The 72,089-nt window shown below is 43.1% G+C and overlaps 1 protein-coding gene across 1 annotated transcript; it reads left to right on the plus strand.

Moving 5' to 3' along the window:
• Positions 1 to 7,268: 7,268 nt before the first annotated feature.
• On the plus strand, positions 7,269 to 49,194 carry LOC139274598 (NALCN channel auxiliary factor 1-like). The gene is made up of 4 exons (XM_070891277.1): positions 7,269 to 8,000; positions 12,624 to 12,642; positions 41,209 to 41,372; positions 49,036 to 49,194. Exons 1-4 carry the CDS (start codon positions 7,269 to 7,271, stop codon positions 49,192 to 49,194), a joined length of 1,074 nt encoding a protein of 357 aa, XP_070747378.1.
• Positions 49,195 to 72,089: the final 22,895 nt, after the last annotated feature.

The raw sequence follows: 72,089 nt of genomic DNA on the forward strand, positions 1-72,089 counted from the left end.
CTCCTCTGCACCCTCTGTAAGGCCTTGACATCCTTCAAGGTGCCCAGAATTGGGCACAATACTCTAGCTGGGGCCTCAGCAGTATGTTATAAAGGTTTAGCATAATTTCCATGCTTTTGTACTTTATGACTATTTATAAAGCCAAGGATTCCGTATGCTTTTTAATAGCCTTCTGAACTTGTCCTGCCACCTTCTAAGACTTGTGTACATACACCCCATGTCTCTCTGTTCCTGCACCCCCTTTAAAATTGTACCATTCAGTTTATATTGCCGCTCCTCATTCTTCCGACAAAATTAATCACTTTACACTTTTCTGCATTAAATTTCATCTGTCATGTGTCTGCCCATTTCAGCAGTCTGTCTGTGTCCTCTATGTCAGCTGTAGCTAAGTTGGTAGCACCATTGCCTCACAGGCAGATGTTGTGAGTTCAAAACCTACTTCAGAGACTTGAGCACAAAGTCCAGGCTGACATTCCAGTGCAATACTGAATGAGTACTGCAATGTCAGAGGTGCTGTCCTTCAGATGAGACGTAAAGCCGAGGTATATGTAAAAGATCCTATGGCACTTTTTTGAAGAAGAGCAGATGAGTTATTCCTGGTGTCCTGGCCAATATTTATCCCTCAATCAAAATAACAAAAACAGATTATCTGGTCATTATCACATTGTTGTTTGTGAGAGCTTGCTATGCCCAAAATTGGCTGCTACATTTCCTATGGTGACTACACTCCAAAAGTACACGCTTTGGGACGTCCAGTGGTTATGAAAGGCGCTATATAAATGCAAGTCTTTCTTTTTTTTCTTGAAATCTGTTACTATCCTCCTCACTGTTCACTACAATTCCAAGTTTTGTGTCATCTACAAATTTTAAATCATGCCCTGTATACCCAATTCCAGGTCATTAATATTGATCAAATAGAACAGAGGTCCCAACATCAATCTCTGGGGAACACCACTTCCCTCCAGTCTGTCAAACAGCCACTACTCTCTGCTTTCTGTCCCTTAGTCAAATTTGTATCCACGCAGCCACTGCTCCTTTAAATCCCATGGGTTTCAATTTTGCTAACAAGTTTATTATGTGGTACTTTATCAAATGCCTATTAAAATTCCATGGCCACAACATTGGAGCCTTTAGTGCCGGCCATTAAGGCCGATTTGGAAGAAAATATAACGGCCACCTTCCTTCCGCCCACCTCTGGAGCGGAACACGGTGGCTGTCATTTTGGGCAGGTGGGCTGCACTGCACATTTAAATGATCCAGATTGTGATGTCAATCGGCATGCAACATCTGAATTGACACACGATCTGTGATTTTGGACATCACCACTCTTAATAATGCACTCTCAAAACCACACATGGCAGAATGTGCGTGCAGCAGTACAACGGAGGCACAGCTGTGTTTCTTTGCTTAGATTTTTGCTTTTGGACCAGTTTCTTTACATTTTATTGGAGTAGTAGCTTGATACAATATATTTTAAAGCTGTTTAAGATCGTAGGGAGTGCAGGAAGTGCTGCTGGACATTTGCATGGCTTTGGAAGGCCTCTTTCTTTACAAGAGGAGGCAAAAGAGGAGGAAGCAGAAGAGGAAAAAGCAGAAGAGGAGGGTTCAGACGGAAGGAAGGAGGCAACACAGACAGTCCCTTTCTGGCCGGTATATCCGGATCAAATCATTGACCTGTGGTACAAGTGATTACAACCCCAATTCCCCTTTCAACATTAATCCCACACCTTACTTTCCCTCTGTTACTGACTATCAGAGAATCCTCTTTGCCACAAAGCTGAAATAAAAGTCACCACAATGCAATATTTCCAATCCATCTTTATGCATATATGCATCTAATATTTCATCAAAAAATTAACTAATCGCTCTTGTGCATTCCCTTAGTGTCTTGTATGTGCCTTTGCCTGCCCTAGTGCTGTCACACAGTGCTCCCCCAGTGACTGCAGCATAGCTGGTGGATGGCTGCAGACTTTCAGTGGGGGACACTGTAGATGGCCTTGCAGGATGACCTTGAAGAGCTGATGACTGAGAGTGTAAAATCGATTGACAATGCTTCTTCTTCTTCTGCTCTCTCCTCTCCCTCTTCTGGTTGACCCACTGGCTGGGCAGGCTAGATTTCTTGTGTGCCCTTAAATGAGGAAGACACAAGGGTAGGGTTGTGGTGAGGGGAGGGGGGAAAGCAAGAGTTGCATGCTTACACCATGTGCAGCTTGAAATAATGGGATGAGAGGGAAGTGAGATGTGAGAAGGAGGATAAAGTATGAGGATACCAGCATTTTGGATATTTTCAGCCCCACCACTGGTTACGGGCTCAGCCATGCCTCAGCCAGGCATGGCCAGCACTGTCTTCGCCAAGGGTGTGAGGTGAAGCTAGGAATGCGAAGTGTGCCTTGTGTTTACTAGAGATATTAGTAGGTGAGAGATGGGGGGCGCAGGTCATGCATTGAGCAATGTGTGAGACAAGTGGTGCAGTTGGTCGGAGACGGCTTTTGAAGACTGACCTTGACCACTCATTTGAGGTCATAAAACTTCTTTGGGCACTGAAGCCAGGTCCTTAGGGTGGCACTGTTGGCAGTGTGTGTCTCGGCGACCTGGTCCCACATTCTTCCTTCTGGAGGGCCTCCTGGCCTCCTGTGGTTAGAGGACATCTCTTCCAGTATTCACCCTCTGTACAAAGCTTGGACAATGTGTCCGAGACTCTGCGTGCCCTTTCCCTAGTCTGTTGAACCATTTGTGTTAGTGCTGGAGCATTTTTACCATTTTTGATCAGCAGGTAGCAGCTCACCTTGAAGAGGTGCAGACTGCCTCAAGCTGAATCAATTTTATTTTTTTATCTGTAGAAGGCAGCTCAGCTTTAAGAGCTGCAAAGTGCCCTAAAAAGAAGCAGGCTAGCTTAAAGTTAAGCTAGCCTCATACCAGTGACGCGAACTTTGGCCACCTGCTGAGTGCACAGCCTGTCAGCACTACAATCATGGTAATTAGAAGGCAGCATCACATTGACATGCTTCCTGTGCTTTTTGAATGGATACAAGCACATCTCGTATTGTGTGCCAACACCCATTTTCCAGCAATATCGAATTTCACCCCCAATATACAAAACATGAACCTCAATACCCTCATCAACGTTTTCCATTACTTCATCAAAGGATGCAATCATGTTAGTCAAACATGGTTTGCCTTTAACAAATCCATACTGGCTTTCATTTATTGACCCATATTTTTTCAAGTGCCAATTAATTTTGTTCTTGATTATTGTCTCTAAATGTTTCCCCATCAACAGTATGCTGACTGGCCTGTAGATCCTGGGTTTATACCTCTCCCTTTTTTAGAATAGAGGTGTAATGTTTGCAATCCTCCAGTCCTTTGGCACCACTCTCGTATCTAAGGAGAATTGGAAGATTGTGGCCAGAATCTCTGCAGTTTCCACCCTTACATCCCTCTGCAACCAAGGATGTATCCCATATAGACTGGGTGACTTTTCTACTTTGAGCACTACCAAACTTTTCAGTACCTCATCTATTTTTATCCTATCTAATTTCTGTACTACCTCCTCCTTCACTCTGATATTGGCAGCACAGGAACATAGGAACAGGAGTCAGCCATTCAGTCCCTTGAGCCTGTTCCAACGTTCACTGAGATCATGGCTGATCTGTATCAGCAGAAAATGTGTCTCTCTACCCTATCAATTCCTTTCAAAATCTTGAAAACCTCAACCAAATCACCCCTAAACCTTCTATATTCCGGGGAATATAAGCCTAGTTTATGTTATTTCTCGTCATAATCTAACCCTTAGAGCCCTGGTAATATTCTGGCGAATCTGTGCAGCACTCCTTCCAAGGCTGACATATCCGTGTCATGCCCAGAACTATCTCACCCACTATATATCATCATTGCCTTGTTCTGTATTAATCGAAAGTTGTGTAATGAATTGTCTTCTATACTGGTTGTTAAATCTATACAATATTCTAACCACTAGAGGGCGATGTTAAACAAATACTAGCATTACTTTTCTGGAAAACTTGCGTTTCAGTTTATGCCTCCTGCCTCTGGCAATATACCTGTAAAATAAACGTTTTGATCGCTTAATGTTTATTCAATTCTCTGCTATCTATCTTTATGTTTTAGCTTCAAAAGTTTATGGAACGTTCCACATTTGCGTATTTCACGTCTGATTGTGATGCAACTCAAGTCACTGTCCATTTCGGCGAGGATTTAGCTGTTAAGGCAACGTATTTGAATCGAATCCTGAACGTTTCAAGAACAAAAATTACCTTATTTGAACAGTATGCAGTGACTTACCTTTAGTTGGGAGACTCTGTATGTAATATTTCTGGTTGTTATAGCAGTATTATAGCGTTGTTTACTGCTGGCCGCATAAACCTTAATAATATAGCCTTCAAACTGAACACTGGCAATATCAGCCATTATTAAACTGGACTACATTTCTCAGTATCTCCCTACTGTGATTTGATTGAAAACATGCAGGATCCCAAGATGTTTTGAACATATTTTACGCATTATACAGACAACAGTTTTCTAATACTGAACTGTCCTGAAACATTTCACCCTCCCTTCACCACCATTCATGACATTTTTAATTTAATTGGGTTGTGCAAATAGCGTATTTAATTAATTGTGTGTATACATTAGACAAAGCACTGTTTTATTGAGTTGACTTACTGCTTCTACCTCCAAAGAACTGTTGCATTTTATTTTCTCTCACTGGGAAGCAAAATGGCCCTGTATTTCTGTGGGATACACATCGAGGTCGTTTTGTTTTCTCTATTTCTTTAACTGTCCGAGTTATTCCAAGTAAGTATCACTTAAAAAAAGAAAAAACAGTAAACCGTATGTCTGCAGGATGTGTTCGTAAATATAGAAGGTGCAGCAAAAGTATGTGCATTATGATATTTACTGCAAGATGTTGTATCAAACGGAAATGGCGGTGAGCCTATCATTGCCTGGCATAATAATGTCCTGGACGATCTGAGACATTATATTGTACAATTTAAATATAGCTGGCAAATTGCAACTGGAAATGGATAATTAGGTCTTACAAATTCATCGTCGATTTAATTGCTACACTGGGCAGCTGTGGCTCGGTGATAATACTGCCACCTTGGAGTCAGAAGGTGGTGGGTTCAAGCCCAGAGACGTGAGCATAAAATCTAGGCTGACACTTCAGTGCAGTGCTGAGGATGTGCTGCACTGTCGGAGGTGCTGTCTTTCTCCCGTGGAAGTAAAGTATCCCAGGATACTCTTCAAAAAAGAGCAGAGAAGCTCTCTCTGGTGTCCTGATCAATATTTATACCTCAACCAACATCACAAAAAAGTTGATCTGGTCATTATCTCGTTGCCGCTTGTGGGATCTTGCTGTGTGCTAATTGGCTGCTGTGTTTTTACATTACAACAGTGACTATACTTCGAAAGTACTTTACAAATTGCCTGTAAAGCGCTTTGGAAAGTTCTGAGGTCGTGAAAGGTGCTATATAAATGCAAGCCTTTCTTTTCTCTCACCATGTTTTTTTGAAACTTAAAACAGTTATTTCATCACAAATCTGCCGCCCTGTCCCAATCTTCAACTTCTCAAATTCCGCATGCCTGCAGTCTAAACAAACTCGCATGGATTGAAATCCGAGCCATGTTGCATAGGATTCCACGAGCTTTCCTGCCTCAGACGATGTGATTTGTTCGAGGAACACCGATTCAATAATGTCACTCTATCCTCACGCTGTTCAAACATGACTGAGTCGATCAAACCCCGCCGCACAAGCTGCGGGGCAAGTCCCAAATGTCTACCGTGCAGCTTCGGATTTTTGTACCCGGAGGAGTTGAGATTTTTATCCTTTCCTTTTCACTCGTCACAGCTTCTCAGACTGGGAAGGAATGCAAATAAGCTAAGCATGGCAGGTGCAAGTTGTGTGATAACACTAAGGGGCACTATAGAACGAACTTCGACTCTCTTACACACTCGTCTTCAGCAACAGTGAGACGCTGGAATACAACCACCCAGACTGATCAGTTAATAGATCACACTTTGCAACAACTGTTGTTTTGGGGTTAGGGGCACTCGGTCAATAACGCAAAGTGTCTGTCGTCTCCAGTGCATATACTGAAGTGATTAGACACGCTGGCTATTTCACAGACATATACTGCAGCAACAGCATGTACTGCAGCAGGATTTTGTATAGCAACTGGCAGCTTTAAAAGGTTGAGTTTGCTTCGCTTGTGTTATCACGGGTTGACGGTCCGGAATTGTGCATTTGCAGCTGTTCGCCGTGAATTGCGCAGGGCAGCAGTAAGGGACTCAGTGCAAACCTGCAGGACCCTTCGCCCCCAGTGCTGCTGCAAAGCGTAAAGTGTATCTCGGAGTACATTTCCTAACGGTGAAAAAATATGCTGCTTCGTCGCCGCTGGCCCGGACCCAAACAGCTTAATTAATGATTGAATGAAGGAACAATACGAAGTGGCACTTTTTGTATATGTTTAACTCTTCGTAACTTCACTCAGGGATCTTATGAAATTAGCAAATCGCAGCTCATTTCGCGTTTGATTGGATTCACAACATCATTTAAACTAACCTGAAGATATGATGTTGATGTGAAGCAGCACTGAGTTGGTTCTGTGTGTGTCTCTCCCCTCTCCCACTCCTCCCTTCCTCTCTAAGAAGAGACAGCTGAATGTGCCAGGATGGAGAGATGTCGGAGCTGGAGATGACGCAAAACATCGTCCTCCTCAACCGCCCCCCCGCCCCCAAACAAAAAAAAATAAGAGGTGTTTCTGGGCGAAGATGGCCGCAACTTAACAACCAACCGAGAGAACTGTGGCGCTCCAAACGCCAAAGCTAGCGACATTTTGCCGGGATCAGGAGAAATATTTGAACTTTTTTCTGTGCGCGCATTTAGTGAATTCTTTGATCGGATGCTCATGAGGTTGGATGTGTGAGGCTGATGTGATCTGAATCTTGCAGAGTGGAGAGAGGAGAGAGAAGCTCATCCTCGTCAGGAACATGTTATCACCGAGAAGTAGGTTTTCCTCCAGAGAGTCATGGATAAGTCTGATATGACGGTGCATGCTTTCATCTGCTTGCTTCCACGGATTGGGTGGCAACAGTTGACCATTTGCTGAGAGTGAGAGCCAGATCCAACCTGAGCAAACGTCCAAGACAATAACAATCAAACAGAACCAGAGAGACAATCCCGGTCAATGTATAGTGGGGGAAAGGAGCACTCACTGTGGACTCGATCGGTGCTGTACTTTACCACAATATGACCAAGGGCGCTTGGATGTGTCGGCAGCAAGATGACGGATTAAAAATCTGGTATGTCCCCCGACAGAACGACAAGCCCTGCACGGATTCAGAACGAGCCCAGAAATGGCGACTGTCTTTAGCATCTCTCTTGTTTTTCACGGTCCTGCTATCTGATCACTTGTGGCTGTGTGCAGAGGCGAATCTGACCAGGACCAGAGACCAGGAGCAAGGCACCTTGGCAGACATGGGCGAGGACCCAACGGCAGCGAATTATTTACTTTCCCCCTTATCCCTCAGACCTGAAGAGCCAAGGAACACCATCAGCAGTGGCAAACATGGTATTTTTATAGGTAATACCACCAGGCCTATCTGGCAAATAGAAACGTGTCACCCACATTGTATATCTGACCAGTGTGTTAGTGTTGAAGATGCCGAGTCTATCTGTGGAAGCGCGAGTGCGGAAGCGAGCGTTGGATCCTCGCCGCTGTCTTTCAGCAATTTCCACCTTTCCTTCTGTGAATCTTACACCCTTTCGGAACTGTTTGCCGGGATGTCTACACCAGAGGGCTTGAATTGCGACCTGAGCCGAGTGATGGATGGCGATGCCACGGTTTGCGTCCAATGCGTTGAGACTTATCAACGGTTAGACCAGCACGCCCAGGAGAAATACGAAGAGTTCCAGATCTTGTTTCAGAAGTATTTGCCATCGGGAGAATACTCCGTGAAAAGTTGCATCGATGACTGCAAGGTAAGAGCGTTGACTTTTTATTTTATTGCTGATTGGCATCATTGGAGATAAGAGTGTTGGAGAATTTTGCTGTTGGCATGGCGACTGATGTTTGTTGGTGACAATGTGCACCGGGATTCCTCGGGAACTGTTGTTTGGAATATGTGGTAATGTGCAGGGAAACACGTTGCTTCCAAATGTATTGTGGCTGAGCTGTCTGGGCGGAGAATGGTGCTGGTGATTTTGCGCAGTGATAAAGTGCGGACAAGCCGCGCATGTAATGACAGTGGAGCTGACTAAAACATCTGGAATCCGCTTGGAACTCGCCAGCTTTGTGTTCCAATTAAGCCGCTGGTGGAGAGGGTCTGCCAAGAAAGTGGCACATGTGGAGTAGAGTGCCCAAATACTTAGTTAAGTCTGGCCAGTTACTAGTGCTGCAGTCATATATTTATTCAAATAATTAACGTGTGCATCCCGGCCGTCTGCCACATAGCCGACGCGCTGTGGTTGCAGATCGCAACTGTGAGCTTTGTAACTGGAATCCGAGAATGTCTTAAAACAATATGTAAGATGCAACTCAGACGCTACGCAAAGTGGAGTTGAGAATTCCCGAAGGACAAAACAAATGTCAGTTGCTAATAAATATGTTGTGCGGCCAATTATTTTAAGTCCCTTCCCTTCTATTAGACTACATGGCGTTTCTAATCAACGGTACTTCTGCAAATGTATTGCAGATATGCAAATTGGCGAAACAATTGTACGTGCCTTCATTGTTGTTATAGCTATGCCTAACAGTAGATACTGATAGACTGTGAGATAATTTAAAATCAATATATGCGATGGTTCAAACCCAACGTTACTGCAGGAACCTCTACATTCCAGTATTGATGATAGAAATTCAATAAGGCTGATCGTTATTCCTTGCTCATGGAGCAAGTGAGATCCTAAATGTTTAAGTCCGACTGTATTCGCAATGCCTTTGAACCTAAACAGTAAGAAACTTTCTCGGCATGTGCTCAGGGAACGTATACTGCACACCCGACTTACATTAAACACTCAACAAATACATTGGGCTAAACAATGCTAATATTAATATTGATTGTGACATCAGACGCCAACAGGGAAAGGAAAACAGCTGTGTGCATCTCAAAAATATTTAAACAATTGCAAACAATAAAGGAGAAAAGGGCTGAGGAAGAATTGGGTGGTCCAGAGATGATGGGGACAAGGCGAAGAAAGAGAGAGAAAGTGAGTCATAACTGAGGAAGGAATAGAGAGAGGTAAAGGCCAACGAGAGAGGAGAGAAGGAAATGGGAGAGACATCCAGGCGAACAAAAGTCACATTTCCATAGATTTGTGTAATGACACAGAAAATGCAATTTAAGCCTGCGGTTGAGATGCAGGCGCAGATAATCGCTCTCCAAGGTTCTGAAACTGCATGACGATTGAGGGTAGATGACATGGGAATATTGGACATCTTTCTCGTGAAATCTCTCGATTGGATACTATCGTACTGATTTCCAAAGATAATTAATTTTACTGCAGTTTTTAAACCTAGTAATGACAAATTATTTTAAATATTAGCTTGAATAATATGTTGGTGCTGAAAGGTATATTTAATAGGCTTGCCAATGAAAATACTAGTTAGTTTAATTCAAAATCAGTCAGATCCATATTACGCATCCTATGCTTTTAGATTATAGAAAATCAATGAAACTGTGCATTTTATATTCATATAATTTTCTGCACATCCTGCAGTCTTAATTTCCAACAAAGCTTTAAATGTATTAAAAACTTATAAATCAGAATTCATTCCGTCAGTAAATATGTGTATGGATGTCATATGGGGAAAGATGGAATTACATACACTCCATAAATCAATACCTTAACTTTACCTATGATGCAAAGTAACAGTCTGCAAAATATCAATCTTTGAGTAGTTATTGTTCATTAACTGTGGATAACAATTAGAGGACTGGGTACTCGGGATGCAGTACTAAGATCAATAGTCTCCTGGGCCAGTGCATGATTAGTTTTCTTTCATGCACATAGAAGGTCCCAAACAAACATAAACCACATATATGTTTAGAATTATTTCTTGAATGGCTTTATTCTATATAATGTGCTGTATTTTCATCATTTTAGTTGCTCTTTTGTCATGCTTGGCAATGATAAGACAATGAACAATTAAAGCCATTTGATGCATGATATATAGTGGTTAATTGCAGGCTTATGTACTGACAGCAGAATATGCAAGACAACCAATGTTATTTTTTCATCGAGAAATAAAGAGGTACTTAGTATTTTGTGCATAGACTAGATTCCATTTTTGTCCTTTTTTCATTTGCTGACACATAAAATGTCAATGATCACAAATCAATAGCAAGGTCTTACTCCAACACGACAATGATGTGCTCACAGAAATGTGTAAGATGAATCATTTTGCAACTAAAGTGCAGTAAATTATATCCTCTGAGCCAGTGACTGTTATTACTACTGTGGGGCAATATGGTGACACTATAGAGAGCTCTTTACAGTTGGCTGGATCTGAGTGGTGTAACAAGAGCCAGACAATATATATATATATATGAAATATTTATGTTAAACAATTTACAACAAGTGTAACATGGTAATAATAAAAATGATAATAGCTGTAGGGTCAAAAGGCACAATGTGACTTTATTCTTTATTGATTTTGGGAAAATACCTTTTTATCCCTACACAATTTAGTGGTGTTTTCATTGTTTTAAGCTCCAGACTTTAATCATGGCTTTACAACAATAAAATGATTGTTTATTACATAACAGAAAAAATACTGACCTAAAATCAAATAATATCTACAGTCCATAAATGATTGGGATCTAAGGAAGTGCAATATATTTAGAATTGCTTTAACTAAAGAAAACATCTGACTCCAAAATGCATGCCCTTATTGTAGAAAAAGGCCTGTAATATAGTAACCCCAGTAAATAAATGTTCATGCATACTTAGGGTTGGCTCAGGCTTTGAGGCCTGCATATGCTTTGTAGACATCTTGGTGCCTTCAATTAGTGGAGCAACACATGTTCTCTTCTCAGGATCAGCACAGGCATGGAGGAGGGAGGCTGGAAGCAGTAGTGAGGCAGAAACTGAGCTTCCTCCACAATTTTATATTCCCCTTGATTGGGACCACATCTTTGGAGCAATTGCTTACCACTTATGGAACACAGCTCAGGAATTGATCAATACTCCCTTTATCCATTGTCTATGATGTGGCTCAGTTATGCAGGTTTCTATGGTCTCTCTTTAGTATCAACCATAGAGTTTGACTTTTGGCAGAGCCAATTTTATGTTTTTCTTTTTAGTACAAAGTTTTCATCATTTATAAATATATATGTTTTTACCATACATGCTAAATATTCTGTATGTATGTGACATTAGAGCACCGAGTTATCAATAGGCATGGCAGTAAATGTATTATTTATGGACTTTGGATCATGAGATCAACTTTAAATTTTTCATAGCTGTACAAATACATTAGTTTGATTTTCTGCTATTACAATAAGTTACCTAACAGCTCTTTTTGTGGTATTGTAAATAATGTTATCCCTGTGTGTCTGTTTCTACATAGTTAAAATACTTCTAACTACAGCTTGCACTTATTTTTATGAAAGTGTGAACATTGGATGAAAACAGGATCATACTCAGAGGCACTGATCGCCCATAGTCAGAATATACTTCTGGCACTCACTCTCATCTAGGGTTACCCATGAAGAATTACCAATTGAATGAGGACTGCTGGGACCTATAGGAATATATTCTAGCATTAAAAAACTACTTCTGAAAGTGAGGGGAACAAATGAGAGGGTGAAGAACTCCCTCAGCACCCTCTACACACACTGCAGAGCATATTGCAGAGCATAAAATGCAGGAAACCAGGATCAACATTTAATGACCTGTCTTTCTTCCACCTCACTCCTTAGCCATGTTGCTTTGACAGATTTTTTATTTCCCCCTTCTCTGCTGTTCTGCAATAACCATTTAAACCTCCTCTGAGACATCATATTTTCTATACTTGTCTCATTACCACCCTTTTGCATTGCACAATCATCACTTTTGTCATTTAATCACTCCTACCCTTCATCCTATCACAGACCTCCTTTTTGTTCTTTTCCTGTCCTCACTTTTCCTGCCTCTGCACTTGCTAATAAACTGTCCATCTCTAACCTCTTCCAGTTCTGATGAAAGGTCATCGACCTGAAACATTGGGGGAGACTTTCACGTTCATTTCGACGGTTTTTTCAACGGCACAGCTGATTTTATGAGAGAACCCGCCCGGCGTAATTTTCCCCCTTACTTTTTAAATGGAACCGCCCACATCTCAAAACGACCGCCGGGAGCAAACTGCCGAAGTGCACCTCCGAGAAAATCGCCAGGGCGTAAGTTTGGTCTCAACGGAAGCCCGTCCAGATCGCCGAGGGAACCGCCCTGTGAAAGCAGCTGAAACAGGGTGGTAGGTGAGTACTCTGCTTAGAAAGGTAAGTTAAAGGTTCTTTATTTATTTATTTTTAATTGTAAAATGGCGATTAACTGTAAAACTATCTTGGGAATGTTTTTAACATTTTTTTTCATGACATTTTTCTTTTAAGTTTTCCGCATCCCTAGGCCCAACAGCAGCCTCAGAGTAAGTTAAAAAAAACATTTTTCGAACCACCCGTTTCACCTAGTTTCGCCTTTACCCGCTGAGAAACCACCAAGAATATTGGTGCAAGATCTATTTTCTCGCCAGGCGATATTTTTTACTTTAATTTTGGAAATTCGCACTAGCGATGGTTGCAGAACGTTAGCATTTTTTCTGGGTGGCAATCGGGTGTTGAGGGGCTTTAGGGAAAGTCTAGTCCTAACTCTCTGTCACCACAGATGCTGCTTGACCTGCTGAGTGTTTCCAGCATCTTCTGTTTTTATTTCTGGTTTCCAGCATACATAGCATTATGCTTTTGTTGTAATGATTATTTGTTCTGCATTGGGATACAAGCTAATACTCAGGATGCACATGTAGAAAAAAATTCTTTGCAGCTAAAAGAATGAAACATTAAGGGCTGAATTTTCAACCCTTCAGCCTAGCAGAAATGGCACAGCAATGTTCACCAGGGCCTAACACTTAGTAACCAAAGCGACCCGTGAAGTTAGGTGCAATTAGAATAGAAATTCATCTCCTATGACATCACTAAGACCATGATTGGCAATTCTAAACTGAGCTTTCCGGAACACACATCAGCTGGTGGCTGGGAGGAGCAGGAGTACTCTTCCAGGCTCCAATAATCCAACTTGGTCACTGTTGCTTTGAATCATAGAATCATAGACATGTACAGCATGGAGGAGGTCATTTCAGGCCATTGTGCCTGCACTGGCCATCAAAGAGTTATCCAGTCTAATTCCACTTTCCAGCTCTTGGTCCATAGCTCTGTAGGTTACGGCACTTCAAGTGCACATCCAAGTTCTTTTTAAATGTGCTGAGTGTTTCTGTCTCTACCACTCTTTCAGACAGTGAGTTCCAGACCCCCACCACCCTCTGTGTGAAGAAATATCCCTTCAAATCCACCTCTAAACCTTCTCCCAATTACTTTAAATCTATGTCCCCTGGTTGTTGATCCCTCGGCTAAGGAAAATATGTACGTCCTATCCACTTTATGAAGGCCCCTCACAATTTTATACATCTCAATAAGGTCTCCCCTCAACCTCCTCTGTTCCAAAGAATGCAAACACAGCCTATCCAATGTTTCCTCATAGCTAATATTCTCCAGTCCAGTCAACATCCTCATAAATCTCCTCTGTACCCTCTCTAGTGCAATCACATCTTTCCTGTAATGTGTTGACCAGAACTGCACACAGTACTCTAGCTGAGGCCTAACTAGTGTTTTATACAGTTCAAGCATAACCCATCTGCTCTTGTATTCTTTACCTCAGCTGATAAAGGCAAGTATTCTGTATGCCTTCTTGACCACCTTATCTACCTGGCCTGCTATCTTCAGGGATCTGTGGACATATACTCCAAGGTCACTTTGTTCCTCTATACTTTTCAGTGTCCTAACATTTAATGTGTATTCCCTTACCTTGTTAGCCCTCCAAAATGCATAACCTCACACTTCTCTTAATTCAATTCCATTTGCCACTGTTCTGCCCATCTGGCCAGTTCATTAATATCTTCCTGCAGTCTACAGCTTTCTTCATTATTAACCACACAGCCGATTTTAGTACCATCTGAAAACTTCTCAATCATATCCCCTACATTCAAGTCTAGATCACTGATATATACCACACAAAACAAGGGACCTAGTACTGAGCCTTTGGAACCCCACTGTAAACAGTCAAAACCATCCATGAACCATTACACTTTGCTGCCTCTGAACCAATTTTGGATCCAACTTGCCACTTTCCGTTGGATCTCATGGGCTTCTACTTTTGTGACCAGTCTGCCATGTGGGACATGATCAAAATCCTTGCTAAAATACAAGTAGATTACATCAAATGCACTACCCTAATTGATCCTCCGTGTTACCTCCTCAAAAAATTCAATCAAGTTAGTCAGACACGACCTTCCCTTAACAAATCCATATTGACTGTCCTTGATTAATCCGTGTCTTTCTAAATGAAGATTTATCCTGCCCTTCAAATTTTTTCTAATAATTTTCCCACCACCGAGGTTAGGCTGACTGGCCTGTAATTACTCGGTCTATCCCTTTCTCCCTTTTTAAACAAAGGTACCACGTTAGCTGTCTTCCAGTCATCCGGTGCCACAGCTCTATCCAGAGAGGATTGGAAAATAATGATTAGAGCCTCTGCTATTTTCTCTTTTGCTTCTCTTAATAGCCTGGTATACATTTCATCCGGGCCTAGGGATTTATCCACTTTCAAAGCTGCTAAACCCCTTAATATTTGCTCTCTCACCATGTTTATTTAATCTAATATTTCCCAATCCTCCTCCCTGATTGCAATGTCTGCATCACCCTTCTCTTTTGTGAAAACAGATGCAAAGTTTCCATTAAGAACCATACCCACATCTTCTGCCTCCACACACCAGTTACCTTTATGGTCTCTAATAGGCCCCACTCTTTAGTTATCCTCTTGCTCTTAATATATTTATAAAACATCTTTGGGTTTTGCTTGATTTTACTTGCCAACATTTTTTTCATGCTCTCTCTTTGCTTTCCTAATTTCCTTTTTAATTTGACCCCTACACTTTTTATAACTCCTCTAGAGTTTCTGCAGTATTTAGCCCTCAGTATCTGTCATAAACCTTCCTTTTATTCTTTTTCCTACCCTGTATATCCTTTGACATCCAGGCGGCTCTAGATTTGTTAGTCCCTTTAAGCAAACATACTTGCTCTGAACCGTCCCGATCTCCTCCTTGAATGCCTCCCACTGCCCTGACACTGATTTACCTTCAAGTAGCTGTTTCCAGTACACTAAGTCTAAATCACCTCTCAGCTTATCCTGTAGATTACATGGATTTGATAAGGGAGGGTTGTGTCTGACTAACTTGATGGAATTTTTTGAGGATGTAACAGGGGAGGTTGATGAGGGAGTGTGTTTGATGTATTCTACATTGATTTTAACAAACATTTTGATAAGGTCCCACATGCAGACTGGTCACGAATTTGCTCCCCTTATCTAGAGATTCCCCTGCAACCCCCATCCCTCCATCTCTCAACCGACTTGCATTCTTCGTACTGGAAGTAGGTTGGGATGCCTGAAATTGTGATAGTCCAGAGCTAGCAGATAGGCCCAGGGCACTCGATACAAATATGGCCCAGCCTTCTAAATGGATTAGGCCTCCCACCGGGACTAATCATTGTCCATTCCACTAGCTAGCCTTCCAAAGTATACTCAGAAGAAAAATTCACCCCAAAGCGTTTCTGCTGAATTGTTGAAATCTGATTACTTTTTGTGGTTTCCTTTATTGGAACATGACTAATTAGATATGTTCAGCTCAGTGAGACATTTATTAATGTTTGAAGGAGGAATTGACAAGTGACATAATGGAAGATACTTTTCATGCTTCGCCTTGGTACTCACTGACAGTGCTGTTGACCCATGACTTCGAGTGTCTGATGGAAATAAGTACTTAGTGAGCACTGAAAAGTTTGTTAAACATTAATGTTACGAGTTGAAGTGGTTATTTAGGCCTGATTACTGTAAACATGCACCACTGTTGCAATTGGTTGGATATGAGAAACACATTTTGGATGAAACTGGACATTGTTGGGAACACAAGACAGATAGTATCGCATTGGTTGTCTGTTATACGCTCAATATTCAGTTCCATTGACTTCAATAGAACTGGATATCGGGCACGTCGTAAAACAGTCAGCAAATGTGATTCTGCCTGTTTTGTGTGACCGTCCATGTCCAATTTCACCCTCATTGTATTCTGTTGACATCAACATCATAAATGTAGGGTTTTTCAAATTCAAGAATAACAATGGACTGTCCTAAAGCAGTTTGATTCCAGGAGTGATTGACATCCCTATGTAACTGCTTGTTTTGTTCTTCTACTGGTTATGCTATTTCTGATTCTGCGAAACATCCCAGCATATTCTGCATTACTCTATTGGTTACTTTGTTTTACTCCTCAAATTTTGATGCTTTTGGGTAGCTCTTTTGAAAAGAAAATGTTTTGTGATTTCTTTAGTTTGTTCATTTAAAGCATCTATCACAGATAAGAACAGAATAACATTGTCTTGCTCACTTCCATACCTTCTTATTTAACAGCTCTTAAAATCCCTGAAGGTTTCAGGTAAAACTATTTGGTGACAAGACTGAAACACACTGGCCCTGAAATTCTAGCTGTGCCGGGTCCGTACAGAAAATGTACGGACCCCGCGAGGCCTCACAAAAGCTGTTTTTTGGCGTGCAATGCACATGCGCAGAAAACTGGCTTTTCCATAATAGGTCCTCCACATCCCCAGGAGAAGGACATCTGCGTGGGTGAGATTGGGCTATTTGCCCATCTCTTGCCCAGCGAATGTCCTTCAAACTTTTACGCCTGGTAAAAGCAGGTGCATAGCCTACTTTTACTAGGGTAAGAGCTTTGAAACACATAAAAACAAAATTTAAATACACATTTTTACAGTAAAAACCTTGTCCACTAAGGTAAGTTTATTTTAAACCATATTAAAACATGTTAAAAAAAAATCCTCAAAATATATATTTTTTCTAAAAATTTAGTTAACTTTAATTTTAATTAATTTTAAATATGTGTGGTGTTTTTTTATTTATTATGTTGTGTTTGGGTATATTAGGGGGTTATTCTCAATGATAGTAATGGGAATGCGTATAATTGGAGTTCCCATTATGATCAATGAGAATACTGTACCGTGATTGGTTGTCCAGGCCCATGTGACTCCAGCTTCTTTGTCTGTATCTAGAAGACATGGACGTGCTGTGAAGCACGTGGAAAGAAGGCCTCCGACCAGAATCCAAAGTGCCTCCGGGACCACCAGGTATATTTGTAGAGAAATTTTGGGTCAGAGGCATTCGGCCGAAGGAAGCCTCTGACCGGAATTTCAGGGCCAATCATCTTCAGTACTGTGATAGGCTAAAAAATTATTTTATTTTGATGACCTCTCTTAGAAGAGGACAGAATGCTGGTTGGCATTGCTAGGGGGGGGGAGGGGGGTAATTTAAGCACCGAATTCCACTGTAAAGATCATTACTGAATATAATTAAATGTATTTCTGCATGAATTTATTTTAAATTCATTTTTATTGAATTACCTATTTGCTACTGGAATCCCATCTTTTCTTTTATCTCTCTGTAAGGAAAACCATTATTTCCTATGAGTTATATGAAATTGGCAGTCTTCATTTCTCATGAGATGACAATCATATCAGTCCAGAGCCCAGTCTCTTACTGAGCTGTACAAAAGGTGTTTTCATATTAGGAAACATCACACTCCAATCTAATGCAAATTAGTTGATAACATGAACTGCCCTTCTCTCCTCGACTATATGTAAGTTGCCTATTTCAGTACAATATCTGCAGCTTACTCTTTGGAATTAAATGATGCTTTTCCTGTGGCATTTAAGAGTAAATGTGACAACATATTCAATTATTTTTGTCTGTCCTTGGTGTCATGAAACTAACTCTCCATACTAGTGTTCGAACTTATTCAAGATTGAAGCAATATTAGTGATGAGACAGTGCAGTGAATTTAATCCTCATGTGAATTTTCAGAAAAGTACTGAGTTGTATCTGGAGAGAGGCAGTTCATATGCTTGTATTAATCTCCAATAAAGGAAAATATCTTAAATTATTTTAAAATGATCTCCACACTGGTTGTATGATGAAACTATTACATTTGGAATTATGGAATGCTCCACATAACTGAAGAGGAAATTCTTCACAACTGTCTTAAGAGATTCACATGTTACAAGGTTAATTCCATTTGGCATTCCATTTGGTATCACACATTGACCACTATACAATGTGATGTGCATCAGACAAGGTCTGAGAAATACTGCATGTTGTAGCTTGCACATTGGCTTCCAGGAGAGAGCTCTGTGTAAATATACTTACATGCATGCACAAAGTTGCCCCACTGTCTATTTCTGACTATTAGGAGAGAGCAGGAAGCAGGGTTATTTTTCTCATTATTAAAAAGACTTACTATTAACTTTATAAAGCAGCCAGGATATTCAACCTGAGCACTTCTTCAATGAGCATCAGTTAAGCTGCTGGATGGGAGTCCTACACCCCTAGGCAGTCAGATTAGGAGCTCAGCCATGGCTCAGTCAGTAGCACTGTCGCTTGAGTCAGAAGGTTGTAGGTTCAAATTCCCACTCCAGAGACTTGAGCACAGAATTTAGGTGACACTCTAGTGCACTTTCAGATGCGTTATGAAACCAAGGCTCCATCTGTCCTCTCAGATGGATGTAAAAGATACCAGAGCACTATTCAAAGAAGAGCAGGGGAGTCCTGGCCAATATTTAACCCTCAACCAACATCACTAAAAATAGATTATCGGGTCATTATCTCATTGTTGTTTGTGGGACCTTGCTGTGTTCAAAAAGATGTTTCCCTACATTACAACAGTAATTGCACTTCAAAAGTACTTCATTGGCTATAAAGCATTTTGGGAGGTCATGAAGAATGCTATATAACTGCAAGTTCATTCCTTCTTTCTTGATTCCTTGGTTATAGTGCTACTGTTGCAGAATGTTGGTGTTATTTGCTGTCTCAATTAGCACACTCAATAGGCAAATCAGTTTTTTTGTGACAAATTGTAACTTTAGATCTTTGATACATTTGCAATAACAAATACAGTGAACACACTTTGTAAAGGCATGAGCACATTTCTCAATCTATAGTGGAATTGCTTAGGTTACAAATTATCAATGAACTATCATGACATTTAGGCTCTGTAGCTAAATATGGAAACAGTAAGGTTTGTTGTGTAATTGGTATGAGATGGTTACTCAAGTCTGAATTGCAGATGCATCCAATTAAAATAATTAGTAATTTCAGGTATCAAAAATCTACTCGAGCACTTTTTAAACAAACAGGAACTTTGACTTTTTATGTAGAATAACCTTAATTAAAAAGTGACAGTAATCTCTAAGGATAATTAGCATTGGTGATGAAAGCATCTTGATTTACTTGTATGTTCAGATGCATCAGATACAGGTAGAGAGTAAAGATTGCTACCTCATTACTTTTTCTTGGAGAAAGAAATTGTGATTCTTCCATATTGAATTGAGAAGAAATAAAGCATTCAGTGGATTTAAGTCGTTAAACTGTATTTTAACTTGCCGAAATCCATGTACACAGGGCGGTAACAACCTCAAAATGGCAGACGTATCATCTTGTTAAAGAGGCCGAGCGCTGGGTGGCAGAAGTGTTGGTCAATTTTAGGTGGTAGGTGCATTTTGATATGTAAATTGGGGTCCCATGAAATATATAGGACTCGGATTGCCATTTTAGAATAGAACTGGTTGGAGATGTGCCACACACCTTCTGGCCAGTTTCACTGGTGATAGAGGAAGCTCCTGTAAGGTAAGTTTCAAATTATTTTTGTGGGGCCCAGAGGAACAGGATTGCTCCTCCAGGTCCCATAAAATAATCTGGGCCTCTGGCCCCTCTGTGATCATGACCTCACCCCTTCCCCACTCTCGGACTTACCTTTGCACTAACCTGAATCCAGCGAGCGACATCGGGTCACTTGTTGGTGGTGGGCAGGTCGTCACTTAAGCAGAGCACCAGTCTTAAAATGGCTCCGACCTCTTCACTGGTGGAATGTCAGGACTGCAAGTGTACTCCACCTGTCAACAGCCCAAAAGTCAATATCAAACCCCTATGTTTGCATCGGATAAATTCAGGAATCAAAAAGAACAGCAGCAATTATATTTCACCTCTGTGAATAATACACTGGATACTTATGAGTGATTACAAAGCAGTAAACTCATCAAAGATTTCAGATGAGAACATAGACTATGACAGCAACACTGGAGCAGAGCATAACCATCATCTGAAACATCCACCTAATTAAATTATTGCAATCACTCCCATGCATCTCCAATTTTTGATATATACTGTAGGGTTGATGTGGGAAATATTTAATTTTCTCTGTTCATCTGATATTCCTTTAGTGACCATTGCTAGCAATCATGCTGTGCAAGGTTGATGTCAACACTGAAGGATCATTGGTTGAAACAATCACTATATGCTGATTGAGTGAAATGGCAATAATGCCTAGTTAGAGTAGTTCTGTTTCATAGTGGCATCATGAAACAAACAATAAATAGTGGAAGAAAAAGCCATGGACACATGCTGTAAATCATGATTTTTCTTTTAACCATTGGGTACTTTAAAAACTCTAATAAGGTGAATCATTCATTTTTTTTTACCAGTATTTTCAGAACTGGGGGTAAGCTTCCACTTTTGATGGTATTCTTCCCTACAGCGGTATAATGAGAAAAGCCCCCACTAAAGCATGATGTTTAACTTGAATTAATGCCTTCTGACTAGCTGCACAGTAGAAGATGATTTATTTTTACCTGAAGCCTTACTTAAAAGGATTAAATCAAAGTATCCTTTAGATATTCAAAAAGCAGTTAGATGTAGTTCTTACTACTAGGGGGATCAAGGGGTATGGCAAGAAAGCAGGAATGGGGTACTGAAGTTGCATGTTCAGCCATGAACTCATTGAATGCCGGTGCAGGCTCGAAGGGCCGAATGGTCTACTCCTGCACCTATTTTCTATGTTTCTATGCTTCTAAATGGTTTGGATCTTGCTTTGTTTAATTATTGTGATTAATTTGTTTCTGTTTCTGTTTCTGTTTCATAATCAGGTTTTGCACTTCTTAAGTCACCTTACTGATTAGATTCCTGTGAAGGGAATCAGCTCATTGACTGAAGATCCTTTGTGAGAATTCTTTTATTGACTTGCCCCATCAAGAATAACAGAAATGTTGGCCCTTTGGCAATTTAAAGCAATAAAATGTGAGATTGTCAAACAACATTTAAACACATTACAGGCAACAGTTCTTCAGATTAGTTCTGAAGTTCTGAACCTTCTGAAGTTCTGAAGAACCTTTGGCTCAGAAGATCAAGATGTTGAATCAGTTTGGGTGGAGATAAGGAATAATAAGGGGGAAAAGGTTCACTGGTGGGCATAGTCTATTGGCAGTAGCTACATTGTTGGATGGAGTATAAATCAAGAAATAATGGAGGGTTGTAAAAAAGGAACGGCAATAATCATGGGTGATTTTAACCTTCATATTGATTGGACAAAGCAAATTGGCCAGGCTAGCCTTGAGGAAGAGTTCATAGAGTGTATCCGGGATAGTTTCCTTGAACAGTATGTTGCGGAACCAATAAGGGATCTTAGATCTGATACTGTGTAATGAGACAGGATTAATAAATTATCTCCTTGTAAAGGATACTCTTGGAATGAGTGGCCATAGCATGGTTGAATTTCAAATTCAGTTGGAGGGTGAGAAAGTTGGATCTCAAACCAGTGTCCTAAGCTTAAACAAAGGAGACTACAAAGATATGAAGGCAGAGTTGGCTAAAGTGGACTGGGAAAATAGATTAAAGTGTGGGTCAGCTGATGAGCAGTAGCAGACATTTAAGGAGCTATTTCATGACTCTCAACAAAAATATATTGCAATGAAAAGGAAAGACTGTAAGAGAAGAGATAGCCATCCATGGCTAACTTAGGAAATAAGGGATGGTATTAAATTGAAAATCAGGGCATACAAAGTGGCCAAGGCTAGTCGGAGGCCAGAGGATTGGGAAACTTTTAAAAGCTAGCAAAGAACAACTAAAAAAATAATAAAGAAAGGGAAGATAGATTATGAAAGCAAACTAGCATGAAATATAAAAACAGATAGTAAGAGTTTGTACAGGTACATAAAAAGAAAAAAAGTGGCTAGAGCAAATATTGGTCCCCTAGAGGATGAGACTGGGGAATTAATAATGGGGAACAGGGAAATGGCAGAGACTTTGAACAAATATTTTGTATCGGGCTTCATGGTAGAATACACTAAAAACATCCCAATAGTAGATAATCAAGGGGCTATAGGGAGGGAGGAACTTAATGCAATCACTATCACTAAAGAAGTAGTACTTGGTAAAATAATGGGACAAAAGGCAGACAAGACCCCTGGACTTGTTGGCTTGCATCCTAGGGTCTTAAAAGAAGTGGCTGCAGAGATAGTGGATGCATTGGTTGTAATCTATCAAAATTCTTTGGATTTTGGGAGATCCCACCGGATTGGAAAACCACAAATATAACACCCTTATTTAAAAAAGGAGGCAGACAGAAAGCAGGAAACTATAGACCAGTTAGCCTAACATCTGTCGTTGGGAAAATGCTGGAGTCCATTATTAAGGAAGCAGTAGCAGGACTTTTGGAAAAGCATAATTCAATCAAGCAGAGTCAGCATGGTTTATGAAAAGGAAATCATGTTTGACAAATTTGCTGGAGTTCTTTGAGGATGAAACAAGAAGGGTGGATAAGGGAGAACCATTGTATGTGGTGCATTTGGATTTCCATAAGGCATTCGATAAGGTGCCACATAAAAGGTTACTGCACAAGATAAAAGTTCACTGGGTTGGGGATAAGATATTAGCATTGATAGAGGATTAGCTAACTAACAGAAAATAGAGAGTTGGGATAAACGGGTCATTTTGCAGTTGGCAAACATTAACTAGTGGGGTGCCGCAGGGATTGGTGCTGGCGCCTCGACTATTTACAATCGACATTAATGACTTGGATGAATGGACCGAGTGTAATGTAGCCAAGTTTGCTGATGATACAAAAATGGGTGGAAAAACAAATTGTGAGGAGGACACAAAAAATCTGCAAAGGGATATAGACAGGCCAAATGAGTGGACAAAAATTTGGCAAATGGAGTACAATGTGGGAAAGTGTGAGGTTATCCACTTTGGAAGCAAAAAATAGAAAAGCAAATTATAATTTAAATGGAGAAAATTTGCATAGTGCTGCAATACGGAGGGACCTGGGGGTCCTTGTGCATGAAACACAAAAAGTTACTATGCAGGTACAGCAAGTAATCAGGAATGCAAATGGAAGGGGGATGGAATATAAAAGCAGAGAAGTCCTGCTACAACTGTACGTGGTATTGGTGAGGCCATACCTAGAGTACTGCATAAAATGTTGTTCTCTGTATTTAAGGAAGGCTATACTTGCACTGGAGGCTGTTCACAGAAGGTTCACTAGGATGATTCCAGAGATGAGGGGGTTGACTTGTGAAGATAAGTTGAGTAGGTTGGGCCTATACTCATTGGAGTTCAGAAGAATGAGAGGTGATCTTATCGAAACATGTAAAATAATGACAGGGCTCGACAAGATGAATGCAGAGACGATATTTCTACTCATAGGGGAAACTAAAACTAGGGGGCATAATCTCAGAATAAGGGGCCACCCATTTAAAACTGAGATGAGGAGGAATTTCTTCTCTCAGAGGGTTGTAAATCTGTGTAATTCTCGCCAAAGAGAACTGTGGAGACTGGGTCATTTAAGGCAGAGATAGACAGATTTTTGAGCGATAAGGGAATAAAGGGTTATGGGGAGCAGGCAGGAAAGTGGAACAGAGCCCACAATCAGATCAGCTATGATCTTATTAAATGGCGGAGCAGGCTCGAGGGGCCAAATGGACTACTCCTGCTCCTATTTCTTATGTTCTTATGTTCTTTGGTTATCTTTTGTTGAACAGTTCTCATTAGGCAATAAGTAAGAATGTATTTTAGAACTGCAAGAAAAACTGTGAAAGACAGAAAGACTTACATTTATGTAGTGCCTTTCATGACTTCAGGTTATCCCAAAATGTGTTACAGCTAATTAAGTACTTTTTCAAGTGTAGCCACTGTTGTAATGTAGGAAATGCAACAGCCAATTTGTGCACAGCAAAATCCCACAAACAGCAATGTGATAATAACCAGATAATCTGTTTTGAAATGTTGGTCAAGAAATAAATATTGGTCAGGGCACTGGCAAGATCTCCCCTGCTCTTCTTCAAAATAGTGCCATGGGATCTCAAGTTAAATCCACTTGAGATGGCAGACGGGGCATCGGTATAACATCTCATCCAAAAAATGGCACCTCTGACATTGCAGCATTCCCTCAGTACTGCACTGGATGCCCACCTAGATTTTGTGCTCAAGTCTCTAGGAATGAACCCACAACCTTCTGACTTAGAGGCAGGAGTGCTACCAATGAGCCACGGGTGATTCTTAGTTCACAATTTCACCGACTGGATCGGGAGAGAGGCGGGCAACCTCGATGGCGGGTTTCAATCCAGCTGTTGTCTCCATGCCGGCTTCCCCCACAACTTTCCCCTGATTGGGCTTGTTAAGCTTTCCCTGCGAGGTTCCCGGCCAATTAAAAGGAAGCGGGTCTGATGACATCATTTGATGAGATGTCATCAGCCGGTTTCCTTAAAGGGACCATGGCTATCGGTGTTCTACAGCATTGAAGAGCTCCAAACACTGACAACTATTTTGGTTAACAGATAAAGCCGAGTGTCCCCTTATTAAAGGACACTGGAACACACAAATTAACAATAAAAATTAAGTAAACGTTAAATGATCAAATAAAAACCTGGTTGCCGGGGGTGATGATGCACTCCAGTCCCTCCAGTGTCCATCTCTCACGGAAGGCTGCATTCATACTGGTAGACTCCACGTGCTCCCTCTCCAGGGACACTCTAGCGAGAACATAACAAACACTGACAAGCACTGCACAGAGGTGCACACGTGCACTCAGGCTCTCCGGCTCTCCCATGACTCCCTCCATATGCTTATGGAGGGAGTCACAGCAAACAGGAAGGTTCTCTTCCCTTCCAATGGGCAGAAGAGACCTCCCCAGGACACCCAAAGCAACCTTGTTGCACATTGCACAGGAGGGCAGAAGCAGGGATGTCATCAGGAGGACCTGGCTGCAGTGGGGCAAATCTTTTAATGATCTCAGTAGATCACAAAACATTACTGCAAAGCCACACTCAACCTCATCCTGCTGTACCACTCATCACATCCCCATCACTCTGCCTTCTCTATCCTACTCCTGCATATCCTTACTCACACCAACTTACCTTACATATCCACCCATCCCTCTCTCTCTATCTACATTATCACATCCCCATCTCGCTAGCCACTCCTCACACTCACCCTCATCCTTATCCAATCCTACCAACTAACAACACACAAGAATAAGGACTTGGATCTTTTCGCCAATGTTCATGTAAAGTTTCTGTTAATGTGTTGTCAAACATTGAAATCTTTATTTTCAACACTGCTTTCTTGGATAAATTTGTGTGCTCCTGTGGAAGTGGCTTAGTGAATCCAGAGACATAACTCCGCCCGCCCCCGGCCTCCCCTCACCCTGCAATGGTGATAAGTTTAAAAGGAATGGCTTGGGCATCGTAGAGATGCTTTATGGTGCTGGTGTGCGGTGGTGCCAACCAGGTGCATCGTGTGGCAGCCAGGGTGTACAGCATCAAGTGAAGTAAATCTGGCCACGGTTAGGCCATCTTTGGCCTCCTGGGCAGCAATGTGGTCAGGTGCTGATGCTCTGTGTCCTGTGCAGCATGAGGTGATTGTGGAGAAGGATGGTGTTGTTGTGGGTGATGCTGGTGTGCCTAGTCATTGAAACCCAACCTACTTACCTGACGTGATTCCCAAGTGCCATGCAAGTCGTCAAAAAGCTGGAAAAATAGTAAGTACATGGTAAAATGCTGTTCAAGTAACTTTTAACAACCTCTTAACTATTTCAATTGGCTTACCCACTGCTTAGTGTCTTTACAGACCAGGCACTTGGGAAACTGACAAGGAGGCGGGATCACAGGGGTATCCCACCCCACTGTCAATCTTTTAGATTTTGACAAAGGTCCCACCTCCAAACCTGCTCCTGAATGCTGGCAAATTCCAAGCCTTAGTGTGATTTACTATTAAAAATAGGCCTAATGCTGCCAAATATATGCAATGTATGCATGCTATTTTCTGTTCATTCGACATTAATCCTTATTGATTTCATACCGTACATTGGTCTTTATTTATAGCAAAATCTTTTGTGGCTTACTAAGGAGTATTGATTTGCTTCATTTGTAAAACACACTGGGAGCTATATGATCCATTGGTTGATTTTTGACTTAAGAAAATGCAATTTAAACAGTTTGTTTTGAAGATCTTCTCGTCATTTCTGGTAGTGAGTTCCAAATCTCATTCATTCATTGTGAAAATGATCTGAAGTGCTTACAACAATGAGTAACAATGTAAGAATCACATTAGATTTCATGTCTCTCCATGTAATAATGTAACATGTTTCAACAGCTTGTAAAAAAAGAGCTATCCAGAGAAACTATAAATTCTGAGGATTTATTAAAGAGGAGCATTGATTGCACTTACCATGTGAAGTAATTTTTAAAATTATTTATTTAGTCACAGGATGTGGGCATCACTGGCAAGGCCAGTATTTATTGCCCATCCCTAATTACCCTTGAGAATGTGGTGGTGAGCCGCCTTCTTAAGCCGCTATCGACAACTGAGTAGCTTGCTAGGCCATTTCAGAGGGCAGTTAAGAGTCAAACACATTGCTGTGGGTCTGGAGTCACGTATACGTCAGACCAGGTAAGGACAACAGGTTCACTTCCCTAAAGTACATTAATGAACCAGTTGGCTTTTTATGACAATCCAATAGCTTTATGATCACCATTACTGAAACTAACTTTATAGTCCAGATTTATTTAATTGTTCTTTTTTAAACTGAATTTAAATTCACAAACTACCATGGTGAGATTTGAACTCTCATCTCTGGATTATTAGTCCAGGCCCTCTTATGTCTTGCGTATATACTTAATTTTAAAACTTACTTTGTTCTCCCAGGGAAGTTTGGCAAAAAGCTGATCTGCAGCCTTGGGCAGGCCCACATTTTGCTTAACAGGAAGTGAAAAGATGATTTGGTCAAGGGGAATCAACATATGTCTGCCTGAACATCCTGAATTATCGGGGGTAATTTTAACCTAAAACAATGAGGGGGTTAAGGCCATGGGGAAGTTAAAATTTGAATGCCGACCCCCAACCCGCCTCCCTCCCGCTCACCGCTCACTTCTGGATTTAACGGGGGTGGGGCGTGGGCGGTCAGCCAACCCGCTGCCAGTAAGTGGCAATTTAAATATTATAATGAGGCTAGAAGCCTCAGATTTAACCTGCTGTGCAGGTTTAACTGTGGCTGGCCGGGATCCTGAGCCTCGGGATTTCGGGTAGCTGCAGCAAGGCGAGGTTAGCCTCGGGAGCAATCCTTGTTGGCCAGCAGGGGCTTCCTCCCAACCCCCTAATCTCACCCACCACCACCCCCTCCCCCCACTTCGGGAACAGGGATTGGATCCTCCGGGGATCGGATCTCCCTCCCGGGGTCGGGGATTGGACCCACCTGGGGATTGGAAACCCTTTCCCGGGGTCGGGGATCGGAACCGCCCACCCCCTCGGGATCCGAATCCCATCTCCCTGGGCTCAGGGCTCTCACCTTCCTGGGGCTGTAGCCTCTTGTTCTGCGTTTCTCAATCAGACTGGCTTCTGGGCAGGTACCTGTCTGTAACATCACACGCTCGCTGTGGAGTTAAAATTCCACAGGGTGCAGGGTTTCCCATGCTTCCGTGTTTCCCATGGTCTGCTGGGCTTCCTGCTCAGAATCTTGAAATTACAGCCATCATGTCTCCATGCCAATCATGCACTTTATCTTTCAAAAGTGAATTCGCTGACTTTTCTATGTTCCATGCAAAATACGTTTGATCCTACTTTGAGCTGTTGTGCCAATATTGGTTTTCTAAACAAAAGAGAATTCTATTACATTTGATGAGAGCATCTTCCTGCTGATTTATACAATTGGAATTAGCTCTGCTCATGTATAACATCCACTGGATGTTAATAGAGCTTCAGATTCAAAAGGTAAATTGGAAAAAACAAACCTTACCATGTAAAATGTATTATCCTTTAACTGTTAATGCAGCATACGGTTAATGACTCAAAAATTAGTTTGCTACATCTCTATTATCCTTTCAAAGTCTAGCTGTACTACTAGACAGGCGCAATGAAAAAAATACACAAAAGCTCATGTACAGCTGTTAATTTCTGATAGCAATTTATTAACGTATACCAGGAAGTGAAATTCAAGTGTGTGGGGCTGCTATTCACCATCTGTTACAATGAATGGGCAACTTTTAAAGCAGTAAATTAATGACTGACTTTATGTCACATTGGATTTAAAACAAATATAAAATAAATCCTTGTATGGCAGTTATAGACAAAATTATCGACAAATTTGTACTTCATAAACCATCTTGGGTGTGCTGAAAACTTCATCTTGGTTTCAAATCCTGATTTTAGTCATTGTGCTTGATTTTGGAGAGGAGATTATACAACAAGATGGCTCATGGGCTGGCAGCTCCTTACTGAGCTCCTTTACTCTACCTACTCTTTGCCATGCCTACATAACCTAAATTTCCCAGTATCCATTCCTGTGCGCAGTTTGGCAGCCACTCTGGACTTGATCCCATTACCTCTATCTCCCCTTTTGCTTCTCTTCTCCTCCCCCTGCCTCTTTGACCAAGCTTTTGAAGGTTGGCATGCAGGTACAGCAGGCGGTTAAGAAAGCAAATGGCATGTTGGCCTTCATAGTGAGGGGATTTGAGTACAGGGGCTGGGAGGTGTTGCTACAGTTGTACAGGGCCTTGTTGAGGCCACACCTGGAGTATTGTGTACAGTTTTGGTCTCCTAACTTGAGGAAGGACATTCTTGCTATTGAGGGAGTGCAGCGAAGGTTCACCAGACTGATTCCCGGGATGGTGGGACTGACCTATCAAGAAAGACTGGATCAACTGGCTTGTATTCACTGGAGTTCAGAAGAATGAGAGGGGACCTCATAGAAACGTTTAAAATTCTGACGGGTTTAGACAGGTTGGATGCAGGAAGAATGTTCCCAATGTTGGGGAAGTCCAGAACCAGGAGTCACAGTCTAAGGATAAGGGGTAAGCCATTTAGGACCGAGATGAGGAGAAACTTCTTCACCCAGAGAGTGGTGAACCTGTGGAATTCTCTATCACAGAAAGTAGTTGAGGCCAATTCACTAAATATATTCAAAAGGGAGTTAGATGAAGTCCTTACTACTAGGGGGATCAAGGGGTATGGCGAGAAAGCAGGAATGGGGTACTGAAGTTGCATGTTCAGCCATGAACTCATTGAATGCAGCTAGAAGGTCCGAATGGCCTACTCCTGCACCTATTTTCTATGTTTCTATGTTTTAGTCACCTGCCCTAATATATCCTTCTTTGGCTCCGTGCCAAGATTTGTCTGATTAACGCTACTATGAAGCACCTTGTTTTAATTGTTCTTGCATTCAACAAGAAGGTCCCACATCAAGCATGTATGGTTTGAAGCGTCTTACTAGTTTAAGAGCATTCATGCAATCATAAATGAAAACTAAATCTACAGATGTAGTTAACCAATTGTGCTGCAGCTGCAACAGAAAATCTATCCACTGCTAACCCACTAAATATCAAGGAAAAGGCAGAGTGCTGAAGGCCAACACCACAGAAATCGAAATTTATTTCATAGGTTCCATTTGTGTTATTCAGCTGAAGACCAACAATGCCTATAATTAGTTACTACTCATTGTTATAATTCAAGTTCTATGAGGGATTGGACAATATAATTGAGGAAAATAAAGGAATTGTTTCAACAGCATAAGAAATTGCTCTTAAAGGAGCTCTTAACTGTAACTGTGGCCTAACATCAAGCATGTATAGCTTGAAGCTTCTTACTAGTTTAAGAGCATTCATGCAATCATAAATGAAAACTAAATCTACAGGTGTAGTTAACCAATTGTGCTGCAGCTGCAACAGAAAATCTATCCACCGCTAACCCACTAAATATCAAGAAAAAGACTGAGTGCTGAAGAAAACACACTATTTATAGACAGCCAGCATCTCTTAAAGGGGAGATGGATTGTGGCTACAAGAAGTGTTGTGCACAACTCATATATGAAAGACTGAAATGTCTGAAGTTGGAAGAAAGCAGGCACCAAGGTTCTCGGATGCTGTACTGAAGGTTTTGGTGCAGGAAGTGGAGAGGAGAAGGGACTTACTTTATTCCTCTAGAGGGCAGGAAACTCTCCAGGCTATGATGAGGAGGCAGTCGAAGGAAATCATCACTGAGGTGAATGCCAGGTCATAGAGGCAATCCTGCAAGAAGTTCAAAGAGTTAACTAGAGTTATGAAGGTAAGACTACCATTCAAATGTCTTGACATCACACCTGCACCACTCACAGCCATATTCATTACAGCAATTACACCAATCCCCTCCCCCAACACCATGCCAACTGCTTTAATCAGTACAGCACACTTTACAATAGTCTTTACCACCGCTTCACACACTCAGCAGTATTACAAGCTACACACACACACTCAACTCAATTCTCGCATGCACAATGGCAGATATTCAACCGTGATAACCACATTCCCCAATCACCTTGCAAGATTCTCACTAACACACTTCCCTCTTTTTACAGGATCACACCGCTGGAGGATTGGCATGACAATACACCCTGGCCCAATTAAAGAGCTGGTGCTGGCAGTGACGGGAAGGGGCAGTGTGGAAGCCATGGCCACTGGCAACACTGATAGACATGCCGAGCAGAATTTTTTATGCCTAATCGTCCTTGTCTCGTCTGACTCTCCCTCACCTCACACACTTTGCATGACAAGCTACAGGCGCTTCCAAAGCACGCTTGAACCTATCTGCTCCCTCTCACACCACAATTTAACCCTTGTCTTTTTCTCATTTCAGCTCCTCAGAATCCGGAAGCTCCACAGCCAGTGGAGGAAGGGGATGAGAGTGATAATGCTGATGCACCATTATCTAATCTAACTCTCGCAGCCACCAGCTCAGATACTGACACTACGTGGACCTTAGAGATTAGGTTAAATGCGGGATCTGCACATGGTCACTCATCGGGCATAACATGCACAGGAGCTAGGGCACAGGGGTAGAATGATAGAATGCCACAGGTACCAGCTTGCCGGAGGATGAGATCACATATTAGTACTTATTCAGAGGACTCAGATGCAGACATTGATGGACCAGGCTACCGCAGAAAGCTAATGGGCGTACACGAAGAAATGCTTGGTGCACGGGGAAGCCTGCCTGAGAGCTTGTGCATAATGTTGCAGAATATGGAGGAGTCATGCTTCAACTTGGCACATGGCTTTGCACAGAGCATGAATCCCATTCTTTCCAGTGTGGAACGAGTGGTCAGTTCTATCAGAAATGCAGTGGATCCCAGCATGATAGAGCATCTCATGATAAATCTGGCAGCTTCCAATGTAGCCCAAACTGCTTCCATGCAAGTATAGAGAGCTTCCATCTTGGCTTCAGGTGACACTGTTAAAAAGGACTTCCAGGGGTCAAATCAATCCAGCACTCTATTCTCTAGCAGAGCATTAGGAGTGTTGAGCAGTCACCCCAGCAGCCTTTCATCTCCCACGCTGTAGCCACCTCAGAGGAGTATTAGAGTAAGCAAAGGAACATGAAAGACAGGCAATAAGTGTGTGCACAATGGTGATTGGCCACACTTTCTGTAAATGAGATTGATCACTCCCTCACTTCAGGACAAACATAAATTCCAGCACCTAATTAAATTCAGAACAAATAAATATTATAATTTACAGAAAAGATGACCAATCACCCTTCTGTGAAGTGAAACAAAACAATGTGATGGTGGTTTAAAGATGAGAGAATGATTGTGGGACTGTTGGTGAATGGGAAATAGGAGATCTGACTTCATTAAAGTATTCCTCAATAAAGTGGTCTTGGAGAGTTCAGGCGCATAGGGCTCTCTTTGTCGCAGTCTATTCTTCTGCTCTTTCTCCTCCTCCTTGTCCTGAATGTTTCGGTTTGAAGTTGGTGTTAAGGGCTATTCCCTCAAGGTGGTGAAGCACGCATCAGACATCCACAAATCTGGATACCGGCTCTGGAGTATACAGCAAAGATCCTCATGAACAGTCCAGGCAGTGGAAGCGTTGCTTGAGTACCCCGATTGTGTGCTTGATGATGTCCCTTGTGGCAGCCTGGCTTTCATTGGAGGCGGTTGTGCAGTTGTGCGTGGGTTCTTAAGTGGAGGCATGAGGCTTGTCCGGAGGGGATATCCCTTGTTGTCCAATAGACAAGTTGCAACTTGCAAGTCTGGTTCGAATAAAGATGGCAAATATGACTGATGCAAAATCGAAGAATCATGATTCCTGCTGGAATAGCGGATACCGACCTGCATGATGTGGTGCCTGTGGTCACAAACCAGTTAACATATTTCAGAGTGATATTGTGGAGCACAAAAAGCAATGTGTGTGCAGTCAATGGCATCTTGCACCGTGGGGAAGTCTACCATGCGGGTTGAGGTCTGTTGTCCTGCTTCTCTCTGTCAATCAAAAGGGAGAGTGTTTTTCTTGATGTATAGAGCATCAGTGAGCTTCCTGGCACTGCGAACTGTCAAAAGTTGCAGATGTTGCCTGTTGAAGCCTAAAAAAAGCCTGTGGCATAAAAGCTGAGTGCGATGGTGACCTTGACAACCACAGGCATCTATGAGGCTGCAGTCGGGGATGCGGAAGCTGACATAGCCCAGTAACAATCTCCTTGGGAAATTGAAGGCGTCTCATACATTGATCATCCGTGAAGTTGTTCTTATGGGAGTCAAAGGTTATGAGGAGCGGGTGGGGAAGTGGAGTTGAGGCCAGGCTCAGATAAGCCATGATCTTGTTGAATGGCGGGGCAGGCTCGAGGGGCCAAATGGCCTACTCCTGCTCCTATTTCTTATATTCTTATGTTCTAAGTTGAAATAAGAGAATTGCTCCCTGAAGACCCTGTGGATCTGATCTCCTATTGAGTGTCCTCCTCCTCCTCTCCCCTCTTCTGGCAACTTGTCCTGCTCTGTGGTATGTTACTATGTGCTCCAAGTTATGCTCTATACCTCCCTACCAGAACGCCTATGCAGGCAACATTTATGTGAGGCCAACAACAAGAACAATGCAAAGCCACCCAAACCTTTCTCTATGTAAAGAAAGTGAGGTCTGAAGAGTGGTACAGCAAAGCCAAAAAGGTTTAGAAGTGTAACAGCAGCCAGAAGTAGTAAGCCAGCAACTAATCTGTAAGTACTGCATGATCCCTTTAAATTAATTATTGCAGATAATGGGCCCTTCATGCCAGTTAGCATCCTATTGTGCTGAGTGAGGTCAGCATGTGGTGTTCAATCAGCTGGGATGGTGAATGCATCCTGCATGCAGCAGATGAGTCTCATCTGAATAAATTATTTCTCACTTTAAATGCTGTCAGAGTGTGACCTTACCGCATGCACTACCTCCTATACCAAAATGGTGTCTGCCATTTTGGGTCCTCAGGCCACATAGCGCCTGAAAGAAGTGCCCCACATGGCCCAATTGGTCTTTCAAATATCTTCTACACCTATTTGTAAAGATGTTAAAAGTTCTAAGTGATCCTTTTGACAATAAGGCACATATATGCTGACATTCTGCAGCATTGACTTTCTGCTACAGTCAAATTGGAATTGTTTTCAATTTGGGGAGATCAAACCAGGCTTAGTTTTAGAATAAGTATCAAAAAGAGCATTCTATTTTTCCAGTGGAAAAAAATTGGGAGAAATATACAAATGTTTCTCAGAACTTTAGATAGACCATATCCTTAACCTACAATTTACCACACTCAGTTAGAGTAGTCCTTCTGACCTTTGCTCTTAGGGGAAACCCATTTCCCCAGGTGCAAAGGTCATGAAAAAGTGAAAAAGACTGGTTTCGCTAAGATTTCCACGGCTCCCCTGAGGGGAAAGGTGGACCTTCGTTTGCTGCAGACACAGGCCTGTCACAACTACAATAATCAGGCGAGAGTAAGTGGTCCTCACCCACTTGTTTCATTTTCCTGGAATGTCGCTGGCTGGAGGTTCCAGAGCAGAGGTGCGCAGTGAGGCATATTGCAATGCCATTCCTCAACACTCCCAATGACCAGAAGGTCTGCAGGAATACCTACTCTCGTGTATATAGATATATATTTGTAAATTTTACAAGCTCACAATCCCAGCGCAGATACTCACCTACTGGGAATTAATGAATGCAAAATTGTGAGCAATCCATGATTTTGCATACATTAATTTTAATTGTCAGAAAATGACGGTCTGTCATTGTGGATGAGGATCTGCACTGGGAGTGTACACTTCTAATATTTACAATATAAATTACTTAAAACCTAAGCTTTGGTTTAAATTTGAGATGAGAGATGCCTCCAATTTGCCTTGCATCAGCATGTGTCTATGGCCTCAGCTCCACCATCTCAGGCTGAGTCGAGAGGTGTTCAATCTCGTTGTATTACTCCGCCTCAAGTAAAGATTTGTTCACCATATCGGCTATGTTACCAACATCATTTTCTTCCAACCCTGCAGCATTCTAACCTCCGCTCCGCATCTCCTCCCACCTTCGCTAACATCCTATTTCATGCCTTCATCGCCTCAAGGCCTGACTTTTCAAATGCTTTCCCAGCAAGCATCCCCATCTGAACCATCCAAAATGCTGCAGGCAGTATTCTTGCTCGCGAGCCTGTGTGCTATTCAAACTCCATGTCCCAACCGGTTGACCTCAAATCCCTCCATATGCCCTAACCTAGTGGCCTTCTCCTGCCTTATGAGCCTGAATTATATCAGACTAGTCCTAAACCCTCTCTCCATCCATTCCACAACTGACAGCAGCTTGTTCAACTACTGCACTTCTACACTCTGTAGTTTACACCACCTGTCCACCTCAATACCTGATCTCAAAAACCTCCTGTAAACATTTTATCCTTAGATCCTTCCATCCTAACCTTCTCCATTTTCCCTTTTCCCTCCTGTTCAACAGCCACTGTTCCTCTTCCTTGATGAAAAGCCCTTTGACACATCTCGTGGCGGAGGCCCTTGAATGGGCCAGAGATTTTTTTGTGGGCCTAATAGGAGAGTCTCTTGGACCTACAAAATAAAAAATAAAAATTCCCTGTGTCCTTTTTTTGTGCAGCCTTCAACAGTCCCTTTAAGGATTGCAGATTCGGCTGCTGAATGCCTGGTATAACTAGGCAGAGCATGGACACTCTCCCCGCCCCATTTGAACCTGAAATTTCATGTCCATGTTCTACAACAGACCTAGGACCCCAATTGGTGTATGTAAACAGTCTTATGCCTGTTTCAAGTGAGTGGGCTGCTCGACCATTTTCAGGCCCACCTGAAAATTGCCTCTGAAGGTCATGGGTCTCAATGGGGCAGATGAGAGTGCAGAGCAGATTTACTAGAATGGTACCAAGTTATGTGAAGAGACTAGAGAAGCTGCGATTTTCTCCTTAAATCATAGAAGGTTCAGGGAAGATTTAATACAGCTGATCTAAATTCTGAGGGGTTTAGATAGAGCAGATAGGGAGAAATTCATTGCACTGGCAGGAGAGTCTGTAACCAGAGGACACAGATTTCAGATAATTGGCAAAAGAACAAAGAGGGAAGATGGCAAGAATTTCTTTTTACCCAGTGAGTTATTATGATTGTCCTGAAAGCGTGGTGGAAGTATATTCACCAGTAATTTGAAAAGGAAACATTTGCATGGCTATGGAGAAAGAGCAGGGGAGTGGGAATAATTGGATAGCTCTTTCAAAAAGTTGGCACAGTCATGATGGCCTTCTTCTGTGTTATATGACTCTATGGGGGGAATTTAAACTTTTGGACCCACAGGAAGCTGAAACGTGTGGGAAACCCCGGATATCTGTGTCTCCCCTCACGTTGTGGAGTTTTAATTGTCATTGACTGGTTCTCTTCCCAGAAGTCAGCCTGATGGACAGGCTTGGCTTCCAGTCAGGCAGGGAATGATGGAGAAGAGGCCGCAGGACCAGGTAGGTCTGAGCTGGGACCCGGGCGGGGGAAGGTTCCGATCCCTGAGCCTGAGGGAGGTCTGATCTTGGGGAGTACCCGATCCATGACCCGGGGTGGGGTCTGATCCCGGGGGGGGGGGGGGTAGGGGGATCCGTTCCCTAACCCAGGTGAGTGGGGTCAGATTACAAACCCTGGGAGGAGTCCGATTCTGGGGCTGGGTATCTGATCTCCGACTCTGAAGAGGCATCCAATCGTCGACCCCGGGAGGGTTCCGATCTGGGGGGAGGGGGTAGCAGGGGTGGGAGTGGTGGGTCTGTTCCCCACAGGGGATGGGGGGATCTGATCTCTGACCTTTGGAGGGGTCCAATCCCTGACCTCAGGAGGGTTACAATATACGGGTGGTGGGGTTTTTATGGAGCAGGCGTCTGATGATGGAAGTGCTTGAAGGGCTGGGGAATGCACCCCTGCTTCCCTCGGCCCATAAGGAGTGCTCCCGGAGGCTGTCTTCGCCTCGCTGTAGCTGCCAGGATTCCCGAGGCATTAAGAACTGCTACATTTTCATCCTGGGAAGATCTTCTGGAGTGGTTTTCAAAAGAAATGGGAACTTAGATTATATTGGAATTGTGGGCCATTCTTTTTAATTAAGGATTCAGTTTGACTTTTTATTGCTGTATTTATTTCTAGTTACACTTCATTACAATTTGGTTGCATCCCATTCTTTAATCAAAATGATGTAGAACATAATTACACCAATCCGAAGACCAACAAATTGCGGCAATTACGTTTTCAAGCGGAAGTTCATAAATAAGCTGACATCCAGCAATCTGAATGGAGATTGAATGTTCCACTACCTACTGACGATCCCAGGAAGAAATAAGGTTAGTCTACCAACCAATCAAATTACAAACACTACTCAGCTAAAGTGACTTTAGCTTTTGTATGTATATTCCGAGAAAGATTACTTGCATTAGTTATGAAAACCTTTGCGAGTTTGTATGTTTTTAAAAAGCAAGAAAAAATAATCCTGATTGTCAATTATACACATTAACTATGTATGCAAGACATCTGATACACTGATAACAAGATGCTATGTTGTTCATTAAACTATTGGCTATTCATTACATGATGCTGGTACAATAAAGCAAGCCTAACATCAAAACTATTGTAAAATCCAATAAACTGGCACGTGGAGCAGATACATTTGTCAGTTTCAATGCTACATGGACAGATTTAGCTAAAATAATAAGTAAAAATAGCATTCTTCTGATGAGGAATTCAAACTAATTTACGGTAAACAGAAAGCTCAGCTTGAAATTGCTGTATGCCTATAATTGATTATGAGTGTATTCAAACACTTCTTATTTCAGAGTGCTAGACTGATTAGCAACTGATTGTGTGCTTCCCATAAAGTATTGTGGTTCCAAGACCATTTGCAGCAGCTGAACAGGAATGAACACTTTTGGTTAAAATAAAGTAAACTCAAGAGATGTAATCAGTGTGCTAGCTTTATGACACACTAATTTTCATTGATCTGCAAGACACATCTGCTTATGGGCTAACAACAATAGCGCTGAGGTTTTCATTGCAACCAAATGATAAGTTCATCATGATGAAAATGCTGCTGTTCAGTTATTTGGTGAGCAAACTGGAGCATTGGGTTCCACACTGTAAGCAGACTTTGATTATACCCAGGTTCACAGTGAGTGGGTTAATACAATGTATGTGAGCGTGTTCAAGAGTGTAACACATCACATACTTGAAGTTTGACATCAGAAGCTTTTTGTACTATACACAAACATCCAACCATTATTTACTCAATAACGAGTAAAACAAACAACTGAGGGTAACTAAATATACTAAAAGGCAACAGAAAAAAATATTCTGGATAGCTGTAGTAGCAATAGAAAGGCTATTATTTAGCTATGTTCGGTCAAAAAATAATTAACTACTTCATTTTTGTTCTCTGAGAGGATTATCAGGGTTTTACATGAGGATAAACATATCATTGATGAAGTAGGTAGATACTTTGGACTCAATTTTCCCCAATGCCTCTTTTTTGCGTATTTGAAGAGTTATGCCCTTTTTTTTGGACCCGAGTACGCCAAAACAAATGTTAAATTTTCCCAGTTTAAATTTTTTTAATTGGCGCTGCGCAGCCTGTCCTTTAGCTTTGGGAGATGGAGCCTACAGTGAAAAAAAGAGGTCTCCCCTTCTGCGCATGCGTGAAAAAAAAGACGTTTTTTATATGACTGGTATGGGCACGCATGCCCAGTACCCTCCCGGTCTGCATTCAGCCATTTTTGAAGAGCCAGTTGTGTGTGAGAGCTTTTATTCTGAGTGGAAAAAATCGGAGCTGCAATATGCAACGTGGCTCAAGGACCAAGAATTTCTCACAGGACGAAGTGAAAGCCCTGGTTACTGTAATTGAGGCCCGATGGCAAGAGCTGGACACCAGCAGAGGTCAATAAAAGTTTCACCAAAAGAAATTAAGAAACGCTGGAACCAAATTTAACAAGATTACTGTGCAATGGTGAGAACCCAAGGTCTGGAGGCCAGTGCAAAAAGAAGTGGCAGGACCTTGGTCAAGCAGTTACTGCAAGTAATATTTTCATTTATTCACTGGAATTGCAATTATAAATATGACTATCTGTATGTCCCACCCAGCAGAAAGACATCCACTCTAAAAAGTTATATTTTCATCTTTGCAGAGGAAGGTGGCTCACAACATATTAGTCTTTACAGTAGAGGACACTAACAATATTCCGACAGTGGATAGTCTAGGGGCTATGGGGGGAGGAACTTAACACAATCACAATCACTAAGGAGGTGGTACTCAGTAAGATAATGGGACTAAAGGCAGATAAATCCCCTGGGCCTGATGGCTTGCATCCTAGGGTCTTCAGAGAAGTAGCGTCAGGAATTGTGGATGCTTTGGTTGTAATTTACCAAAATTCCCTTGACTCTGGGGAGGTACCAGCAGATTGGAAAATTGCAAATGTAACTCCCCTATTTAAAAAAGGAGGCAGACAAAAAGCAGGAAACTATAGACCAGTTAGCCTAGCATCTGTGGTTGGGAAAATGTTGGAGACCATTATTAAAAAAGCAGTAGCAGGACATTTGGAAAAGCAAAGTTCGGTCAGGCAGAGTCAGCATGGATTTATGAAGGGGAAGCCATGTTTGACAAATTTTCTGGAGTTCTTTGAGTATGTAGCAAACAGGGTGGATAAAGGGGAACCAGTGGATGTGGTGTATTTGGACTTCCAGAAGGCATTTGACAAGGTGCCATATAAAAGGTTACTGCACAAAATAAAATTCATGGGGTTGGGGAAAATATATTAGCATGGATAGAGGATTGGCTAACTAACAGAGAACAGAGAGTTGGGATAAATGGTTCATTCTCTGGTTGGCAACCAGTAACTAGTGGGGTGCCACAGTGATCAGTGCTGGGACCCCAACTATTTACAATCTATATTAACGACTTGGAAGAGAGGACTGAATGTAACGTAGCCAAGCTTGCTGACGATACAAAGATGGGAGGAAAAGCAATGTGTGAGGAGGACACAAAAAATCTGCAAAAGGACATAGACAGGCTAAGTGAATGGGCAAAAATTTGGCAGATGGAGTATAATGTTGGAAAGTGTGAGGTCATGCACTTTGGCAAAAAAAGTCAAAATGCAAGTTATTATTTAAATGGAGAAAGATTGCAAAGTGCCACAGTACAGCAGAACCTGGGAGTACTTTTGCATGGAATACAAAAGGATAGTATGCAGGTACAGCAAGTGATCAGGGAGGCCAATGGCCTTTATTGCAAAGGGAATGTAGTATAAAAGCAGAGAAGTCTTACTACAGCTATATAAGGTATTGATGAGGCCACACCTGGAATACTGCGTGTAGTTTTGGTTTCCATATTTAAGAAAGGATATACTTGCTTTAGAGGCAGTTCAGAGAAGGTTCTCTAGGTTGACTTATGAGGAAAGGTTGAGTAGGTTGGGCCTCTACTCATTGGAGTTCAGAGGAATGTGAGGTAATCTTATTGAAACGTATAAGATTATGAGGGGACTTGACAAGGTGGATGCAGAGAGGATGTTTCCACTGCTGGGGGAGACGAGAACTAGAGGGCATGATCTTAGAATAAGGGGCCGCCCATTTAAAACAGAGATGATGAAAAATTTCTTCTCTCAGAGGGTTGTAAATCTGTGGAATTCACAACCTCAGAGAGCTGTGGAAGATGGGGCATTGAATAAATTTAAGACAGAAATAGACAGTTTCTTAAACGATAAGGGGTTATGGGGAGTGGGCAGGGAAGTGGAGCTGAGTCCATGATCAGATCAGCCATGATCTTATTGAATGGCAGAGCAGGCTCGAGGGCCATATGGCCTACTCCTGTTCCTATTTCTTAAGTTCTTATGTTCTAACAAAAGAGAGAGAACTCAAACAGGAGGAGGCCCAGTAAATCTGCCCCCACTGACACCCGTGGAAGAGAGGGTCGCTGCTTTGATGGGTTCTGCCTGGAGAAAAGCAACCACCACTGCACAAGCTGGGCCTACACTCGAGGGAGAGGGTAAGTCGTGCAAATTGCACAGTCTGGCTTTGCTAAATTTTAAGTATTGCGTGGGCTAGCTATGCTTCAGTTCATGGGGATGTCTCCATCAGCTACGCTTCAGTTGATGCAATGTGCTATCATTCATGGTGGTCCTTCACATGAGCCTGCTGCCTGCGCTGTGTGAGCCTACTCATGCCACCCTGCTCCCTCCTCTGCTGCTAACTATTTGTCTGTTCTGTTATATTTTGCAGGACTTGATGCCACCCCTGACGCGGCTGAAGCTGATGCAGAAGAAGATTTGGATCCGGTCGAGCCTAAAGAGAATATCTTTCAATCCGACCTTCCACATCAAGAGAATGGGGGTGACGGGGAGGGGGAGGATGAAGCCCCCACTCTTGTACTCACTCTGGAGGAGGTACTGATGCCATCTATTAAGTTGCCAGCCCCTTTCCTGAGTGGTGTGAGTGTTGGGACATTTCATGGTTTCACAGTGCCTGAGGCTGCGGGTCCCAGTGGGGTGCAGTGAGCCTCAATCAGGGCCCCACCGTCCGAGGCTGCAGGTCCCAGTGGGGTGCAGTGAGCCTCAACCACGACCCCACGGTCCGAGGCTGCGGGTCTCAGTGGGGTGCAGCATGCCACACCCAGGGTGTGAAGCAGAAGGAGAGTTCGACAGCACTCTCCTGAGATGCAGGATGTGGTTCAGATGATGGCAATGAGTGCGGAGAGCATTGATCTTACGCGATCACTCCTGGACACCATCAGTGAGGTGGGTGATTAGGTATCGGGACTGTCGGGAGAAGTAGCAACACTCTCGCAAGAAATGGGAATACTGTCCGGGCCCATTAGGGATGGAATGTCGCAGGTAGCTGATACACTGTCGGTGAACATGAGGGATGGAATGTCGCAGGTAGCTGATACACTGTCGGTGCACATGAGGGAGGTAATGTTGCAGGTAGTTGAGACGCTATCAGAGCACATGAGGGAGGTAATGTCGGAGGTAGTTGAGATGCTGTCGAGGCACATGAGGGAGGGAATGTCAGAGTTAACTGCTGCAATAAGGAAATCAACAGCCACTCCCACTTCATTCCCCAGACCAGCCTCTGAAGAGGCCCAAGCTGGACCATCCACATTACCGCCTGCCCAGGCCCCCCATCAAGAAGTGTGCTTTACCAGAGATGCTCAAAAGAATAAGCTTGGTCCCAACCCGAGAAACGCTGCGCCACCGCCTGCGGGCAGGGGTGAAGTCACCAAGACCAATCGCAGCGGTAGGTCTTAGGATAAAGTGGAGGAGAGATGGGTGCAGCCTTTGTTTGTTGCTGTTGTTGTAATTATTATTGTTGTTACTGTTGTAACTGTTCTCAAGTTAAAAGTTTTTTGTAAGTGATGTAAATTTACAAGTTTAAAAGTTTGTAAGTAATCTTAAAGTCTGTAATTGATCTTAAAGTTTGTAAGTGATCTTAACTGAATAGTTTAAAGTTTGATGCAAGAATATTTTTATTAAAGTGAAGTTAAGTACAAACAAGTGTTAAAATTTTGAATAAAATATATTTTAAATTATAAATGAATTATTTCCATTATTTGTTACATTATTAACACAACTTTTTGAACTAAAGAAGAATCATTTACATTATTTATACCATTATTAACACAACACAACATTACGGAACAGGTCCAAGCAGTAAACATGGTCCATTTGGAATAGTTGTCGCTGAGCCTTCAGGCAACAAAGTGTTCATGGATGAACTGCTGGCGCAAGGCGCGAGCAATCGTTAAAGGGACACGGCGGTCCCCCCTCCTCCACCGTCATACTTCGGGTTCAGGTAATTGCATGGTTTCTTCATCCTCCTCCTCCTCCTCATCATCTGCATCTTCCTCCTTATCATCAGCCACTCTGACCTCAGGTGGGTCTTCTACTATCAGCTGCTGTTGCCTCATAATGGCTAAGTTGTGCAGCAGGCAGCAGACAATAGTGAACTGACCGATAATCTCAGGGGAGTATTGCAAGAAGGCTCCAGAATGGTCCAGGCATCGGAAACACTGCTTCAAGATGCCAATGGTCCTTTCTATTATGCTGTGCGACGCAATGCGCGACATGTTGTATTCCCGCTCAGTTTCCATCCGGGTTACGCATAGGGACGTCATGACCCAGGTGGCGAGGCCGTAACCTTTGTCCCGCAGCAGCCAGCTCTGCCCTTCGGGCTGCTGCTGGAACATGGCAGATATGGTGCTCTCGCGTAGAATGAAAGCATCATGGGTGCTCCCAGGGTATCTCGCATCAACTGCCATGATGCATTGCATGTCATCACAGACGAGCTGCACATTCATAGAGTGGAAGCCTTTTCTGTTCCTGTACATCTCGAAATCCTTCAAAGGTGCTTGCAAGGCGATGTGGGTACAATCAATGCAGCCCTGTACCTTTGAGAAGCCAGCAATCCTAGAGAAGTCGACAGCCCTGTCACGCATTGCTTGGGTGGTCATGGGGACCTTTATGTAGTCATTCCTCAGGGCATATAGTGCAGCAGTCACCTGCCAAATGCAGATATGTGTTGCATTTTGAGAAATGGTGCACACATCCCCAGTTGTGGCCTGGAATGATCCAGATGCATAAAATGAAAGTGAAGCTGTAACCTTTACTTCAACTGACAAAGCAGTCCTCCTGACACTTGTAGGGTGCAGGTCTGCTTTTATTAACTCACAGATCTCGGTTACAACTTCTTTGCAGAAACGCAGCCTTCTCACACAGTGTGCCTCAATCAGGTGTAGGTATGAATACCTGTCTCGATATACTCGATGTGGGTAAGGCCTTCTGCTCATCATCCTACATGCTCTGAGGTTCCTCAGGTGATGCTGTCAAATCAATCTTCTCCACAGCATCATCATGCAGAAGGCTTGCACAAGGTATGGCATTGTCAATATTGCCCCCATAATTAAATTGCAACAACCTCAAAACAGCAGGACGAAGCACTCACACCTCTTCTTTCTTCTGTATGGACCACACCTTGGTCTGCGCATGTGCAATAGGCTTGCTTACAATGGCAAACTAGGCATTTAATGAAGAAATTTGGGGCAACAAAATGTAATGCAATTCTTGAATTTTTGATGTTTTTCAAAGTACCATCTCAGCACCGAACGTCCCCTCACTGGGCTCGAAATCAGAGCGTCGGCCAGCAAAATCGCTCCCTCGCCCGGACACAGAGGCTCGGGGCTCGGCTTCCACCTCCCCCCACTTCCCCCCCTCCCCCCGGGCTTCTTTTGAAGCTGCAGAGGTGGACAGTATTGAGGCTGAAAACAGAGCTTTTAGAAATTGATAATTTATAGCCTAAGCTTTCTCATCTCTTATATAAGAAAAATAAGTGGCTGGCAGTTCAGTTCATCTTCCACTCTTTCCCCCCCCCCCCGCGCCCCCAGGCTTCTTTAAAAGCCGAGCCCCGAGCCTCTGTGTCTGGCCAAGGGACCAATTCTGCCGGCAGACGTTCTGACCTTCGCGTCCAGTGAGGAGACGTTCGGTTGTGGGGTGGTACTTTGAAAAATATCAAAAATTCAAAAATTGCATTAGACTTCCAATTTCTCCCTTTTGACTTTGAAAAAATTAACATTTATGATGCATATTCTCTGCCTTCTTCACTCCCTCCAAAACTTTGGCTAACAACAGTGGCATCTTTCTGTGCCGATTTTGTAATGTGCGCGGATTTTTCTTAAGTGCCCAGAAGGTTTTTTTGGGAGTGGTCACATACACCATCCTAGGAAAAATGTAAGTTGGCCAAACTTGCTTAAATCTCAAAAACTGGCACAGATATCAGGTTACGTCCCCATGACGCAAATAATTGTAGCCTAAAAAAATCGTACCTTTGGGGAAACTTGCAGATCGTTATTTATTCCAAAAAATACAGTGCACGCCAAAACAAAGCGCAGATAATTGGGGAAAATTAAACCCTTTGTATGGCCTTTCACCCGATCACTATATCTTCATATAAGAGGTGTGCAGCCAAAATTGTTTCAATAGAAGCTAGTGCTGGAATGCTCTTAGCTAAAAATCATAGAATCATAAAAATTTATGTGGAGATCCGAGTACTTTTTTTAATGCAATGATGGTTTCTGCCTCTACCACCCTTTCAGACAGTAAATTCCCAAGCCCCCACCATCCTCTGGATGTAAAAGGTTCTCCTCAACTCCCCTCTAATCCTTCGACCAATTATTTTAAATCTATGCCCCTGGTTATTGACGTCTTTACTAAAGGAAATAGGTCCTTCCTATTTCCCTCATAATTTTATACACCTCAATTAAGTCTCCCCTTTGCCTCCTCTGTTCCAAAGAAAACAATCCCAGCCTATCCAATCTTTCCTTATAGCTAAAGTTCTCCAGTCCAGGTAACATCCCTGTAAATCTCCTCTGTACTCTCTCTCATGCAATCACATCTTTCCTGTAACGTGGTGACGAGAACTCTAAGCAGTACTCCAGCTGTGGCCTAACCAGTGTTTATAAAGTTAAAGTATAACCTCCCCGCTTTTGGATTCTATGCCTTGGCTAATAAAGGAAAGTATCTTGTATGCCTTCTTAACCATCCTACTTGCCTGTTCTGCAACATTCAGGGATCTGTGGACATGCACTCCAAGGTTTCTCTGAACCTCTATATTTCTCAGGATCCTACCATTTATTGTGTATCCCCTTGCCTTGTTAGCCCTCCCTAAATGCATTACCTCACACTTCTCTGGAATAAATTCCATTTACCACTTTTCTGTCCACCTAACCAGTCCATTGATGTCTTCTTGCATTTTACAGCTTTCTTCCTCACTATCAACCACATGGTCAATTTTTGTATCATCTGCAAACTTCTTAATCATGTCCCCTACATTGAAGTCTAAATCATTAATATATACCACAAAATGCAAGGGGCCTAGTACTGAGCCTGCGGAACCCCACTGGAAACAGCCTTCCATTCACAAAAACACCCATCGACCATTACCCTATGCTTCCTACCATTGTGCCAATTTTGGATCCAACTTGCCACTTTCCCTTGGATCCCAGAGGTTTTTACTTTTCTGACCAGTCTGCCATGTGGGACCTTGTCAAAAGTCTTGCTCAAATCTATGTAGACTATATCAAATATGCTACCCTCGTTGACTTTCCGTGTAACCTCCTCAAAGAAATGCAATTCAGTTAGTCAGTCATGACCTTCACTTAACAAATCTGCTGACAGTCCTTGATTAATCTGTGCCTTTCTAAATGATGATTAACACTGTCCCTCAAAATAAATTGCCCATTAACAATTGAGACATTTAAAGGTGAGTCCAGAGTTCTAAAACAATAAGGTGATGTTGTATGTGAACCACTGGCTCAGATATTCAATAATTCCTGGTGGTTTGGACTGATCCCCATGAACTTGGAGGCAGGTTCATGTGAAATCTTTATTTAAGAAGTGAAATAAATCCGAGCCTGGGAATTACAGGTTCATAAGTTTAACGTTAGCTTCAGGAAAGTTGTTGCAAAGCATTATATAGGATATGATTTACGATCACTTGGAGAGGTTAGGGGTTATTTGGGAAACAACCCAACGTGGCTTTAGAATCGTGCTTCCTGCCTCACTGTTTGAAGAAGTAAGTCGTGGTTTCCCCAATCAGACCAGAGTTCCACAATGGGAATTAAAATTCGGTAGTTGGTGGCTGACTTGCAATATCAGTTTTACTCCTAAGTGGCAAGTCAAGCGAAGGTCCTAAATCTAGACATCAAATAGATAAAAAAAACATTACATATTTAAAATTAATTAAAATGGCATTTAATTAAATATTTAAAAGTAAATAAATAAATTTACATGTTTTAACGGGGCTAATAATAAATGTACCTTATTGCACAGGATTCTAATGTATAAATGAATGGAAAAATGTTTTATAATGTTTTTTTAAACTCTTACACTGGTAAAAGCAGGTAAGAATTTCATGGGCAAATAGCCCAACTCTTTGCCCATGGAGGCCCTTTTCCCCGGGTTGCATGCGACCTGTCAATAGAATTCTTGACTGATTGCAAGTTCCGGGTTTTAGCGCATGCCTGAATCCAGAACTTGCACGGCCCCTCGTGCGCACCTCGTACTCACCCGTATAGGCCGTAAATTATGGCCCCTTATCTCCTGCACATCTTGATTAGTAGCCTTCAGCAATGCAACAGTTTTTGGCCGCGAAATTCGGCTCCATAGCGCCCGTTATTTAGGTGCCCGGGATGTAGTTTTGGTTCCAAAATGGCGTTCACGGTGTGCATACATTCTTCAGATGCGGGTCGTGCTGGACGCCATCTTTGGTAGAGCGTTAGCGTGGGCGCAGGTAGCATGTGCCGGAAGTATTTGGTGGTAAAAACAGAGAGACAGACTATTATCTGAATGGTGACAGATTAGGAAAAGGGCAGGTGCAAAGAGACCTGGGTGTCATGGTACATCAGTCATTGAAGGTTGGCATGCAGGTACAGCAGGCGGTTAAGAAAGCAAATGGCATGTTGGCCTTCATAGCGAGGGGATTTGAGTGCAAGGGCAGGGAGGTGTTGCTACAATTGTACAGGGCCTTGGTGAGGCCACACCTGGAGTATTGTGTACAGTTTTGGTCTCCTAACCTGAGGAAGGACATTCTTGCTATTGAGGGAGTGCAGCGAAGGTTCACCAGACTGATTCCCGGGATGGCGGGACTGACCTATCAAGAAAGACTGGATCAACTGGGCTTGTATTCACTGGAGTTCAGAAGAATGAGAGGGGATCTCATGGAAACGTTTAAAATTCTGACGGGGTTAGACAGGTTAGATGCAGGAAGAATGTTCCCAATGTTGGGGAAGTCCAGAACCAGGGGACACAGTCTAAGGATAAGGGGGAAGCCATTTAGGACCGAGATGAGGAGGAATTTCTTCACCCAGAGAGTGGTGAACCTGTGGAATTCTCTACCACAGAAAGTTGTTGAGGCCAATTCACTAAATATATTCAAAAAGGAGTTAGATGAAGTCCTTACTACTAGGGGAATCAAGGGGTATGGTGAGAAAGCAGGAATGGGGTACTGAAGTTGCATGTTCAGCCATGAACTCATTGAATGGCGGTGCAGGCTAGAAGGGCCGAATGGCCTACTCCTGCACCTATTTTCTATGTTTCTATGTTTCTAATAGGCAGATCGTGAAGTTAATCAACACGGAGTGCTGATTTGATGCCAGCGCTGCTATTTTGGATCTCAACACTCCAGCTAATGCCCTCTCTTAAGCTTGACCGCTGAACGCACATTCATCACCGGGAAGGACCTCCCACCAATGCTATTTAAAGGGAACGTCACCTACTTGCAGGTTAATTTCTAGTGATTTCTACTGGCTATTGCTGAGTTTGTAGAAGTGTTTGGTGGTTTGTACAGTTATTTCAAGTTGATAAAGTCTACAGCAACTAGTGTGGCAAATGCTGAAGGACTTTGTCCTGACTTCAAGGATTCTGCACAGACCACTTGGTCCAAGACATGGATGCACTAGTAAGTATTCTGGTTGGCCTACAGCATGACAGGGAACATTAGCAGAGGTGACACGAGCAGGATAAGCTGCAGAAAAAGGGAGGAGGGGGGTAGAAAGGCGCGTAGCAGGATGCCATATCTGCCTAGGGTGTTCAGGAAGCAAAACTCCGACCTGAACCTCAGCAGGGAACAGTGTGTCAGATGTCACCAAGGATTCCTCACTGAAATCTGCCACCTGCTGCAGCCACAACTGCAACCTCAGAGCAGGGCGAGGACGGCTTTGCCAGTGGCTGTGAAGGTCACGGTGGCCATGAACATTTAGGCACCAGACTCCTTCCAGGCTGGAGCAGGAGATATTTGCAACATCTCTCAGTTTTCTGTCCACTGTTGCATAAGGGAGGTAACTGAGGCTCTGAATTCCAAGAGAGCTGAATGTATTTCCATCTCTCTGGCCAGAAAACAGCAGGCTGAAAGAGTACACGGCTTCGCAAAGATTTCAGGTTTCTCCATAGTGCAGGGTACCATTGACTGCATGCACATCACTTTGCAGATGCCACGTGTAAACTCGGAGATGCGGAGATGTATCACAAACAAAAGTTTTTCCATTCTCTCAATGTCCAGGTGGTTTGCGACCATACCCAGAGAATCATGCAGGTCAATGCCCATTATCCTGAAAGCATCATGATGCCTTCATTCTATGGCTGCCCACTGTCCCATCTACACTATAGCCACCATGACAAACCAGAGGGTGGAGACTGGGCAACAAAGGCTATCCGTTAACAATATGGCTCATGACTCCAGTGTGCAGTTCATGCACATGTGGCAAGCATTCTTCACACAATGAAACCCATGCTGCCACACAAAATATCATCAAGCAGACCATTGACCAGGCAGCTGAAGTAAAGCTTCTGTTGTCTGGACTGTTCTGGAGAAGCCCTGCCGTACTCGGCAGAGGGGGTGTCGTGATTTGTGGTAGACTGCTGCCTGCTGCACAGCCTTTGCCGCCAGCCATAAGGCAACCAACTGAGGAGCAGTAAGAGGAGGAGGAGGAAGAGGAAGGGAAGCGGCAGCCCAGAAAGCCCCTTCCTGGCCAGGCTGACCGTGACTGACTCATCCAGCTGCAGTACCAATAAATGCAACCCCAATTCCACATTCACCAACAGTCCCATAACAATGCAAAAATAAAAGCCAACTCAAAATAAACATTCCAAACTAAATTAGTAATTAAATCATGCCATATTGGGTACAAATCTAAACTAATTACCCTTAGTGTCTGTCTTCCATGTGCCTTTGTCTGTCCTAGTGCTCCTATGCAGTGCTACCTCAGTGACTGCAGGATGGCTGGTGGAAGGCTGCTGACTTTCAGTGGGGGAGACTGCAGATGGCTTTGCAGGATGATCTTGAGCAGCTCTGGGCCTAGAAGGCCTGGCTTCAGACTGCACCATCTAGACATAGGCGGCAACAGTCTGGGCTGGCTGGCTTACAGGCAACAGCAAGGGCACTGGTGGAGTGAGATAGGATAGCAGGCTTGTGCTTCATGGAGCCACTGCCACTCTCGTTGAGCAATGCACCAAGGGAAGCCCCACTGAGTCGGTGTCATGGCCCTCCAAACCGTGGTCCAGGGTCCATGTAGATTTTGCTGGCCCCTTTCTAGGAAAGATGTTCCTAGTAGCAGTGGATACTTACGCTAAATGGATTGAATGTGTAATAATGTCATCATGTACGTCCACTGCCACCATTGAAAGCCTCCGGGCCATGTTCGCCACCCATGGTTTGCCTGACGTCCTTGTTAGTGACAATATTTCACCAGCTCAGAATTCATCGCGTTCATGACCTGCAATGGCATCAAACATGTCAGGTCTGCCCCATTTAAGCCCGCATCCAACGGTCAAGCGGAATGGGCAGTCCAAACTATCAAGCACAGCTTGAAATGCATGACGGACAGTTCCCTGCAGACCTGGTTATCTCGGGTTCTGCTCAGCCACCGGACGCGATCTCACTCACTTACCGGGGCTCCCTCGACAGATTTGTTAATGAAGAGAGCACTCAAAACCAGGCTCTCCTTAGTCCACCCGGATCTCAATGATCATGTAGAAACCCGGCGTCGCCGGCATAACATGTAGCACGACATGCAGCTGTATCGCACGACATTGAAGTTAATGATCCTGTATTTGTTCTTAATTATGGTCATGGTCCCAAATGGGTTGCTGGCACTATTTTAGCCAAGGAGGGGAATAGAGTGTTTGTGTTCAAACTCCTGAATGGACAAACGTGCAGAAAGCATTTGGATCAGACCAAACTGCGATTCACTGACAACCAAGAACAGCTTGAAGAGGACATTATCATCATTGATCCACCAACACACACCCAACCAGCAATCGACCTCACTGTCAATCACGAGGATGAACCCACCATGCCCGACAGTTTGATCAGACCAGCTGCGCTGCAGTTCAGCAATGATCCAACCAACTCATCCATGCCAGGGCTTCAACTCAGGCGATCAACCCGGGAATGAAGAGCCTCTGATCGCCTCAACTTATAAATAACTTGTATCTAAGACTTTGGGGGGGGTGGGGGGGAGTGATGTTATGTATGTAAACTTTATAATAGTGTAAGACTTGCCACCAGGGGCTGCACCTGTTGGAGACCCAAGGGTCACCTGCCTACCTCGTGCAGGCAAGTATAAAATGTTGTCTGCCATGCTGCTTCTTCATTCTGAAGTTTGATTAAAGAGACTAAGGAAGTTTGAGCTTACAGCATACAGTCTGAACTTGCGGGCAGCAAGCTGAGCTTTCCAGACAAAAATCTGAGCTTCCACTGCAGCACCCAGATGTTGGCTGGCATCTGCTTGTGCTGTAATGGAAGCTGAGACATTCGCCATCAGACGCTGCAGCCTGCTTGGGTCTGCAAGTGTGCTAATGGAGTTGGCCATCAGTTCCATGCTGGAAAGGATGGGCTCAAAGCTCAGCACAATGCCCTGTGACAAGTTGGTGGCAGACTCCTTCCTGCTCCTTGACATTGGGTGTAGGCTTTTTGGCAGGCTTGCCAATGCACCAAGCATTTCATTGTGCATACCCATCAGCCTTCTTTTGTAGCCTGCCCCATCAAAGTGCTCATCTGTGTCCTCTGCAGCAGGACTCATGTGCGAACTCACCCTCCAGGGAGATGGCCCCTATGCTACTGCTGTGGCCTGCCCTGGTTGCAGGCCATTCGTGCCTGCTATCTCATCATGTGCAGTTGCCACATCTAATCTATCCTCTACAGTACGTGAGTGTTAGTATGTGAGCTGGTGGCTGCGAGTTTGAAATCGAGTGATGGTGCTGTGTCTTAATCATCACTGCCTTCTTCGTCTTCCAGTTCTTGCTCCTCTGCCACTGCCTGACCAGGTTGCAATTCTTGGGTATCTGAAAAGAGAAAGTCACAAGGGTAGGGTTGTGATGAGGAATGGGGGGAAAAGTAAGAAGTGCATGCATACACCATCTGCAGCTTATAAATCAGAAGAGATGTGGGATGAGGGGGAAGTGGGGTGTGTGAAGGAGCATTACCATCATCTTTGATTATTTCAGCCCCACCGAGCTTGGCGATGGTTGCTCCAATGATGGCAACCACTATCTCTTCCATCGGGATATAGTCATGCAGCAGTGCCTGTCCTCCTATCGGTAGCCCCTGCTGCCTCCGGATATGAGCTAACTTGTCCTGCAAGAGTGATAAAAGTGTGTCAGTGAGTGTGGTGCAATGTGTTTGGGTGATGTGCCTGTCATGGTTGAAAAGCTGGCAGTGTTTGCAAGCTGTGAGATGTGGGTGGGAGGCTTGCAACAGTACTAAGTGTGTGAGAGTAAGGTAAAGGTATGTGTCCTGATTGATAGAGATTATTGGTAGATGAGTGATGGAGGTATGGTGCACTGAGCAGTTTGTGAGACTGGTGGTGCAGTTGGTGCAACATAGCATTTGAAGATGAATTCACTGACCTTGACCACTCATCATTGAACTTTCTGCGGCATTGCATTCAGGTCCTTGGGGTTTGACTTCTGGCATTGAACACCATGACTACCTGCTCCCACTGTCTTTGCATACTTTGACTAGGGGGCATCCTGGCCTCCTGTGGATAGAGGATCTCTCTTCTCCTGTTCACCTCACCCACCAAAGCCTCCAGTGCAGCGTCTCAGAACCTTGAAGCACGCTTTCTCCCCTGTTGCACCAATAGTCAGTGTTCTTGCAGATCAGACTCTCTTCCCCAGTCACTTCCAGCACCTGGTCCAGCAGAATGCACTTCCCCTTTAAGAGGTGCAGGCTGACTTTAAATAGTTCAGGCTAGCTTCTAATGGTACAAGCCTCACACAAAATTGTGTCCCCTGCTGAGGCATTCAGTCACACAACAACGAAGTTTGCGTTCTGCCTGCATCAGAAACAATAGGTGCGGTTTAACCATACATCACGATCCCCATGCCCTTTTTCGAGGGCTATCAAATTTAGCCCTCATTCTTTCTCAACTGCTCATGAACCCTTATGATCAATACAGATATCAACCATCTCTTTCTGTACTCACTCTTTCAGGGGGCGATTTTAAACATTTTGTGTGTGGATTCAGGAAGCTCAACAGTGCTCTTCCTGGGGCCAGGGAAAAGAAACTCCCAGCTCACTGTCAGCCTGTTTGAGGCCTTCCCCTCCCTACGCTGGGATCGCCTCCCCGATATGGTGCCGGCTGATTTTTCTGACTATGACCGCAAGCTGCAATGATGTGCCCATTTGGCGTCTGCAGCTCGCCAGCGGCATTTAATTGATAATCAAACTGAAAACGGTTTGAAAGTCCCGATGCCAGCATCAGGTGGGCAGCTTGGCCACTCTGATGACCTCATAGCCATTTTGGGTGGAAGTCGAAGATGCCCGTTGCTCTCCAATGCTCGCTTCTATGTCTGAATAAGTATCCATCCAACCCTGACTTTCTTCGCCACACAATTGGTAGCCGTGACTTCAGCTGTCGAGGTCCTACGCTCTGGTATTCCATTCCTAAACCTCTCTGTCTCTCTGCCTCTCTCCTTTATAATTCTCCTTAAGTCCTACAATTTTGACAACATTTTTGGCAAGTTGCCCTAATAGCTCCTTTTTTATCTCGTGTCAATTCTTGTCTGATTACACTCCTGTGAAGCGCCTTGGAATGTTTTACTACTTGAAAGACACAGGTCTTTATAAACGCAGGTTGTTGTTGTAAAAATGTTCATTGATGCTGCATTAACTGTTCTAGCTGGGGGTCTGTTATACCTGCCCATCATTCTTATGTGTAGAGGACATGGAATTACTTTTAATCTCACATCTTGCTTGAAGCTGGTTCATTTCATATTTATGGCTCCAGCTCTGCACTCACAGTCCCAGAGGTACAATATTTCTGAAATGTTACCATCACAGCAAGAAACAGAATAACATTTAATCTTAAAATTCCATACATGAATGGGGCTGACTGCTGGAGCATCATTGTCACAGTTTAGGATCTCATCGGAATCTTTTATTGAGTTGATCTTTTAAATTATGGCCAGGGATTTTATATTCTGTATGTAGTTCTAACTGTGTCAAATTAAAACGTGCAACAGGGAAAGTTTTGTTCTTGTTTAATATTGAATGTGGAATGTAGAAACAAATGTCTGTCAAATGCACAGCTTCACAGCAACTGAAATGAAATTCTTCCAGCATCTGAAATTTTTGTTTGACACTGCACTTACTCTTAAAATTTTCTTGAAATGGTTTCCCAGCTGTGATGTTCAAGGAATTTGATATCAGCATATTAATACAACAATCTCCACTGCAGTGCTGAAGTTCGTTGCTGTGGAGGCATCACTTTACTGTGACTGGTGAAGGAGTATCTGCCATGAAGGCTGCAACCTGGAAAACATGGGCTCATGTGCTTAAAATGCTTGCTGCATTCACAATAGTGGATATAAAGCTATTGAAAAATGCTGGTAAGTAGAATGCCAAATAAGGCCAAAAATATGAAGCCAATTTTGCTTGTGTGAAGCATTTTCCAAAAGGTTTGTGGCTTGCTATTGGTGGAACATTATTCTGTGTGATTCTACTCCTGGTGACGAGACACAGATCTGTTCGGCACTATTAAGAGTCACTTTTTAAGATTCATTCTCAGATTATGGGCGTCGCTAGCGAGGCCAGGATTTATTGTCCATCCCTAGTTGCCCTTGAGAAAGTGATGGTCAGCCACCTTCTTGTTGAACTGCTACAGTCTGTGTAGAGAAGCTACTCCCACACTGCTGTTAGATAGAGAGTTCCAGGATTTTTACCCAGTGACAATGAAGGAATGGCGATATATGTTCAAGTCAGGATGGTGTGTGACTTGGAGGGCAATGTGTTCCTATGCACCTGCTGCCTTTTTTTCTCTCGGTGGTGGAGGGCAGATGTTTGGGAGGTGCTGTCGAAGAAGCTTTGGTGAGTTACTGCAGTGCATCTTGTAGATAGTACACACTGCAGTCATGTTGTGCCGGTGGTGGAGGGAGTAGATGTTTATGGTGGAGGATGGGCTGCTGATCAAGTGGACTGTTTTTTCCAAGATGATGTCAAGCTTATTGACGGTTGTTGCAGCTGTACCCATTCAGGTAAGTGGAGAGTATTCCATCCTACTCCTGAATTCAGGTGGTGGAAAGGCTTTGGGAAGTCTGGAGGTGATCCACCCACCTCAGAATACCCAGCTTCTGACCTGTTCTAGTGGTCATGGTATTTATGTGGCTGGTCCTGTCAAATTTCTGGTCATTGGCAACCCCCAGGATGTTGATCGTGGGGGATTTGGTGATAATGCCATTGAATGTCTACTCTCTTGTTGGAGATGGTCATTGCCTGTTATGGAATATCCCCGATTTTCGCTTCCACTGTAATCAATGGAAATTAAAATTGACGGTTTCTATAACAGGCAGCTGATCTGCAAGGCCAGTTATCCATCCAGATAGCAAGATAAATACCTAACCATTAGCATCCATTTCCATCTCAAATTACTACGATGTTCATTTTTCCAACTGATCAGTGCACATTGAGCCTGGTACAAAGCTTAAGAGAGAGCAAGCAGTCATTATTGGAAAACCTATAAGTCAGCTGTGCGGTGGGAAAAGTGCTTGCACTGCCTGCCTGAGGTCCCTGCAGAGAGGTCTGCGCCATTTTGAGGGCCAGCCTTATTTCCATAATCCCTGCGAGCTACAATTGATTTTTAGGTGCTCACAGGCAGCTCACCAGTCTGGGAGTGAGGGACGGCAGTGGCAATTCTAGCAATTCCACTGCAGAGGTAGCTAGGAATTTTCTCCTGCGGGGAGGAGAGGGTGGGGGGGGCTTCTCCTGCAAAAAAATGTACCCTTTCTAGAGCGGCATGCAGCAGTCCCATTAAGGCCATTCAAGGCCTGGTACCAATGGGTGCATGTTTCACCCATTTCATTGGGATGTTGCAATCGGCAGGGACCCTGATTTACATATTAGAAACAGGTGCATGTTTGGGCCACCCCGCTGAAGGTCCTGAAGAAAGTGGCAGTGGCCATACCGGGAGCAAGAGTTGGGTGGTAAATCGGCAACTGCATTTTTGGCATAGCACTGCCCTGTTACTGCTGGTCGGAGGATGTGATAAACTCCTCCAGTGTTTCAAATAGCTTCACAGTGCTGGTGTATATATTTGGACTTGAGAACAATTTGTAAATTGGACGATCAAACTTTACAATAGTGTTCTGGTATGTCTTTCTGTGCTGTAAAATCCTAATTTACAGCTCTTTATAGACTCATAATCCTGCATTTTGGGTACATAGGAACAGAATCAGACCATTCAACCCCATGAGCCTGTTTCACCATTCAGTTAGATCATGGCTAATCTGTACCTCAACTCAATTTACTTGCCTTTGATCCATTTCCCTTGATACCCTTACCTAACAAAATTTCCATCCCTTCATACCCTGACCATGATAATTTCAATCACCTAGCATCCACAGCCTTTTTTGGGAGAGTAAGTTGCACATTTCCACCACCCTGTGTATAAAAACATGCTTCATGGTTTCACTCCTCAGTGGCAAAGCTCTAATGTTAACATTTCACATCGTTGTCTGATGATGCTTTTAATGATGTGTTTGTTGCCATTACAAATTCTTCCCAAGGCTCATTTTATCTGGTTTGCTTCATTAGCTTCTTTATGACTGTTCAAACATTTCTAATCTTCACTCTGAAAGAAAAGGGGCTGGATTTTCGGTTCTGCTCATTTCGGGGCGGTAATGGTGGCGGATCGGTAAAGTTTGCGCCTGGGAACAGTTTGTGCCTCAGTCAGCAAAATTCATCGCCTGGGCCCCGAGTATGGGGCAGATTGCTAAGGGAGGCATTACACACCTCTTTTAGGGCCCTAGGCCGGCTGAGCAAATGAAAATCCCGAGCTAAACAGCCGGCCTCAGAGCATTCTAAAAGAGGCCTGGGGGGAAACAGAAAACCGGAAAAAAAACCAGCAAAAACATCCCAATAAATAGCTCACGCCACCACAACATAAATCTGCAAAAAAAATAATAAAAAACAATTACACTTACCTGAGGTAGATATTACTTACCTCACTGCAGCCGCTACAGCTCGGACTGCCAGTTTTCACAGGCAGTCCCAGCAGGGCGCTCTATGGTGTGCTATGGATCGGGCGGCTGCCATAATCGAGTGGGTGTCGCAACCAGGGCTTTCCCCCCAGGTCGTTTCTTCCGTGCAGGAAGGCATCACATCCTGTCAAAACTGGCACCGAATGTCCCGGCAGGGCGCTGGAAGCTGGCCGCCCACCCGGAAGTGTTTACCACCGCCGTTGCTACCCCTCGGGATGCTAACAGGGGTGGTAGAAGACAGAAAAGCCAACCATTGGTCTTTGATCTAATGATGCTCATGAGCTTGATGTGCACATTGTGTTTTTTTTTAATTGAATAATTGTTTTAGCATCCTCTTGTTTGCTATTGCCTAAGCCACCATAACAGGGTACAACTTTGGAGATGGAAATTCAGAAGAAAAACATTTACAGAGAAACATAGGAACATAGAAAATAGGTGCAGGAGTAGGCCATTTGGCCCTTCGAGCCTGCATCACCATTCAATAAGATCATGGCTGATCATTCACCTCAGTTCCCCTTTCCTGCTTTCTCTCCATACCTTTTGATTCCTTTAGCCATAAGGGCCATATCTAACTCCCTCTTGAATATATCCAATGAACTGGCATCAACAATTCTCTGCAGTAGAGAATTCCACAGGTTAACAACTCTCTGAGTGAAGAAGTTTCTCCTCATCTCAGTCATAAATGGCTTACCCCTTATCCTTAGACTGTGTACCCTGGTTCTGGACTTCCCCAACATCGGGAACATTCTTCCTGCATCTAACCTGTCCAGTCCCATCAGAATTTTATATGTTTCTATGAGATCCCCTCTCATCCTTCTAAACTCCAGTGAATACAGGCCTAATCAATCCAGTTTCTCCTCATATGTCAATTCTGCCATCCCGGGAATCAGTCTGGTGAACCTTTGCTGCACTCTCTCAATAGCAAGAATGTCCTTCCTCAGATTAGGAGATCAAAACGGAACACAATATTTCAGGTGAGACCTCACCAAGTCCCTGTACAACTGCAGTAAGACTTCCCTGCTCCTATACTCAAATCCCCTAGCTATGAAGGCCAATATACCATTTTCCTTCTTCATCGCCTGCTTTACCTGCATGCCAACTTTCAATGACTGATATATCATGACACCCAGGTCTCGTTGCACCTCCCCTTTTCCTAATCTGCCGCCATTCAGATAATATCCTGCCTTCGTGTTTTTGCCCCCAAAGTGAATAACCTCACATTTATCCACATTATAATGCATCTGCCATGCATTTGCCCACTCACCTAATCTGTCCAAGTCACCCTGCAGCCTCTTAGCATCCTCCTCACAGCTCACACCACCACCCAGCTTAGTGTCATCTGCAAACTTGGAGATATTACTCAATTCCTTCATCTAAATCATTAATATATATTGTAAATAGCTGGGGTCCCAACACTGAGCCCTGCGGCACCCCACTAGTCACTGCCTATCATTCTGAAAAAGACCCGTTTATCCTGACTCTCTGCTTCCTGTCTGCCAACCAGTTCTCTATCCACGTCAGTACATTACCCACAATACCATGTGCTTTAATTTTGCACACCAATTTCTTGTGTGGGACCTTGTCAAAAGTCTTTTGAAAGTCTAAATACTCCACATCCTCTGGCTCTCCCTTGTCCTCTCCTCTAGCTACATCTTCAAAAAATTCCAGAAGATTTGTCAAGCATGATTTCCCTTTCATAAATCCATGCTGACTTGGACCGATCCTGTCACTGCTTTCCAAATGCACTGCTATCTCATCTTTAATAATTGATTCCAACATTTTCCCCGCTACTGATGTCAGGCTATGATCTATAATTACCCGTTTTCTCTCTCCCTCATTTTTTAAAAAGTGGGTTACATTAGCTACCCTCCAGTCCAAAGGGACTGATCCAGAGTCGATAGACTGTTGAAAAATGATCACCAATGCATCCACTATTTCTAGGGCCACTTCCTTAAGTACTCTGGGATGCAGACTATCAAGCCCTGGGCATTTATCGGCCTTCAATCCCATCAACTTCCCTAACACAATTCCCGCCTAATAAGGATTTATTTTCATTGAGTACAGATATTTGTTATACTGAGGCATATATTGTGGACATTACTGAGAAGTTCAGAAAGTTCTCTGATGGAATACATCCAATAAAGGTTACCAACCCTTCAGGATTGTCCTGGAGTCTCGAGGACTTAAAGATTAAACTCCAGGACACTGCTGCGAGTAACCCGAGAAACATTATAGGGCATTAAAAAAAGTGTTTTTTTTTTATTTTCTTCAAATACTTTCATTTATTAGTTATTGGAGATGGGGAAAAAGATTAATCCAATTTTGAATTAAGAGTCTGTTTGTTTTCTAATTTGCATGGGAAGGCAGTGCGCCTGGAGGATGGACCAATGGCGGTCGTGTAGGGGTGGAATTGTTCAAGGTGGGTGGTCATGTGATGAAGCCTCCAGGAATACACCCCAACCAGAGTTGGCAACCTTCCACCCAATTGAAACACATTATAATGGGGCTAAAATTCCAATTGGAGGCTTCCTTCGGACGAACGCCTCTGACCAGAGTTTTTTTTTGCGAAAGTACCTAGTGGCCTGGTAGGCGCCTTCAATTTCAGTTGGAGTCCCTCACTCCATGTGTAACGTATGGGGAGAGGACTTCCCTGTACATCTGAAAAAGCTGAAGTCCCATGGGCCTGGACCACCAATCACTCTGCAGTATTCTCAGTGATAATAATGGGAACTCCGTTTTTAAGATTTCCCATTATTATCAATGAAAATAAATCCCTAAAACAAGAAACACAACATAATACATAAATAAAACATCTCACATATTTAAGATTAATTAAAATTAAAGTTAATTAAATGTTTTAGAGAACAAATTTTTTTAATGTGTTTTAATACGGTTTAAAATAAACTTAGCTTAATGGACAAGGATTTTAACGTAAAAATGTGTCTTTAAATGAAATTTTTATATATTTTAAAACTCTTACGCTGGTAAAAGTAGGCAATGCGTAAGAGTTTGAAGGACATTCGCTGGGCATGAGTTGGGCAAACAGTCCAAATCTCACCCGTACGAATATCCTTCTCCCATCTGTCAAGAAAAATGATAGATCGGAAAAACTGGTTTTCGGCGCATGCGCATTGTGCGCTGAAAATCAACTTTTGTGAGGCCTCGCTAGGTCCGTGCACACTTCATATGGACCCAGTGAGGCCGGAATTTTAGCCCCAATTACTCTGTGGTATGGTAAAATTAACTTCTTTATCTATTACATTGCACTTACCATACTGAATTCTTCAATTAAGATTTATTGTAAACTGTAATGTGTTTTCCTTATTCAGATAAATTGGCTTGTAGTTATTAATCTTATTAATCTTTGCTAGGATCCCACATTGCAAAATTGAAGCAAAAAGCAAATAAACCACTTGCCCATCTTCTTGCTCCCTTTTCCAACAAAGAACTTTTGTGGGCTTCATGTGTATTCAGGGGTGGGACATTGTGACGCTGATGACACATACCGGTGTCCGACCTGCTGCACATGCACTTCTGCCCTGCAACCAAACCGAACACCATTCGGAGATGAAAAATGTTTTCAAGTCCTGAATATTGCTCTATTCTCCACCCCATGGATTGGGGTGGAGAAAAATCGTCAGAAATGGCAGGTGCATCTACTTTCAGTCGGGGGGCGATTTCGGCCCCATAGATTATTCAACAGAGTTTTATGTGGAAAGCTAAAGGAATCCATTTTCTGGACCAAGGGTTCTCAACCTTTTTGCTGCTACGACCCTCCCCACCTCCCATGTTATTAAAATTCCACAGACCCCCTGTAACACAACACAGGTATTTTTTTCTGTATAAAAATTAGTTACATAATTAAATAATATTTATTATTTCTGTTTTATTTACCTAATGTGACTAGAAGATTGATTTCATAATCTCCAATGCAGTACTGAGGGAGTGTGGTATTGAGAGGTTGGAAACGAGAGATAAGAAGTGAATGACAAACTTTGTGTCTTGTCAACAGGGTGAAAGAGGTGTTAAAAAAGTATTCTTTAATATGCACCATTGGACACACTGGTATTATAGAATTCAAAAATGTTCCTCTTTACATTTACCCAGTTTGGTGGATTTCAATGCTCTGCTATTTCGGGACTGATTAATTTAAGGTAGCAGGCAATTCAGGAAACAATCTTTAAATAATGCATCAGTGTTGGGGTATTCAACAAGTTCTTTCTTGAGTGTGAAGAAGTCAACACTTTGGTGAAAAGCAAGAAGTCAACACATTGGGCAGGGAGAAAGGAAAAAAAATTCCAATCATATATTAAACACTTTTCTTTCACCGGTATCTGGAAATTAGATGCAATTTTATTTTTCCACTATCATCAAGTCAGAGACAAACTAACACAGGGTATGATCAGAATCGGGCCCCAATCCCCAGCATTACTGGCATCCACCAGAGTGAGTGCCAGTAACGAGCAAGCTCTCCTTTGGTGATCTATTGTTGATAGTTTATTATTCACTGGCTGCTGTTCTTTACCGAATGAGTTTAGGAATTCTGCTATCTTTTTCATGTTGCTGTTGATAACCTCAATGCACTCCCTATTGGTCCCTGGTGTATCTCTCTCTGCACTGGATTACCCTGCTCCGCCACCTCTGAAGCACAACAACAATCCCTGACCCCATCCCAACAGTAATCATTGCGCTGATTTATTCTTGGCTAGTAAAATTAAGGAAAACCCTAAGATGTTCTATAAATATATTAAGAGTAAGAGGGTAACTAAAGAAAGGGTAGGGCCTATTAGAGACCATGAGGGTAATCTTTGTGTGGAGGCGGAAGATGTTGGTAAGGTTCGCAACGAATACTTTGTATCTGTTTTCACAAAGGAAAGGGGGAATGCAGATACTGCTATCGAGGAGGAGTGTGATATTCTGGATGAAATAAATATAGTGAGAGAGGAAGTATTAAGGGGTTTAGCAGCTTTGAAAGTAGATAAGTCCACAGGCCCAGATGAAATGCATCTCAGGCTGTTGAGCGAAGTAAAAGAGGAAATAGCAGAGGCCTTGACCATCATTTTCCAGTCCTCTTTGGATTTGGGCATGGTGCTGGAGGATTGGAGGATTGATAATGTAGTACCCTTGTTTAAGAAGGGAGAAAGGGATAGGCTGAGTAATTACAGGCCTGTCAGCCTAACCTCAGTGGTGGGAAAATTATTGGAAAAAATCCTGAAAGACAGGATAAAAGTACATCTGGAAAGGCAAGGATTAATTCAGGATAGTCAGCATGGATTTATAAAGGGAAGATCATGTTTGACTAAACAGATTGAATTTTTTGAGGAGATAACCAAGAGTGTTGATGAGGGTAGTGCGTATGAGGTAGTATATATGGACTTTAGCAAAGCTTTTGATAAGGTCCCACATGGTAGAATAGTCATGAAGGTTAAAGCCCATGGGATACAGGACAAAGTGGCAAGTTGAATCCAAAATTGGCTTGGAGGTAGGAAGCAAAGGGTAATGATTGATAGATGTTTTTGTGACTGGAAGGATGTTTCCAGTGGGGTTCCACGGGGTTCAGTACTGGGTCCCTTGCTTTTAGTGGTATATAGCAATGATTTAGATTTGAATTTAGGGAGTACGATTAAGAAGTTTGCAGACAACACTAAAATTGGCTGTGTGGTTGATAATGAGGAGGAAAGTCACGGGCTGCAGGAGGATATCAATCTACTAGTCAGGTGGGCAGAGCAGTAGCAAATGGAATTTAATTCAGACAAGTGTGAGATAATGCACTTTGGGAGGGCTAATAAGGAAAGAGTTTAGACATTAAACAGTAGGCCACTTAATAGTGTAGATGAACAAAGGGCCCTTGGAGTACTTTTCCAAAGATCCCTGAAAGTTGTAGGCCAGATGGATAAGGTGGTTAAGAAGGCATATGGAATGCTTGCCTTTATTGGCCGAGGCATAGAATATAAGAGCATGGAGGTTATGCTTAAATTGTATAATACTTTGGTTATGCCACAGCTGGAGTACTGCATGCAGTTCTAGTCACCGTATTGGAGGAAGGATGTGATTCCACAAGAGAGGGTGCAGAGGAGATTTACTAGGATGCTGCTTGGAATGGAGAATCTTAGTTATGAGGACAGATTGGATAGGCTGGTTTTGCTCTCATTGGAACAGAGGAGGTTGAGAGGAGATCCCATTGAGGTGTACAAAATATTGAGGGGCCTGGACATAGTGGATAGTAAGGGCCTATTTCCATTGGTGATGGGGTCTATTATGAGGGAGCATAGTTTTAAGGTGGTTGGTGGAAGGTTTATTGGGGATTTGAGGGGGGGCTTCTTTACACAGAGGGTTGTAGGGATCTGGAACTCTCTGCCTGGAAGAGTGGTGGATGCAAAAACTCTCACCACTTTTAAGAGATGGTTCAATGGGCACTTAAAGTGCAGTAACCTGCAGGGTTACGGACCTAGAGCTGGTAATTGGAATTAGACTGGATAACCTCTTGTTGGCCGCTGCAGATATAATAGTAAGTACTGCACGGAATCGAATACAGCCAGGGTGATCTCCTGGACTAGTGTCGATCGTCTGTATGGTTTGGAGAGGAATTTTCCCAGCTTTTTTCTTCCTAAATTGGCCTGTATTTTTATCTGTTTTTTGCCTCTCCCAGGAGATCACATGGCTCCAGTTGGGGTGGAGTATAAATGTTTCAGTGTAAGGGGTATCGCAGTTGAGGTGGACTGGTTGGGCTGGGTGTTCTTTGCCTTTCTGCCATTGTTCATAGGTTTATAGGTAACCTTCAGGGCTGTGCGGCTCTTTGTCGGCCGGCGTGGACACGATGGGCCGAAATGGCCTCCTTCTACGCTGTAAATTTCTATGTTTCTTCTATGTTTCTATGATTGGCTTTGCATCCAAATAGTGAACAATCAGATTCGTCACATCTAACCAAGAAGTGCGAGATTATTGGTCAGGAGATTGGCGGATTCAGACAATGGCATATAAGAAGAGTTTTGATTTGTTATTTTTGGCGGACTCCGTGAAATCTTCATGCGGACCTAGACCCCCAGTTGAGAACCCCTGTTCTGGGTGACTCAATACCACACAGGCTGATTACGGCACTAAGTCATGAGCAGATTTTGTTGTTTTTAGGAAAGGTTGGCTGCCCTAAAACAGTGTTGTACAATACATTAGCCACTAGCCACATGTGACGAATTGGGAATCCAGATGTGGCTAATTGTATTTCAGATTATTAAATTAAAAATGACACCATCATTGGGCATGTGATCTCAATACTCCTATTCACGCGACATATACATATGTCCTTGAATCTTTGTGTTTGTTTCTAAAATGGTAAGACAAAAAGCAGAGTTTGCAAGTGTTTTTTGATCAGTGTGTGCTTCAATGAACAGTGGTAAATGCTTGTTAAGTAAATATAAACATGTGAAGTACATTTATCTGCATTGTGTGATTGTACATAAGTAAATGTAGACGTGTAAAGTACATGTGAGTGCAGGTAAGTTGTTTTCTACTAAGATTAGTGTAGGTGGCTAAAACGGTGTTGCCGTAGCCACAACAATGGCCAGTCAGTGATTTTTATTTGGACTACACTGCCTAAAATTAACAATGAGCAGAAATGATTTTGATACTTTTTTAAATTCTTTGTTCCGGTTCCTGTGTCCTGTGCAGCATCAGGTGATTGCAGAGAAGGTTGGTGTTGTTGTTGGTGCGGCTGTTGTGCCGAGTGATGTTGGTGGGATTCTGAAGACCAAGATGAGATTTTTTTGATGCTGGAATAGATGGCAGCTGAAGTTGAGATGACAGAAGCGATCTGTCAGTGGTGAGAGAGGTTGTTCCAAGGAGGTGACGCTGGATAGAGAGTTTACTACAACCACCAACCTGAATAAAGATGAAAAATGTATTCCAAATCCTAACATTTGAAAGTAAACAGCTATGAAGTGGTAGCTTTTAAACCACTTTTGCAGCTGTCACCTATTCAGAGGAATGGAAAGTAATTGAAAATGCGACCTACTTCCCTGCACCATGAAAGTCGTCAAAAAGCTGGAAAAATGATAGGTAGATGGTAAAATGCTGTTTAAACACCATCTTAACTATTTAAATTGGCTCACCTACTGCTTAGTGTCATGTCTGTAAATTACAGGCAGACCCGGCAATTGGGAAACTGACATGGAAGCGGGTTCACAGTGGGATCCAGACCCATTGTCAATTGTTTAGATTTTGACAGCGGACCCACCACCGAACCCGCCGTCTGTGTACTGGCAAAATCCAATCCCTGGTGTTGAAACACAGACAGGAGTGAATCCCTACTAATATGCCACATCATACTCGATAGTTGAAGCATTTCCCCCTTTAAATGCTTTGCCTCTTTAACACTCAAGCCATTTAAATTACCAACATTTATTAACCAAGGCCCTTGCGTGAGAATTATACATGGTTCTTCCTGTATCTTTTTACTGGTTTTGGAGGCAAACATAGAAACATAGAAAATAGGTGCAGGGGTAGGCCATTCGGTCCTTCAAGCCTGCACCACCATTCAATAAGATCATGGCTGATCATTCACCTCAGTACCCCTTTCCTGCTTTCTCTCCATACCCCTTGATCCCTTTAGCCGTAAGGGCCATATCTAACTCCCTCTTGAATATATCCAATGAACTGGCATCAACAACTCTCTGTGGCAGGGAATTCCACAAGTTAACAACTCTCTGAGTGAAGAAGTTTCTCCTCATCTCAGTCCTAAACGGCTTACCCCTTATCCTTAGACTATGTCCCCTGGTTCTGGACTTCCCCAACATCGGGAAAATTCTTCCTGCATCTAACCTGTCCAGTCCCGTCAGAATTTTATACGTTTCGATGAGATCCCCTCTCATCCTTCTAAACTCCAGTGAATACAGGCCCGGTCGATCCAGTCTCTCCTCATATGTCAGTCCTGCCATCCCGGGAATCAGTCTGGTGAAACTTCACTGCACTCCCTCAATAGCAAGAACGTCCGTCCTCAGATTAGGAAGTGACCATTCAGATTGCAGCTTTGTACTGATGCCGATACAGGTTCCGATGTGTGCGCTGAAGGATGAGAATCAAGACTCAAATTGAATAGACCTTATTAATAACCCATTTACAGCACTTGAACTTATCAAAGGAGACCTTGCACAATAAAACTCAGGGGTTCTATTGTGAGTTTAATAAAAAAGTTCAGCATGCTTCCCTTTCACAATTGTCACCCGCAGCAACTTGTTGTGCCACATAATATATAAAAGGCCCCTGCTTTCTTTAAATTTGCAGTACATGCTTGAATCTAAAGGCCATCTATCGTAGGGACTGGGATCTGCATTTAGATTTCATGCAGACTACGTTTGTTCCAGAAAATATTGCCAAATTCCAATCCATAGCTCTGCAACAACACATCAGGGTCCCTTCAATTCTCCCGAACTTCTTGCTCGCACTTCATTTGCCAGGATCATCTGTGTATTGGAAATATGTAAGAGCCTGAAAACATTCAGTATGGAATGAAGAAAGGTCATTCAGACCATTACTCGTTCCGCAGGTCATCTATAATTTGCTCTATCATAGTCTACCCATTGTATTTAAACTTGTGATGGAAGAGGATAAACACAGGATCAGCAAACCACTAATGTCACTATTTGTTAAATATCCTTGTGTGGGAGTTTAACACCTCTTGGGATATTCATCTACACATGTCAAATGATTAGATGTGATTATCAGAAATATGTAGCTAGACTCTCCATTGTTTAATTGATGTATACATAGCCCCTTATCCTGTGTAATGGTTTTATGTATGCAATGTCTGTAACAATAGGTCTGTTATATTTATAAAGTTTTTGGCTTTGAAATTCGGTAACTTAGCGAAGGCTGTTAAGGCCAGTTTTGGCTTACAAATCGTGGCTGCTTCGCTGCAATCTATTTCCGTCACGGCCCACGCCTCCCGCCATTTTGGGCAGGTCGGCAGCGCAGCTATTGCCAGAGTTCACCATGCTGATTTAACGCATGACCTGCCATTGGACATTGCAGTTCCATTCAACACCCTCTCCAAAACACAAACTGTTAAACGTGCGTTCAGCTGCACGAGGAACTCCCTGCCAGCAGTATTTAAATGGATCATCAACAACTTACAGGTGATTTGCTTTTTGATTTCTACTGGCTGCGTGTAAGTTTGTGGAACTGTTTGGTGCTTTCTAGAGTTGGTGAGATGAGACGGAATGCTGCTGCAAGTGGAGAAGGCTTTACTTCTGATTTCAAGCGTTCTGCTCGGTCCACTTGCTCCGTGTCATGGGGCTCTACTTACAGTCCCTCTTACGATGGAGCATAGGCAGCACAGAATAGGATAAGCTGCTCACAGAGGGAGGAGGAGGGCTTTCATAAGGAGGCCTAACCCACCTAGGGTCATCCAAAAACACTTCTCTTACCTGCACTTAAGCCAGGAGTAGTGTGCTCAGAGGCTCCATTTCACCAAGGAGCTGGTCACAGAACTCTTCTATCTCCTGGAACCAGACCTACAGCCTCAGAGCAAGGTGACAATGGCTCTCTCAGTGCCCTCAAGGTCACTGTGGCCCTCAATTTTTTATCACTGGATCCTTCCAATCTGGAGCAGGAATCATAGCTAACATCCAATGTTGGAGCTGGACCCCTCCATGCTCCTTGACACTAACAAGAGGCTCTCTGGCAGGCCTGCCATTACAACAAGCATTTCTATGTGAATGCCCTACACTGTTCTTCTGAAGGCTACCCCATCAAAGTCATCATCTGAATCCTTTGCAGCAGAACTCATGCGTGAACTCGCCCTCCTGGGAGCTGGCAACCGAGCTGCCCTATCCCCCTGGCCTGGCTGTAGCCCGATCACTCACCACATGCAGATCCCACCCTTGAAAGTACACCAGAGTCATTTTCTGAACTGGTGCCTGGAAGTGTCAGAGTGAGTGATAGTGCCTCTTCTTCTTCCTCTCGTCCTCTACTAGGTCAGGCTGGACTGATGGTAGTTCTTGGATATTTGAAAGGAGTAAAGCACAAGGGTTGGGTTGTGATGAGGGGAGGAAGGGAAAACAAAGTGCATGCTTACACCATCAGCAGCTTGTAAGTGAGAAGAGATTGTGCCATGAGGTGCAAGTGGGATGTGCACAGAAGGATTTGGTGTGAGCAAAGCATCATCTGCAATGCTTTCAACCCCACCACTCACCAGGGCCTCAGTGACACCCTCCAATTATCTCCAGTACCATCTCCTCCAGTGCGGTGAGATTCTGAATTGGTGATTCCCTTCCGCCTGTCTGCTGCTGCTCATGTCTGTTATGTGCCACCTTGGCCTACAACAGAAAGTGAAGAGTGTTACTGAGTGTAGTGCAATGTGTTTGAATGATGTACCTGTCATGGTTGAATAGTTGGCAGAGTACTCCTGATGTGAGATGTGGTTGTGAGACTTGCAGCAGTGGTAAGTGTATGCGGGTGTGATGAAGCTATGCTTCTGAGATATGAGACATGATTGCTAAAGATTGTTGGTAAATAAGTGATGGGGGTGTGGTGCATTGAGCAGTGAGCTTAGTGGTACTGTTGATAGGATATGGCATTTGAAGATGCATTCACTGACCTTGACCACTCGTGTGTGGTCATTAAACCTCTTGTGGCACTGAATCCAGCTATCTGGGGAAAATAGATGCGTCACTGACAGCTTAAGAACATAAGAAATAGGAGCAGGAGTAGGCAATATGGCCCCTTGAGCCTGCTCCCCCATTTAATAAGACCATGGCTGATCCGATCATGGACTCAAGTCCAATTCCCTGCCTGCTCCCCATAACCCTTATCCCCTTATCGGTTAAGAAACTGTCTATCCCTGTCTTAAATTTATTCAATGACCCAGCTTCCACAGCTCTCTGAGGCAGTGAATTCCACAGATTTACATCCCTCTGAGAGAAAAAATTTCTCCTCGTCTCAAATTTAAATGGGCGGCCCCTTAGTCTAAGATTATGCACCCAAGTTCTAGTCTCCCCTATCAGTGGAAACATCCTCTCTGCATCCACCTTGTCAAGCCCCCTCATAATCTTATACGTTTCGATAAGATCACCTCTCATTCTTCTGAATTCTAATGAGTAGAGGCCCAACCTACTCAAACTTTCCTCCTCACACATTGCTTTCCTCATAAATCAACCCCCTCATTTCTGGAATCAACACAGTGAACATTCGCTGAACTGCCTCCAAAGCAAGTATAACCTTTCGTAAATATGGAAACCAAAAGTGTACGCAGTATTCCAGGTGTGGCCTCACCAATACCCTATATAACTGTAGCAAGATTTCCTTGCTTTTATACTCCACTCCCGTTGCAATAAAGGCCAAGATTCCATTGGCCTTCCTGAACACTTGCTGTACCTGCATACTAACCTTTTGTGTTTCAATGCACCCAGACCCCCCGGCCCTGCTGTACTGCAGCACTTTGCAATTTTTTTCCATTTAAATAATAACTTGCTTTTTGATTTTTTTCTGCCAAGTGCATAACTTCACACTTTCCAACATTATACTCCATTTGCCAAATTTTTGTCCACTCACCTGGCCTGTCTATGTTCTTTTGCAGATTTGTTGTGTCCTCCTCACACATTGCTTTTTCTCCCACCTTTGTATCATCAGCAAACTTGGCTACGTTACACTCGGTCCCTTCATCCAAATCGTTAATATAGATTGTAAATAGTTGGCTTCCCAGCACTGATCCCTGTGGCATCCCACTAGTTACTGGTTGCCAACGCGAGAATTAACCATTTATCCCAACTCTCTGTTTTCTGGTAGTTAGCCAATCCTCTATCCATGCTAATATATTACCCCCAACCCCGTGAATTTTATCTTGTGCAGTAACCTTTTATTTGGTCCCTTGTCACATGCCTTCTGGAAGTCCAAATACACCACATCCACCGGTTCCCCTTTATCCACCTTGTTCATTACATCCTCAAAGAATTCCAGCAAATTTGACACAAACGTGACTTCCCCTTCATAAATCCATGCTGTCTCTGCCTGACTGAATTATGCTTTTCCAAATGTCCTGCTACTGCTTCTTTAATAATGGACTCCAACATTTTCCGAACCACAGATGTTCGGCTAACTGGTCTATAGTTTCCTGCTTTTTGTAGGCTCCTCTTTTAAATAGGGGCGTTACATTTGCAGTTTTCCAATCTGTTGGGCCCTCCACAGAATTCAGGGAATTTTGGTAAATTATAACCAATGCATCCACTATCCCCGCTTCTGCTATCTCTTCCCATTGCCTTCTGGTGTGCTGCCTGAAAAGCCTCCTATTCACCTGCAAGTAGAAGACCTCTCTTCTGTGCATCCCCAGGAACAAGGCCTCCAATGCTGCATTAGAGAATCTCCCCTTTTCTCTTGCATGTTGAGCCATGGCTGCATGTGGAGTGACAAAGCACCTCCCCTTTAAGAAGTGCAGAGAGCCTAGGCAAAATTTTATTGGCTGTAGACTGCACCCAATATTTGCCCTCCCGTTGAGCTCTGCCCCTACCAGCAGCAAATTTAGCACTGAGCTCAATGCTCCAATCATGTAAACGAGCAGGCAACACAAATTTTACATGCTGCCTGTACCACTTTGAACGGGCGTGGGCAGATCATGCTTCATACTGCCCATGCCTGTTTTCTGGCCCAATCCAATTTCACCCCATTTAATTTTAAAATTAATAAATACTGTTATATGGTGGCAGAAGTTGTGATGCATCACTCAATATACTGATAAACAATTTATTAGCATGGATGCAGAAATAATACATTTGATCTGCATTGTATGACATCGTACAATAGAAGCTTTGTGTCATGCCAAAAATATAAGCTAGTGCTCATATTCAAGTCAAATTGAATGCGAGTGCGTGTTTTGGTATAACGAGTGTTTTAAAAATGTTAAGCTTTATTGTGAAATTCTCCGTTACTTTAATCTTTAAGTATGTTGCTTCGATGGCCTGCTTCCAATATTATAAAATGAGCCGTGGCTGATCATATTTGAGTGAATGTAAACTTGGGACCGACAGCAAAATTAATACATTTTTGGAAATGCCTAAACTTTGCACTAGTATTTTATGATCCTCCCAGTGACATGCTCTGAAGTGGAGTAACTGTAAGGTTTAAATTCACCTTGGGCGGCAGCACAAAACGTTTTGCACTCCGCCCAATTGAAGTCAATTGAAATTAAAATTAGTGCATTTTGCGCTACTGCTCCCCCCCCCCGCCCCCCCCCCCCCCCCCCCCGGCTCCACTCCAGACCAATTTCTACCTCCAGAACAATCTGCTTCATTGATAGACCATCCACCACCTTAACCATCCGCTCCTTCCACCATCAGTGCACCATGACTGCAGTGTGTATTATCACAGGATATATTACAACAACTCATCAAGGCTTCTTCAACAGCACCTCCCCAACCTGTGACCTCCACCACCTAGAAGGGCAAGGGCAGCAGATGCACGAGAACACCACCATCTCCAAGTCACACACCATCCCAACTTGGACATAAAATTGCCATTTGTTTCATTGATGTTGGGTCAAAATCCTGGAACTCCTTACCTAATAGCTCAATGGGAGTACCTTCACTAAATTGACTCAGCAGTTCAAGATTAAAACTCACCACCACCTTCTCAAGGGCAACTAGGGATGAAACATAAATACCAGCCTTGCCAGTGATGTTCATATCCCCAGAATGAAAATTAAAGTAAAGAACTGTTACTCAAGGTGCATGTGTTGGAATCATAGATCACTTTCTAATCAGATTTTTAAAGTCAAATGATCATGCTTTCTGCACTTGAATTTATTACACTCACTTTCACATTATCGTTCTACCTTCCATAGCCATGTGCGGTCTGTAATACCTTATTTGTACTATGATGTGGTTAAATATGCTGCACCATTAGACAGTTAGTTGAACATTACTGTTGCAGTGTACAATTTTATCGTATGAGTAAAATGCATACCGGTTGCCTCAGAAATTAGGCCACATTTAAATTCTGATGGCTGACTTCCCACTTGCTCTGGGCAGGAAGTTGCAGAAAATCATGTGGTCTGGAGGCTGCATGCTGACAGCAGATAGGTGGTGGAATTGGCTG

This window comes from Pristiophorus japonicus, chromosome 10 (genome assembly GCF_044704955.1).
Source record: "Pristiophorus japonicus isolate sPriJap1 chromosome 10, sPriJap1.hap1, whole genome shotgun sequence".
Classification (NCBI taxonomy): domain Eukaryota; kingdom Metazoa; phylum Chordata; class Chondrichthyes; family Pristiophoridae; genus Pristiophorus; species Pristiophorus japonicus.

What these genes read in the sequence shown, in the direction of transcription:
- LOC139274598 (XM_070891277.1), top strand. Translation starts at nt 7,269, where the DNA reads ATGACCAAGGGCGCTTGGATGTGTCGGCAGCAAGATGACGGATTAAAA. An exon ending in TTGTACTCACTCTGGAGGAG is followed by an intron (nt 41,373 to 49,035) that starts GTACTGATGCCA and finishes CTCAATGTCCAG; the next exon opens with GTGGTTTGCGACCATACCCA.